General features: G+C 39.2%; 1 protein-coding gene across 1 annotated transcript; it reads left to right on the top strand.

Annotated features, from left to right (window-relative positions):
• Window positions 1-15,802: 15,802 nt before the first annotated feature.
• Window positions 15,803-54,063, top strand: ANKRD50 (ankyrin repeat domain containing 50). Its single transcript, XM_065736801.1, has 5 exons — window positions 15,803-16,047; window positions 16,698-17,980; window positions 38,905-39,134; window positions 46,575-50,122; window positions 52,098-54,063. The coding sequence occupies exons 2-4, from the start codon at window positions 17,502-17,504 to the stop codon at window positions 50,117-50,119; spliced, it is 4,254 nt and encodes a 1,417-aa protein (XP_065592873.1). The 5' UTR covers window positions 15,803-16,047; window positions 16,698-17,501; the 3' UTR covers window positions 50,120-50,122; window positions 52,098-54,063.
• Window positions 54,064-72,089: the final 18,026 nt, after the last annotated feature.

A 72,089-nucleotide genomic window follows, 5' to 3' on the forward strand; every position in this document is an offset into this window, starting at 1 on the left:
AGAAAACTCATAACACCCAAGCAACTAGTAATGTTGATTGTAGATGTTTTGGAAGAAAAGTTTTCTTTCCTTTTATTTCGATGATTCAATTAAATGTAACAAAATTGATACAAAATATTCTGGCTGAAATTCTTTGCCCCGTATTATGCAAAGGGTCAGAGCAGAAAAAGCATAATTATTTCCATGAATTACTTATAATTTAGTTGTTTGGGAATTTTCCTTAGGAAAAAGGGTTTTTCCTTGACAGATAGTCTTTACTCATCCTCTGCTCCTTAAAAACCACTGCATATAATTGTACTTGTAAGATCTGGCTTATGACAGCTAACCATTAAAATGATTTAGAAAGCTCGTTTCACTATTGTATTTCACATAATGTCATTATATGATGTACTCATTAGATTTAAAAAAAAAGGTTACTATTTTTAAAAAAGCTGGAATGTCTAATGACAGTGTCAGAGACATAACAGTTACAATAAAGGCTCAAATTACATCCTGTACAATGAGTGTATTGCATTCTGCAGGGGAAAGGTAAGCAAAAGATTTAAGCACGATCTTTAAATTCTGCGGATGTAAAAATCTAAGCGTATTTCTTAGAACTCTTTGACATGCCAGTAAGTCACATTAAAAACCTGATTTGAGAGTAATTCTTAACATGTTCCTTTAAATACTTCCATTGGTCTTCCACCTATTGCTATGGATTCAGTATACCTGAATGATCATCTGCTGTTATGAAATCACACGCTTCTTTAGCCTTATCTTCTGACATCTTATTTATATTGGAACTGGGAAATATGCTTTGCTATTTTCCTTGAAAAGGAGGACTTTTCATGAGTATGTTTTTTTTTCTTTTTAATGAATACTCCTATGAAAAAAACCTTGCGCAATCAAGCATTTTCATGCGTGTCTGCCTGTCTTCTGTTCAATACTTGTGAATCCATTAACCACTTTAAATCAGATCTGATTGAATGATAATAGCCCTAAAAATGCAAAATTCTTGCCAGTTCTGTGGAGGTAGATGGCAGTATTTTTATTAAAAAAAAAAAAAGGAAAAGGAAAAGATGTGTCTGAGCTGAAGGGAAGGGTTATAGTGTGAACTGAACCCCTGATAGCTGAAATAGGAGAAACATGATTATTTAGTTGATGTGTGAACCTTTGATTATTGCACTCTCTAATAAAGCAAAGCTGCAGGAAACAATGTTTTATCCTTCTGTTGCTTTAATATAATTCAGTAGCTACTTGGTTAATCTATTCATCTCTGTATCTGCTAATGCATATTATCTATAACTACTGATCTGATCTGAAGCGATAGATTTACAAATTCGAGCTCTGTCTGCCATGGCAAGAAAAGTTATAAGAAGTTCTTTTTCAAAGAATGGGAAGCAGGAAGAAGAAGAGCTATGCCATTAGATTAGTAGAACTTAAGATCTGAAACATCAAGGTAACTGAGATGTGATTTTATACATGTACGTCTTTTTATATCTGTAGCCTGAGAAGTGTGGGGGTTAAACAGCAACTGTTGTCTTTAGATACCTTAACAATCCATTTTGAAAGTGGCAAACAGCTTTCATTGCATCCTAGAAGTGCAAAGTCAACAGTCTGCTGACAGAACTAATGCTGGATGTGAGATCAGATGTGGGACTGTTTTTTTACCAGTACTTTTATCACAACAGGCTGCATTAACATCATCTAAGGGTAGTTTTGTTCCACAGCAGACCCTGAAAGAGGTATAAATATATGTTCCAATTGTAGAGGATCCTTGTTCTGTTGGATTCAAAGATGATTAATGTCTTATTACTACAGCCCAATCCATATAACTCTAATAGATTTATGGTGTATTTTATGGGAACTGTCAGGTCTGCTGCCATTACTAGAACATCTTGTCTGATCTTAGTCCCATCTGGTTTCCAGTCCAGTCTCTTCTTGTCATGACTGGAGTTCTTCAGTCAGCAACCTCTAGCTGCTTTTTATCACAATTTTGCCATGTTATGTCAGGACAGGGTTCACAGGGGAGGGGGTGGGGGGAATGCTGCTCTGAGAATCAGGGAGATGCAGAGATTTGACCAGCTAACGCCAAATGCTCTCAGTATTCCCTCTTCATACTGAGAAGAGGCTCATCAGCCATCTAAATCACAAATGAGCCTCTTCTCAGTATGAATACAAATCCTTTTAACTCTCCTGAGAAGACTGAGTGATAGCTTATCATCCAGACAGAATTCTGTTCTGATATGATTTTGCATAAGAACAGGTATATTTGCTAGTCATTGTCAGACTGCTATTTTAGAGCAGTAAAGGTGATGGACTAAGACCCTTGGCTAATGTGAAGTAATGTTTCTGCCCATGTCTGTAGATGTTGACAAGTTTAAACGGCATGAAGAGTGGGAACAGTGTTTTAACTGCAGATAAGTATACAACAAAGGTGAGAGAAGAAGTCTTTGCATGGGAGGAAAACTATTCTGAATTGACAGAAGTAGTGTGAGTTCCATCTGAATCAGACCGAAGTCCTTCCCTGTCCCCTCCTCCTCCCAGTACCTCACTCCCATCCTGGGAAAAACATAAAATCTGAGCTTTGCATATCAGGATTTTTAATTTTTCTTGGATACAACCAAGCAACTTAATTTTTTTGGTTGCCTTTGAGATGAACATAAGGAGTAGTAGGCCTACTTGGCATCTGTCAAAGTATTTCCCCAGACAAATCTGCACAGCTGATACCCAAGATTCTGTTCACACATTCACACAGCTCGGTGCTCTTTCTTGCCTCCTAGAAATAGTGATTGATTTAGAGGGCTTTTATTTTGTGTGTGTGCTTAATTAAAAAAATTTTCAACATACTGTCCTTCATGTTCCAGCACTCTTTACAGAGCACATAACTTGTGTTATTAAATTTACCCTTTCATGACCTTGTTTCTTACCATTAATCACAGCTTTTTCACTTTTAATGCAAAGCTTTCCAAATCCATCTATGTTCTTCAGTGCAGGTCTCGTATCTCCCTGTCAAAGCTTGCTGACTTTTCTCCTGTCTCAATTTTCTGATTCAGAAGACCTTCAGGATATCAGTACTCCGCTCTTCCCCAGATACCCTTGTAGCAGTCCTACTGATCATTTAATGACCGTAAGGAAAACAAGAAGAAAACAGATTTTCCTGTCTGTATTCTCTATAGCCCATTAAAATACTTGCTTATCTCTCCCACAGCTGCCTTAGTATCTTTTAAGAAAATAGAAGTAATTTAAAAATTCCTTGTCCTTGAAACTGCAAGGCTATACGATGCCTGACTGATGTGCACGCTCTTACCATTTTCCTTAGGGATATTTTTTTTGCCTCCCAGCATTTATTTACTATGTCAAGGGATGTTCTCTCAGTGCTGGTTCGTGTGCATTTCTCAATTTTACTTATATGAGTGCATTACAGAGTAATCATTCATAACCACCCTGCAGTTTGTAAAGTTTTCTTATTTCTACTGTTAACAGACTGCGGCAGAAGAAATCTGATATTAAATGAGGTTTTAAAGAGCTTTACATTTCAGTAAAGATTCATAGTATTTTTGCATAGCTAAATATTAAAAAAAAAAATCTACAACCACATTTATGTATAGGTATCTCTCTCTGTGTTTCAGAGTATCTTCCATACAGATATCATTTCACAGAGTAATCTGGGCCCTTGCAGTGAGACAACTATTTCTGTGGGGTGGAAAAGCATACATTAAGCCTCTGTCCACATATAGCTCCAACACAAATATACATATGTGCTTGTATATGATAGATGTTAACAACTACACGTGTGAATATGCACACTGTTATTTAGAGTACAAATCCAGATTCTTACATTCAGCTTCTAAAACAGTGACAGTACAATAGAATGGTGAGACTATTCACAGTTACACGAACGTGGATTAAAGCACACAGACTACTAAGATATGGTTCTTAATATAAGTAAGTGGAAGTCTAAAAGTTAGCTGAATAATACAGCTTCAGAATACAGCTGCCATTCTTCAAAATTAAAATTTTAAAATAACAATTTTAATGTAAAGTCTTTTAAAAATATCATTATGGTGCTTCTTTATATGTTTTTTAGACCACTGAACTGAGAACAATTAATGTAGCTTAATCTATTTTTCATTCACTTTTATCTTTTTATCTCATATCTGGCTCATTACTTCATCATGGAAAAAACAATGAATTACCAACCGCTTTGCTTCAGCTTCTAGCTAAGTATATAATCAATTTAATGCAGGAAAAAGAATAAAGAAATAGCAATAGTGTGTGTAAATATTGACGAATTTGAAATGCTTCAGGAACTCTTCAAAGTATTCAATCATTTTTCAAAACCCTCTGTGAAAATTACTTTGCATGGTTGGCAATTTCAATTTTTCTATCTTGACTTGCTAATATACTGTTTTTCAGTTGCAGTGAGCACAGCTCAAATCTGAAACTGATCGGAAACATTTTAGTTTTATTTCATTGTCCAATTTAAATTGAATATTTGAAATAAACTTAAGTAGGAGAAAGTCGATATAATTTAAAATGGCATAGATACTATTAATAACAGAGCATAATATTCTTTAATAGTTACTGACCATGAATCATGATTTGTACAAAACAGGATTTGATCCAACGTTGAAAAAAGTCTTTGTGATATACATTCAATATCTTGATAGCTCAAGTTGTGTTTAGAATTAAGTGATAACATTTCAAATGAATGATCTTTATTTTTTAAAGCCTAGCATAGAAGGGTATTTGCTAACAGTGGCAAAATCTCTATATCCCTGATGAGTTTTCCAAAGATAATGCCTAAATGGTTTTATTTCCCTGGGTGAAGTGCTCTGAAAGTACATGGCAGTTGTGAAGAGTATGACAAATTCCTGCTTCCTTGGGATTTAACTTCTGTAGCTACTGTAATTAATAATTATGCAGCCATTAGGATTAAATGTAAATGTCACCCTGATGCTATTCTTAATGAAGCAGATTTCATACAGGTGACAGTGTGCCTTGCTTACAAACCAGCATGCTGACAATTGTCATGCACCTCTTCTTGCGTGAGGTCTAAATTTTCTATGCTCCTAGGAGCATCAACATGTGTTTGAGTCATCTGGCTCTATAATCAGAACATGAACATAATTATATACACGCATTTTTCTGACTCCATACCCATCAGGGCTGCTGCTGCTGTGCCTTCCCTGCTCTGGGGAAGCCACAGACATGGTGAGGACTGATTTCACATTGGAGTCTTGTCCTCTTCCAGAGCAGGAAACTGCTCCTTCTCAGGCCTCAGCTATGTTAAGGGAAAATCTGGATCCGTGATCTTAAAACACTTGCTTTGTATTGTCCTAATTCCCATTATCTCTTCTCCTACTCAAATGTTGTATGTAAAAACAGACATTTCTTTCAAGGAGTTTAGGAATCTGATAACCTGAGTTGATTATAATTTTAACAGAGCTAACAATGGTTCTCAAAGCTGAATTACCCAATTATGCATTTACAGAGGTAATATTGAAGCTGTCAGTCAGCATCTGGTGATGCTGTGCTTACTAAAAGTTTATACTACTTTACGCTCTTCAGCTTGGCTTAAAGCTTTTAGTAAAGGATGTGCAGTTAAAACTTAGCAATTTCTCTTTGGAAGTACCAGTGCAAATCGCCCTTGATATAACAAGCAGTTTCAGAATTGTCTGTGCATACACTGCAAACAAATCTTGCCTTTCCAGTAGCAGCCATCTACTATCTGAGCATCCAATTTATCTATCTAATCAGCGGCACTCAGTAAGGACTTAATACCATGGAATAATTAAATGTCCTGGTTAAATATAAATTGATTTCCTTTGGAGCGATTTACTCTTCATGGTGTGGGTGGGTCTGAATGAGCAACTAGAAAAACAAGCTAACTAGCAGTGGAGCTGGTGGTTATAACCCCAAGAGAATGCAGTCAAAGTGCTAGAGAATGTGCCCAACACCATGCAAGTGAATAGATCAAATGGAGAAAAGAAGAAAGTATGAAAATCGGCAATAAAGAACATTTCTACTAAATGAATGTATACAGTCTTCCTGGATGATAAAGCTGGGACAATTGTTTCTGTCAAGGCTGCTTTTTTTTACTCCTCACACCTGACTTTGGTCTATGTCTAGCAGTTCATACACATGAATGCTATTGCCTCCAATAATAAAACTGAATGAGTAGTAAAACACTTAATCTTCTCTCATTGAACTTAGTGCTCTGAATATAGTGTAAGAGAATACCCAGATGAGGCTAACATTTGAAAATAGCTGCTCTGTTCACTAAGGAGTTGCAAAGTAGATTGTGTGTCCAAGTTACTGTTTTACTAAAACTTCATGGGCTTTTAGTAATGTCTGAAACTGGGGATGCTTGAAAAAACTAGGGAAAAAATCTACTAGAAGTTAGCACAAGATGAATGGAGGGACACAATCATTTTAAATTGGGAAGTCATTGAATTTTTATTTTCTATTCTTGATAGAATTTGACTCAACTTCTGAAAAAAAAAAATCTTAACCTATTCATTTTTATTTACTCTAAGAGTAATAGTGATTAATCTCTTGGTTAGGGAAAAATATATAGGAAAATATACTAGAAAACTGAAACAAAACATCGTAGATATTATAATGGACTCACATCTACCACACAGATGCTTAGCACTTGAGAAATACAGATAGATCCGAAAATAACTGCAAGAGTATTTCAAAATGAGACTCATAGCAGTGAGACTGCAAAACTGTTGATGTTAAGAATACAGAAATAACTCATGTAATTGATTTCTACCAACATTTGCAGAATGTCTATTTGCTATATGGTTCTCTTCAGACTAGTTTCAATCTTTGCCCTTACAGCAAGTCTTTACCATGGTGATTAATGCCCTTTTCATACATTTGTCGAGACGGATCTTTCTCTGCTTTCCTGTTTCATTTCTAAGTCTCTAGTGAAACGATGGAAGTTCCATTTCTTGTACTAAGAATTGCCTTGCAATCCTTAGATAACACTTGTATGGGTGCACACAGCTCCATGCAGTTGCACTACTGTGACCATGTCATGTAAATGGGAACTTATATCAGCAAATAATAATAATAAAAAAAACCTTTAGTGTTTGCACTTCCCCAGTAATTCACACCTGCCTCCCACCCGGATAATTTAATCTGTGGAGGCTTCAGGACTCCATTTATCATCTCTCCCACTTCTCGTTTACTAGATAGCTAAAGTTATCTCCACCTCCCTCTGCCTGAGTCCCATCGCCCACTTAATCCATTTAAATCCTTCTATTATTTCTTTCTTCTGCTAAATCCTCAGCTTTAATGTCCTCTGTATCTCCTCTTAATGTGTCGATAACCAGCACAAAGCTACTGGAGTGTTCTTGCTGAGACTCACCAGAGCCTGCAAAGTAAAGACAATTTATCTTTTGCCCATTGTCTGCTGTTTATGCCTATATAATACAAAAGGCTTTAAGCTTTTTTTACCCTTTTTTCCAGTTCTACCTGCAAGATAAGGGTCTCAGGAAATCAGTCATAAGGAGGTCAGCTGGTATTCTGCTGAATTTAATAGGCCATCTTTAACATCAATGAGTACTAATGTTCAGAATTGTATCTTCAAATGTTTCGGGGTTTGTTTTTTTTTTCTCTTTTTAACCTCAACTTTAGTTGTTTCCTCTTTCTTCATTTCTGACCAGACCTGCTTTTGAGAGAAAGCTAAGATAAAAAAGCAAGCCTTGCTCCTCATCTAAATACATATTAATCTTTTTTTTTTTTTTTTTTGGACAGGACAGAGTATTTCACGGTTATAAACCATTTGCTGCAGAGCCAGATCTTCACTGCTCCTCACAGGTTTCAATTTCCTTGTCTGCTCCGTAAGAGTATTAACAGGATTTTATGAAGATGAGGCACTCATGGAAACAACCTGTACTCAAACCCTTAGAGCTTTGAAGATATGGCCTGGATTTTGACTTCAGTAAGCATTTCTACAGCATGCTAATGCAAAGGAAAAAAAGCAAGGTACTTGGTAATATACACTGAATAGCAGGAACTAATATTGAAGTGACATGCTCAGTAAGGCATCCTTCTACTCAGATAGATAGTAGAAGCACCTCAAGGCCTTTTTTCACATCTGCTCTCCAGGTTCCCAAAGAACTGCACAATACTTTTTAGAGTGGTCTGCATCTCTCAGTTTCAGAGTACATTGCCACTTACAGTTAAAAAGGATATTGTAGAAGCTATTGGGGTTATTAGCTTCACTCTTATTTAGGTTGTGGTGGCTTCCCACACACTCCACAGGAACAGAAAAAAATAATCTGTTCTGATTACTGCTTTGTATTTGTTATTTCATATCGTAGTGTTTACTGAAGCTCTATATGCAACTTCCCTTGTACTATCTACATGTCTGCTGGCATTTGTAGAACAATTTTTGTGGGCTTCTCCAAAAATGCTACTAGTATCTAGAGTTTGTATCTGCCCTGAATCAATTTAATGACAACTTTCTTCTCAGCATTATGTACTTGCTGAAATTCTCCCGTGTTATTTTCAGCTTGTGAAGTTACATGTAAGCCATCTAAGTGCTGTGTTTTGTGGGTACGTTAGCCCACAAAACTCTGATATTTGTCATGCTGGGACAAAGAAAGTAGAAAAGTTGTTTGATTGGACATAACCTTCTCTTTAAATACGCATAGAATGTTCCAAAACCTTTTACAGTGTCACATGAAAATTATAATTTGATTTTTTTCCTTTTCATTTGCTTTATAAAAGGAATGATTTTAGATTCCTTAAAAATCCCTTAAAGTTGTCTGGAAGACTTATTTAGGGAAAGTGAATAAAATTTTGCTTATAGAAGTAGATTCACAATCAAAATAAAATTGACTTCCATATTAAATGCAAATGCTTTTTTTCAAGTAATTTTAATTTCACTCATTTTATTTTCAAAGTCTAACAGTACATTCCTAAGAATATATTTTAGCTTCCTTTTCTGGATCTAGAAGATCTGTAATTAATCTAAGCAAATGTTCAGAAATGTGTTAGAAAAGGGCTAATCAAGTGATTTCGTAGATACAGCAAAGTTGCATCAAAATCTCTTATATCTTTATCCATCTTGGCTACAATTCTTCATGAATACTTTAATTCTGTGAGTGTTCATAACACTGTAGAGGCCTGGGCTGTAGAAAAAAACAAAACAAAAGAGGTTTATTGGATGACGTTTATTGATAATGTATATTTATAAACTTCATGAGCATAAACATAATTCTACGAGCAGCAGGTATGGTTCTTCAAAAAGACCTCAGTGCAGCTACGGAGGAAGGGGCAGAGCTGCCAGCAAAAGCCACCAAGCAGTTTGGAGTCTGCTGCTCCATATGTGTCAGTTGTACATGCTCTGGTACTTAAGTCCACTCATGAGAAAGCAACGTCTGTACTTGTTGCTTTAAGCATGCCTTGTGCTAAGGGAAAAAAAATGGCATGACTACATTCCATATTTTCCCTAACACAGAAAACTCTGGAAACTGAGCTTATAGACCAACTAAGCATGAATTTGACAGCTGGTAATCCCTCAGCCACAGAACTGAATGGGAGAATGTCCGTCCTACTTCAGGTGGAGCCAGCTAGGCAAAGCTTAAAAGGGCAGGTGAAATTAAATCCTGTGATCTTCTTACTCCTAAAGTGATGACTTATGGAGTACTTCAAATTTGGCAAGACAGCAGAAGTGCTTCATAATGCAGCAAGTGCTTAGTGACCTGGGATATTCTGTCGAATGGGCAGTTTGTCTCCACAGGGATTACAGAATAGTGTTTAAAATGCATGAATTCACAAATACCAAGAAATGGTCTTGAGACTGAGTAAACTACACTGAGAGAGAAATGAGTTAAATCAGCTATACAGTGTATCAGCATGACTTCTCACACAAGGAGCATATGAGCTACTATGGGCTTAGGGCAGAGGTCTGCAAGAGCCTATACAGTGAAAAGGATTTGGGTTATTTTACTACTTATGATTTAGTCTGGATAGCTCACACTGATTCAACAACACATCTGTCAGACTTGGCCAGTTAGAGCATCGCTACCTGGTGTCACTGAAGTAGTACAAAATATTTTGGTACATGTTGCTTTTGCATGCAGTTAGACCAGGCATAAGAAAGCCAATAGGAAAGATTTACTATCCTTGTTGTACCAATGGGGAAACAGAAGCAGATAAGGTTACAGGAGTTGCTCAAGATCAAAGAACGGGTCAGGACAAGTACTCAGGTGCTGATGAAAGTAGTGAGATTACATAAGCAACATACAGAAAGAGCACAAGCTATTTACACACACATTCCTAATGCTTACAACTTAAATATTTCCAACATAAATCAAACAATACTTGATTAGATTTCACTAAGTTAATATAAAATGTTGATTCTGTATAAATTCTTCTGTTATTGTATGTAGGAATTCTGATTCTTCATTTAAGCATTAATTCTTATTCTTAGACATCTGTTCAATTTTTTCATGCACATTCAATGATATTCTGATAAATATATTTCTCTTCCAACTCACAAATAAGGTCATTTTCTAGATTTAGCTTTATTATGGCTTACTGCTGGCAGATTTTTTTTCCTTCCACTCCACAGAAGTTTTCATGTCATCATTTAATGACATTTAAATTCTTTGCAGATCCTCATACATTTTCATCCAACAGAACTAGTTATCTACTGCAGCACCTGTTTTCCAGAATATTATACTTAACAATTAAGTTTGACTGGCGTCATGTGTTGTCAACTCTTATTAAACAGAACGGTAATGTTATACCATAATTCACACTACAGAAATACTGGTTAACATGCTACTCTAGAGCAGGAGGAAGCTGCAGCGTATTGCAATCCCTGCACACACAGCAACACTCAAGGTTAGAAAGACATAGGCCACTACATTAGCATGCATTTCTTAGATTTTCAAGGCCATCATTTTGGAGTTCAGCTTTGTTTAGCTGCCTCTTTTTTTCCAACAGCATACTGGTGATGAGCACTAATAGTGTCATAGTGTCAGAGAATCGTGGAGGTTGGAAGCGACTTCTGGAGATCATCTAGTCCAACACCCCTCTTCACTTTCCATCCACAGTTTCACAGCAGCAAGGCATTTCAGTCTGTCCTGGTTCTATTGAGTTACATTCACCATCACTGGGGTATTTATTCCATGCACACACACACATTCCCAAAGGGTAAGAATGCATGTATGAGAGCTTCCTTCTTGCCCTATTTGTAGCTGCAGGATAGATGCTGTACTTTAAAGAGGGTAAGAATGCTGAGCCATATAAAAGGCAAATTACCTTTGTCAATCCAAAGCACAGGAGCCAATTTTCCACCCAACAGCAACTAGCATATATTGTAGAAGGAGTTCTATAATAACCTACAAATTAATGCTGTCAGCCTGGAAGTGGGAACAACTTCTTTTTCAGAAGGAATGAGGATACATCTCTTTCCTTCCTGTTCAAGTGTTTGAGCTACTGCATTATCATATCCAGGATCTTTTGTTTAATTTTGCTTCAGCTCCATCATTCTTGCATCCTTTATTCACAGAGATCCCATTTCAATAGATGGGATAGATAGTACCTCTAGCCAAATTACTGGGTAATGAGGAAGGAACTGAAAGGAACTATTATACTTCCTAACTATATTCTTATGTAAAATAACGCTATTGCCTTCGTCTATAGAAAACCACAGTGATGAGGGAAAGTCCCTGATAGCTAGAATAAAATGGCATTATGAATAGCGTTATGTTCCTCTTTAAAAAAAAAAAAAAAAAAAGGCAAAAAGAAGCATCAAGGGAACTGTGTGGTCAGCTTCAATTCAGCCTGAGACCTCATAAAGCACTTCTTGGGGTCAATTTCCACACAGTCAGGCAAAGTGTGCTTTGCCAGCACAAACTGAAGGGAATTCACAAACATGACAGTAGGTCTCAGGTTAAGCATGAGCTCCCTTGCATACAGGACTGCCAGATTGCTCTGAGGGGGAATTCTGTGTGATATCATGAGGCCTAAAGAATATCTCACCCTGAGCAGGCTTTTGAACTGGGATCTATATGTCAGTATCACTAAATTAGGTAGTCATGACTTTCCCTAATTATTCCACATGATAAGGCTTCCACTATACACTTGGAAAATTATAATGTGCTTTTATGTTAATGTTCCTGTGTCTGCACTATCTTTCTTTACCATCAAATTCACTAATTTCACCTGTCAGAAGAAGTATCTTAATTTAACAATTCATAGTTATGCATGAAAATCAGTAAGTTACAGTTAGAAAAGTAGTTTTAAAATGACTGCTGTGAGTTGACAACTGCCTCAGGCTCACCCTTAAAAACTGTTTATTTGGGAATGTGAATCCATGTCTACCAAAAGCTTTCAAGCTCCTGGGATCTGCAGCTCCACTCCCTTCTCGTGCAGACCTAGCACTGACTTGACAGGACATGCAGCACCTAGACAGCGGGACCAGGGCTGGCTGTGAGTCATACACAAGCCAGAAAGCAGCCAAACCGATAACACTGCTCCGAGCTACCTACCATGCAAATGTTTTTATGTGAACGCCATTACTCAGGTTTTGATGACTTTAAATTCAATCAGCCTTGGTCCTACCTTTGCCATCATGATCGATTGCATTCTCTGGCCTATCAGAAATGGCTATCATCTTAAAACAAACCTTCCTATCTGAATAGCATCATATTGTAACCGCTAACACATTAGTGGTCTTTTCTGCCATTCTGAGAAAAGATAGTGCAAGTTATTCAGAATGCACAACGACTTTTTGTTTAATCAACCCCTTAGATTTTCCAGCATAGACTTCAAAAAGTAAGAAGTTTTTTGTTTCATTTTTTAAGTTTCATCTTATTTTCTCAGCGTTAACTAGTATTTGTAACTGTAAAATTATGCCTGAAAATGCATAGCAGAAACCTCCAATTGTATCTTAAGATCAAGTCCTGAACTACATCCTCACTTAAGCAGACAGGTTATTACAGCCTCAGACCAATGAAGCTACAAGAAGTGTATATTTTTTTCAGATGGGAGATTTTGATATGTTCCGTCTTCTTTGTGTCTGCTTTAGGTCTTATCTGTCAGTCTTGGAGTCTGCAAGGTTGCACCCAATTATATCGTGGTTGGTTTGCTATCTATGTCAAGCTGAGTTATACAAAACCACAAAACAAAGTTTGGTTCTTATCCCGTCTCATTAACTACAACATTGCACAACTGTATCAGCAATATCTGACTCTTAGCTATAATAATTCACCAGGATGATGTCGTGGAGGCTGTCGCATTAGAAATAAGAGGTGTTATGCAAATCCAGTTGATAACAAAATACCTTCCTTGCTTTTGAAGGTTGACTTCAGGGTCTTACTCTTTAATGTACAGATGAAATCTCCCAGCCTTAGCAGCTGTGCCTCTTTCTTCACGGCAACCTCAGTTTTTTAACATTTCCAACATTTTTTAGGATTTTTTTCCCTGTGTTTTATTTATTTATCACCGTAAGTGTTTGTATGATTTTTGTTTCCTAAGTAACTCAGGCAGTCAATGCAAGGCCACCACGATCCTTCATCTTTAGGTCATATATGCAACCATTTAGAAAGAAGCATGCAGGTCATACTTCCGACCTTGCAATATTTTGTTATCTTTTGAAAAACTAAAAGTCCTCCCACTGATAAGGGTACAAATGCATTCTAGGCCTACTGCGTTTTTGCTGGTTTTGATTTCTGCTCCTTTCTGCCTCCTGTCTTCTTTCCCCTTGCCATTCCCACAAGTAATCTCCATTCATGATAGCTGTATATCTGATCTTCTGAATGGAAGTTTTGCTCAAATGTACGATACAGAAGTAATTTCTGTGGGAATGGTCACTGTGTGTCTCTGTTCCACACTAAAATCAAATTACTGTCATCTATTCAGTTGCAGAATTTATATATTAGCATGGAAAGATTAGTATTTTCTGGTCCTTGTCTAAAAGGCAATCTTGATTACATTTAAATGTCTAATTTTAGCAAACCACACTATTATTTTTATTGTTCATGTTGGATGTTGTGGAGTCTAAAAGCAACTTTTCACATAAATTGGTCTTTGTTTGCATCCTGCTCATTCGAAAAGTGAGAATTCCATTTTCCCTTGGGTTTCATCACTGTCCAGATTCTCATTTTTCCTTTTTCTTTCGCTGACCACCTAACAGTCTAGTACCTGTGTCTAAGATGTGACTCTCAATGTGTGTGTGGTTTGTTTTCTGTTTTTTGGATTTTTTTGGTAGGTTTCCTTTGCTTTTTTTTGGTCTCCAGACAACTCAGCTGATCACAACTACAATTTCATCATTCCAAATACTATCTATCACTATTCATTTACTGTTAAGAGAAAAACAAAGGGGAGGTGGAGGGGGAGAGAGAGATTTAGCAGTTCAAAGGCTCTTACAAGGAGGTGCTGCTAGGAAAGAAAAAGGCTTAGAGAAGACTATTTGTCTAAAGTATGTGGTTTAAAAAAGAAAACAGATACATATATACATATGTATATATAAATATATAAAAACAACAAAACCAACACTTTTTCTGACTACTATTCTTATTTGTGTTTCTCCCCCACTCCCCAGTGCTTTGCAAATTTGTAATTCAGTGCTTCCAAAGGTTCTTCAAACTTGTTCTACTGGTTTCCAGAAGTAGGCAGACTTGTTTTTCTAAGCTCTTCAGTATGCCAAATGAATTTATTCATTTTTTTTTATTTTAGTCCTACAGAGAATCTCAGGACACTCCTTGGAGGGCAGTAAATGAGTGTGCCATATTGCATGGATGTACTCTGTGTAAAAGTGGTGCTTCAACTGCCTGGTGTACAAACCATACAGAGGGGAGGCTCTCTTTACCAGCCATAAAACTCCTGATCAGAAAGCTAATAGGAAAGAGCTGTATCACCAATAAGGCGGCCAGAGGTGAAATTCTAATGGAAACGCTTCCCGTCCTTGCACTCAGGCGGCCAAGTAAGGGGTGAACTCCCACTTTCCCCCTGCATCTAGGTTGCACTGTGAAGGACTGCTGAGCCCAGTGATGTTTCCAGCCTTGTCAAAAGGATCTCAGAGAGGCTTTTGGGAGACTGCAAACTGAAGGAGGGTGCAGGAAGGCAGTTGTGTCATGGATGGGCAAGGAAAGGTCCGCACTGGTCCATCTGCCCCAGGCTGGAGTGCTGCTAAGCCCTGCCTGGAAAAATGTGATTTTCAGTGTGAGAAGCGTGAGGAACAAGGGGGAAATTGCTTGGAATTGCAGCATGTTTTCTGAGGCTGCACTCAGTGCGTGTAGCAGAACTCTGGCCGGGACGGGCTGGTTTGGGTGGAACGGGACCAGGCAGTAGTGAGGCGAAGGGAAAATAGCTATCGGGCCTACAGTTCTCTAGGTTAAGAGCAGTAAGAAAGCTGAAGTCGCGCATTAGAGAGATGGCACACATAATCTACACATCGCGCTGCGCTTAAGTGAAACAACCAGCCACGGAACCGTTTGCCGAGAACCTTTATTTGTCAAGTTTCTCCGCTCCCCCGCCCCTCCACAATTCCCCTCGGGACAAACCCCGCGGCCGCGCCCCGGCGCCCGAGAGCCGCGCTGCCGCCCCCTGCAGGGCCCCGCCGCCGGGGGTCCGGGAAACTGAGCTCCCCTGCGCGGCAGCGGCGGCGGGACAAAACGGAGCGGCGGTGAAGCGCCCGCGGGGCGTCTCCCTCCGCCCAGGACTAATGCCGCCAGATGTCGGGCTGGCAGGCGGGCGGAGGGAGGGGCGTGAGGCGGGCAGGGGCGGGGGCAACGCGGAGGGGCGGGGGCAACGCGGAGGGGCGGGGCCCGGCGGAAGGGGTCGAGGAGTCGCGGAGGAGAGCACGGGCGGGTTGAGGCGGCGCGGAGCGGGCTGGCCGCGGGCCTGGCACGGCGGAGCCCGGGGGCGGGAGCCCAGAGGGCTGGAGGAAGAGGAGGGGCGCGCCGCCTCCGCGCCGCCGGGAGGTTGTGAGCGGCGACGGCGGCGGGAGGTGAGCGAGCGGCCGCGGGGAGGCCCCCAGCCCGGCCACCGCTGGGGCGGCTGGCCGCCGTTGGGCGGTACCTGGCCGAGGTGGGCAGCGGGGTGACAGCGGAGGGCGGCTGCGGCAGGGGGCTTTGTGCGGAGCCGTACTGGGGGAGGGGAGTTGGGGGGGGGGAGGGCTGCTCGCTCGGCTTCGGGATCGCCGGCGTGAGGCGGGAGCCGTGCCCGGTCGGGGTGCTGCACGGTGCCGGACAACGCGGCACGGGCTGAGGTCGGGCGTGGAGCAGCCGGGGCTGACAGGAGCAGCGTCCTGCTGCAGGCGGGCGGCGAACAAAGAGGTGTGCGAGGAGCCGTGGGCAGAGCTCGCCTGTGGGATAAAGTTCCCGAGAAAGCCGTGGGCAGCGGCTGGAAGGCTGCGCGGAGGGAGGGCTCGGCGCTGCAGCCGTGGGAGAAAGAGTGCGGAGATAAAGGCTGCGCTCGGCTCTCCTAGGGAGGGAGTGCAGGGCTCGTTGTGCTGTGATTCTGAGGCTACTGGCACAGCTGTCTATTGTTTTGTTCTTATATACAGCCAATCGTTCCTTGAAACAACACTTTTTTTCCTTTTAAAGCACCTTTTTAGATGGATAGCACAGGCAAAACTGAAGATAAGAACCACTGACTTCACTCTTTGTTGTATGCTTTGCAGCTGACTGAATTACGACTTGCATGCAGGGTTAAAAGTGCTGTCTTCTTTATTTCAGAGCTCTAGGGGAAGATGTTGTCTCTTCTGACATCTTGCGATTAAGATACCTGAGAACAGGTTCAGTAAGAATCCAGGTTCCTGAAGAAGACGCTTACGAATGTGCTGAAATGAGAAGTTGTAAACACTTTCTTCCCTTTCATCTCCACTGCCTAAGAAACCATAATCCAAAGCACTTCGGAGACGCTTGCCCAGATATGCGAAGTCTGCGAAGTTCCTCGTTGTTCAAAGTGACTGTTTCTCAGTAAGTCGTGCATATCCACATGTTTGGGATATGTATATAATACTCTGAAGAAGAATTGTTTTCTGTATAAAATTCCCAGCAGGAACATTTTGTTATGGACAGCTTTTTCTGGATTTATATCCGGAGAGATTAATGCCTAGAGTTGAAAGGCATTTAGTATACACTGAAAAGCTGGCTCCTCTTCAGTTTTTCCAGATGTAGTGTCTCCACTGTATACTGGGATCGTGCACAACTGCATAAACTACAGATGTAGCCATGGAGCTGTATGGACTTCTGAGCCATAGGAGAAGTATTGTTGAGCGTTGGTATCAGATGCTGCTTCATGATGTCAGCTGAGCTGTGATTGTGTTTCACTGCTTGTAATAAAGCATCCGCATGGAGTAACACCTTTTGCGAGAAGATGCTGTTGAGTGTTATGTGGAAGGTAAACTGATTATTTTAAGTGTTGTCAAGTTCTGTGCAGAAGATCTTCTTGTGCAAGATGAAACTGTGCCTCCCTGCGCTAAGATGTTGAAGGTCTGCTGCTGCTTATGACAAGTCCAAGAGAAGAAGCTTTGTAAAATGGCTCAAACCAGCTTGCTGCAGGGAAAGCAGTTTTACTGTAGGGAGTGGGTTTTCCACAAGCTTCAGCACTGCCTCCAGGAGAAAGCTAACTGCAGTGGTAGTGCTGCCAACAAACCATCTCTTGTAGCGAGTTCTGGGAATAATACCGGTGTTGTCTCTGGGAAAGGAGCTGCCTGGGGTGTATTGTTGGTAGGAGGGCCCGGTAGTGGGAAGACAGCCCTCTGTACTGAGTTACTCTGGCCAAGCTCACCTGCAAACCTACAAAGAGGCTTACATCGGCAAGCCCTAGCCTTCCATTTCTGCAGAGCCCAGGACTCTGATACGCTGTGTGTTGGAGGGTTTATTAGAGGTTTAGTTGCACAAATCTGCCGCAGTGGACTGATCCAGGGATATGAGGACAAACTAAGAGATCCTGCTATTCAAAGCCTCTTGCAACCCGGGGAATGTGAGAGGAACCCTGCTGAAGCATTTAAAAGGTAAAACTACTAAACAAAAAAGCCTTACCCAAAGCAAAAACCAAGTAATCACTAAAAACCCCTTGTTTCTATTTAGGTTTTGCTTCCAAAGAGTGTGCACTGCAGACAGTTTATGACATCTGTCTCTTGGTTTGTTATCTCTGTGGGTTACTCAGAGCTTTCAGACCTACTGTGGAAAAATGAAGTTTGTCCTTATAGCTGATACAAGTAAATATTTTGTTTTTTAAATAAAAGTTACTATTAATAGTGAGTTTATTTACATTACTTTAAAGTAATGGACTTAAGGGTAGACAATAGCTAGGATGAAGTCAGTGGCCTTCATGTCCTGTAAAAGGTAGGGTAGTTGTTCACAGATGTGAAACAGACCTTTTGGGACCCTTGCAAAAGCTTCCAACACTGTTTTTTGTCAAAGAGGAAACTGGACTAATGGATCTCTGGGTGTAATCCAGCACATCAGTTTTATGTTTGTCTGAAAACATGTGGTAGGAAAATGTCAGTTAATTCCTGATGTTACTTCTCACAGTGTGGATGAATTATGTCCTCTTTATCACTATTTATAAAAATAAACGCTTTAAAGTAGTAGGTGGATCAGAAACTCGTCAAGAAAATTCACCTTCCCCCTTCTTAAAGATTAGTCAGCTAAGCTGAGGGAAAAAAAAATAATTTAATGAAGCTTTTTCCAGTATGTCATTGGTAATTGTATTTGAGAGTACTTATGTGTCTGTATCCCTTGAAATAGTCTGCCATATTGAGCATGGTGTTCATATCAATATTCCTTTGGATCACATTGAAGGAAAATCCAGAAAGGATAAGTCCAGCAACATATTTCTACTAGTTGTTGGCTAACTTGATATTCCTTGCTGTTAAGTAGTGGCTTAACAGTTATTTTTCTTCTCTGAGGACTGAGGCTGGTCAAACATACTGAGGTTGAACCATAGTGCTTTTCATGTTTTCATCTTGTTGGGTAAGAGCCTTCCAGTTCTGGTGGCTGCGGTGTCCTTGTCTGGCTAATGAAGAGGATGCAAATCTACATTGCTCCCAGCGTAGTATCTTCAAAACAAACAGACTAAACTGCAACTAATTCTGTAGTATTATTTTTGTTGTTGTTGCTAACTGAAGATGCAAATTCTAGCAACTCTTAAGATCCTAATTTCAGAAGTATTAAGTCTTCTCAGTCTCTAATGGCTAAAAAGTGAGTGAAATTGTATATAAACAGAATAAGGGGCTGCCTGGGTTTAGGCAGTCTTAAAGTCATGGAAGTGGATTAATCCGGTGAGTGAGAGCCTGTTTACGTTTAAAAGTCTATTACAAAGAAACCTTACTAATTTAGAGCAAATTCTGTCTTAAGAACCTGAACCTTACCTTTATTCTAAACACAACTAGCTTGCTCAGAAGAGCGGGAGCTAAGTAAATGTCTTTAGACGAAAATGCAGTGTAGAAATAGAGAAGATAATTCTAAGTTAGACTTAGCTTTTAAGATAAGATTATGCTTTATGAATGCTTTATTGCTTTATGAATGCAAGATGTAATGATGGGTTGTTTGAGAATTTAGGTGTTCCTACAGGATTCTTGGTTTTGTATTGGAAAAATGAGGTGACAGCGTTTGGTGGTAGTCTCAAATTTTTCAGCAGTGATTGTAACCTCTTAAGCTGAGAATACTTACAGCACCTTCAGTCAAGGGTTTATTTTAATATCACAACTTCTGTCTCGTGCTGCCCACCAACCCTCATCTCCTCCTCCCAAAAGCATCTGTGGGAACAAGTATTCCTCTTCACCTTTCAGATTTAAAAGAGATAAGGTGTTAGCACTGAGGTACTGTCCTGGGAATATATGTTTTCAGTGCTGTGGTGGGGGATCAGCAGGTGGCTGCTGACAGCAGTACTGGGAGCAGGTTTTGCTGCCCATATGGTATAGTCCCTGTGCACAGACATAAGAAGCATGGCAACGCCTCCTCACCCCGAAGTACCTCGATCACTTGCCAGTATATGAAGCGTGGAAGAAGTGCTTATCAAAAATAAAAGCTTTGTTCATGAGTCCCAAGACTTAACATTAATAGTCTAATATCCCAGTCCTGCATGTTTATGTATGCTTCCTGGTAAATGCAGGTTGTACCTGAGCTCTAGGAAGACTTAACAGTCAGCCGATTGCTTTTCATATTGTGTAAAAGCCCTGAAAGAGCACAAAGCTCCCATCTCAATGCTCCATTGACTTTACCTTATTTTATTTTTTATTCAGGAGAAGATAGCTAAGGCCATTCTTTAAAGTTGCTTTTTGTTTTTTTTTTTTTCCCTCTGCACAGCAGCTGTAGGCCCAGCTATGCATTCTTGGCCTAAAATGGAAAGTCTTCTCTTTGTAAGTGCTAAGCAAGCTTACACTTTCCTGTTTTTGGGCTAATTATCCTAGAAGTAGTAAGAAAGAAAACCTGAGATGCCTTGTGAAGTGTCTGTTTATAAACAGCGTAACATTCTTTAGTCAAAATACTAAATTTTCATGTGAAGAGCGTTTTTAAATAGGTTTTCAGTAAACCTTGGGGTCGTGGTGGTGCTGTGTGCAAGTGGTACCCATAGAGCAAGTCTTTCCCTTATTTGAATCTCTGCTCTTAAAAAAAATTCTCATGCATTAATAATTTTTAAGTGCCCTAAAAATTCTTTCAGGATTCATTCTTCGCAAATTGCAGGTCTGGGAGATTTGCTGTGTACAAATGTATTTGGCATTTGTTGCTACACTGACAGCTGAGAGAAAGAAAAGATACTCATGGCACTGCTTCTGAGGCATTTCTCCATGCATGCGGTTCTGGAGCATGAAGCGGTCTGAAAAACATGAGGGAGAAAGCTGAACCTCGTGTTCAAGTTTTAAGTGAAAGTTAAGAGGAAAGCATAAAGAAAATGAAAAAAAGAATATAACATATTCCAAAACTCAGATGGAACAATGTGTTTAACTGAACAAATTTAATCAGAAAAGGTCTTGTTAAGTTATTCTTCCCAATATGAATAGAAAAATGAGAACCAGAGTACCCTAGATTTTGCCAGAATACATCTAGAGTTGTGAGTGGTGGTTGTTTTCAGTTCTGTTGGAGCAGTGTTACGCTTCGTATGATGTAGGAATACGGGCAGCTGTCAGTTGTTCAAAGCCACAAAGAAATAGTGGAAGTCAGATACAAACCATGGGTAGTACTGAAATGGTTTAAGCTTCAGTGTAGAATAACACTTATGATCTTGGCTACTTTTTCAGAAAAAGGAGATGGTGTTAAACCAATTCAGGCAGCAGGGGAAGATGTGCAACTGCTGTGTGTTGGGCTATGGATGGGGTTAGGGACAGAAGAATGAGGTCGGTTTCTGAGCCCAGAAAACTGGACCGTGCTGGAAGTGTGGAGCCAGTTTACACCACACAGCTGATTTCTTTTCCAGCCTATTGCTCTGAGTTTGAAAGACATCCAGGACCAGAGCTCATGAGTCAGTTTCAGAGAGAGAACAACTGTCTGTTAACAACATCACATCATTACGTTTGTAGCGTGTGCTGGTCTGGTACAAACTTGAAGAGAAGTCTGGATGTAATGTTTGGGTGAATTTATGAAATGAATAAATATCTAAAAATGATAAAGTGCCATGTCTACTGGAAGGCTGGTGAGGATAAAGCTGTTTTACTTTCGTTCTCACAGTGAAATGACTTTCTGTCTTCTGCATCTCTTTTTAAGAGACTTCAAGTCTCGTGAGATTTTGCACAAGCGTATTTCTCATAATCTGAATTGAGTCTTGTAGCAGAAATGCTAAATCAGAGCTTGAACCCGTGATTGAGCACCTGTCAGGCAGGCAGGGACAACCCAGGGGAGCTCAGGTGCATTCATCTGAGGGACCAGAAGGAGTGTTGCCAGGATCCACCTCTTCCCAGATTTATTTTAAGGGTTGGCAGTAGAGGTAAAGGTATCTCACTGGAGATCCCAGCCTACTTGAGGCCTTTGGAAGGTAAGCAGCTTCTTTCCTTTATTTCTGTGCCCACGACTGTTGCGTTTGAGCAGATCCTCACTTGCTGCAGCCTGGCACCTTGCTTTTCTACTGTCATTGCTGTGCTTTCTGTTGTACTGTAGGGCTGTTATGATTTTTTTTATTTGCCCTGGAACTTTTAGTATTAAGGGATATCTATACAACTGCTTTAATGTAAGGTGTACTGATCAAAGGGATGCACGCTGTAGAAAACTGAAGCTGAGAATTCTGATTTCTACTTATTTGCATTGCTGAAAGCGCTTTCCCATGCAGTTAGCTGTCCTAAAACTCTGTGGACCCAAGCAAAGGACAATAATTAAAAAAAAAAATTTGGGCACATTTGCTATTACATAAGAACTTTATAGAAGTATTTTCAAGCCCCTGTTATATCTTTACCAAAAAAAATGAACGTAGCAGAAATTACACTGTAGTAATGTTTTCCTCTGTGCATGCTGGTGCTTAATTCCTAAGGAAGCACAGCTTTTCTATTTCTTACACTTCATCTGTGCTACTAGTTTGAAAAGAAAACCATGTTAAGAGTTAACTAAAATGAGTGGCTGAGGAGAATCACCTACACCAAATATAAACCAACCCAAACTCTGGACTTCTTAGTCAAAGCTTACAAGCACTTCTATCCCCCTTCTACTCCCTTGCCTGCATTAGATTTCCACATTCCTAATTTTGTTTCTTTCTTCCTCTCTGTTTTTTGCCAAGAGTTCTGTATGGTCAGGATGGTACAAATTTCAGGTGTTTGAGTTTTTACCTTTAAATAAAAAGGGAAAACAAATTTTATTTCAAGATTTAGGTTGTTGTAGGAAGACACGGGTTTGTTTCACAAATATTCTGTAACAGTTGTCCAAGGTCTTTGTATCTGTAGTATGAAATGTCACTTTTTCTTGCAATTTACTTAGCACAGATTAAGGTAAATGTTTAGAAAATGGGTTTTACGTGATAAGATGAAATGTGTTGAAACTGTTCTTTTTGAAATTCTTTGTATGAGCCTTGAAGCCAGTAATATAATTAAAATTATCATTGATTGTGTGAGTTTTGTCAAGAAATTAATTAGTGAGCCTTTTCACTTTTTCAGAGTAGCCTATTAATTGCAAAAACTTTTTTTTTTTGGAGTAAACCTGGAAATTTGAGGGCCAGCTCCTTTTTTTTTTTTCCTTTTAACCATTTATTTTCACATTAATAACTTTCACATTAATGGTTGAGGAAGAGGTTAATTAGAGTATTGTGACTTTCATGAAAGCAAGAGGAGTTGCTCTTTAATGCCTTACAAAGTTGGTGTTTTCCCTGCTAGTGGTAAATATATGCTTCTGCTGCTGTTTGCAGCTGGTAATTTATTGTAGTTTTATTGATGACAACAATTACAATTGCTGTGAAAGTAATCATAGCATCATAGAATGGCTTGGATTGGGGAAGGGGTTTTAAAGATCATCTAGTTCCAATCCTCTGCTGTGGGCTGGTTGCCCCCCCCCAATAGATCAAGCTGCTCAGGGCCCTGTTCAGCCTGGCCTTGGGTACCTTCAGGGATGGGGCATCTACAGTTTCTCTGAGCAGCCTGTTCAAATAACCAGTATTTGTTTTACTCTAGAGGTAGTGGTGGTAATGTGTTGTTTGATTGTTTATTTATTTATTGTAAATACCTTTAGTAAAAATCTGTTTCTATCATGAACTTAGGAGGTACGCAGACAGGCAGCGTGCTAGAGATAGTTACAGGTGCCTGAGTTCACCCCTCAAGAAACTTGAAGCTACTGGAATTTCTGTAATTTAGTCTGTAGACGTTAGTAATTCATCATTAATATTTATATATGAAATAGCTGCTTTGTCTTTTTTCATCCAAGTCTCAGACCTTTTTGGAGGTGATCTACATCTTTGCTCTGACTGCCTGCTGGCTGCCAAGCACTGTTGCACAGGCTTTCCTTCTGCCTTTTCTCGACCTGTACAGTTTTGTCACAGTAGCTTTGCCACAATTGCAAGGTACTATGAACGTGGATCTTGTTAGTTTCTAATTTTGTGGAGGTATAAATGATAGAAACAAAGCCAAAAACTCTCCTATTTTAATGGAAAACCTGTGCAATGAATTGGATTGTTTTAAGAACTTCACAGAGAGTTTACTGATTTACCACATGTGAAGTTCAAATTGCATCTAACTGTAACTAGATAGAGAAGGTTGGAGGTGACCTCAGAAAATTGAGTCCATGTCCTTGTTCCAGACAGAAGCAACCAAGTCTGAGAGTTGCTTGTTTCATCTAATCTTAGACAAATTCCTGAATGTCTAACAAGCTTTCTTCTGCTCTAATCTGAGCTTGTTACTCCTTATGATATTCTCTAGAGACATGGAAAATAGATTCCTTCTTACTTATTTTTTTATGACAGCTTTTTACTTATTTGAGTACCATCTTATTTCTTTCATCTCATCATTAAGTTCCGTAATGCTAACTGGTTAGAGCTTCCTTGAAGGTCACACCTAAGAGCGTAACTCTAAAAAAAATCCCTTTGCTAAATTAAGGGTTTTTTTTGTAACTAGATGGAAATGTCATTATCAAAATTTTATATATGTAAGTATGTATCATTTTAACTTTCCTGGAATTGTCTGTTTCTATATCATTCCCTTATGCTTGACTAGAATCCTGAAGTGAGTTGGATCCTAGCCCAGAGAAGCTTGATCTGGTACAAGATTGAATTCTGCTTAAAATAGTGGCCATAACCATTTTCAGTTAAAAACAATCTCAGATGATTTGTTTTGTCCTAGGAACCTTTTGTAATTGTCCAGAGATTGATGTGTCAGTAAATTGTTCAAGATCTTATCACCTACAACTTGTCAAAGGAGAAGCAGATCTCTAAAGAATCATAAAATGGTTTGGGTTGGGTGGGTCCCTTAAGGTCATCTAGTTCCAGCCCCGCTGCTATAGGCAGGGACACCTCCCTGTAGACCAGGTTGCTCAAAGCCCCATGTAGCATGGCCTTGAATGCTTCTAGAGAGGGGGCATTCACAATCTCACTGGGCAACCTTATCCAGTGTCTAGTCTCACACACCTTCACAGTAAAGAATTTCCTCCTGAAATATAGTCTAAATCTGCTCTCTTCCTTTCCCCTTGTCCTGTTGCTACCCACCCTTAAAAAGGAGGACTTACTACATTTTTGCTTTTCAAGAGGAAGTGGAAGAAAATCACCTCAAGTACTGTGTTCAGTTTTGGGCCCCTCACTACAAGAAAGACATCAAGGCCCTGGTGCATGCACAACGAAGATCAACAAAGCTGGCAGGGTGTCTGAAGCATTAGTTTTCTATGGAGTCTCTGAGATTGTTCAGTCTGGAGAAGAGGAGGCTAAGGGAGTCCTTACTGCTGTCTGTAACTGCATGAAGGGTGGTTGTGGTGGGGGGGGTTGGCCTCTTCTCCCTCATAACTCTCAGTAGAGAGTGAGAGGGAATGGCCTCATATTGCACCAGGGTAGGTTCAGGTTGGAATCATTAGGAATCATTGTCAGAAAGAGTGGTCTGGCACAGGGTGGCCAGGGGGTGGTGAAGTCACTGTCCTTGGAGGTGTTCAGGAAAAGTGGAGTACCACTACTAAGGGACGTGGTTTATTGGGGAAATGTTGGTGGCAGATGGACAGTTGGACTACGTGATCTTGGGGGCAGCTCTTCCAAGCTTGGTGATTCAATGATTGTAAGAGGAGCACATGCCTTGTTTTGCTGCTGCCTGCACTTAACCACAGTGAGATAATTAGAACTTGCTTTTGATATCTGATTTTTGATGAAGAAACTTGATGTGTCAGAAATACCTACCTTCAAGATCAAGTGGCTGAGAGACTATTTAATTAAAAAAGTATTTATTGACAATCTTTGTATACAAACTCAAATTCTGCGAGTTTTGACAGAAGGACTAGATGGTTTTACTGACTTTAGCTCCCTAGTAGGTTAGTGTTTGTATTGTGGAGGCTTAAACTTAGTGATTGTGTAGTGGGAGACATAAAATGTTAAAAACAGCAGACAGCCTTCACAGCCCTAAGTATTTTACTACTCTTCATAGGAAGCAGCTGCATGTAAGCTGATATCTGCAAGATCAAAAGATCTTTTGAGATCTAATGATGAAAAATGGTGAACAAGACAGATTGTATGAGAGAAATAAGGAATAGCATAAGAAAATCTTACATGAAACTTTAGTATTGTCTCCTGCTTGGTGGTGTGCCTTGAGGATGTAAACAACTACAGTGGATGAGTGCTAAATGTGTGGTAAAATGCTGCTGGTCTTCGGCATGGCTTACCAGTTACAGAAGTTCAGGTAACTGGGAATTAATTCTCTTTTTGTGCCAGTATTCAGTTTTGTGTGGTATGAATCTGTTAATTTCCAAGTATTTACATACTTTTGTTGTACCTTAAGAAGACTTCCAGTAAAGATTTGTCTACATTTCAGTTATTGAGTAACACAATTTACTTTATACTCAGAAGTGTTAGAGCCAGGATGTTGACTGAAAATCATAACAATTCATGGGTATGTGGAGAAACAAGAATGTGGGCAAGGGGTTAAAAACAATCTGTTAACTCAGCTTGCATTTCCACTGTGTTGAAATAGAATTTCTGGAAGGTCAATTTGTGTTTTGGAAGCTCAGTCAGTTGAAAGTATCTTGATGCTGGAGGAGCTTCTGATTCCTATAGTTCATGTAGCGTTTAACTGATGCTTTAGGCTTTTACTGATGTTGGGTTTCATAGAAAATGCTGTATTCACGTGTTCTGCACTACTAGAAAGTTGAGCATTGCCTGAAGCTTAAGTACTTTGTGGCATGTTTCTCTTCAGGCTTTTCCCTTATATCTGTGGAGTTAGTGGGTCACGTAGCAACAGCTGGTGTTTCTGCAAGAGTAAGTTGTATGTTCTTCTTTCATTGTATGGAAGCACTGCGTATGGGGTGAACATAATACCATTTAAGGTTTTAACCTTTTCAGTTTGAATTACCATAAGAAAGTTTCCCTAAGGCATTTTAATAATGACAACTTACATAGGCCTTTTTGTCTTCTACTTCTACAGGCATTAACATTTTGCCTTTAATCTATGTGGCTCAGTATTAAACCTTGCAGGTTTTCCTATAAGCTGTTTAGTTAGATGGACCTTCATAGCAATTCTCACTTGTTAATTATTTCCCTTCCCTCCTGTTTTCTATGCACATGTTCATAGCTTATGCAAGGGTTTAAGTTTCTTTTCTTTTGTTCCTTTCTAACGAAAAACTGAAAAGGATTTGGAGGATTGTGGAGCAGAAAGGATTTAGTGTGTCTAATATACTGGGAAAAGATAGCATTGCACTGCTTCACTAACACTTTCAGAAAGAGATATTTCATTGAAGAGGTTTCACTTCCTTCTATGCACTGGGAATGTTTAAAACCTTCCAAAGAGGTGGAGTGTTTTAAATAAGTTAATGCACAAATGCTCTAGGACTGATGAATTATGTCAGAAAGAAATAATTAAGGAAAAAAGTAATTTAAAAATAATAGTAATTGAACACCTAGGTAGATAGATATAGATATATAACTCCAGTCCTTATTTCAAAGGTGTTGTGGAGGAAACATTGCTAAGAATGTAGGTAGGTGAGTTCTGGTACACTTGAATAACATCTGAATGTAGTGGAATAGCATGAGAGAACTGAAAATGAAATCAAGAGAAGAGAACTAATGGGAAATGTATAAATCTGATGGAGTAAGTGGTGCAGAACACTTGCAATCAGAGTTCTCTGCGTGTTTTCTTATGCCTTTGCACAAAGGAAGGGCCGAAGTATCTTTGGTAGAAGGTGATAACTCTTGGCTCACTTTTGGTTGCAGTCGTTTCAGCGGACAGGAGTGGGAATTAAGGATTGTATGTGACTGGACTTTCTAGTCAGTGGTCATCGTGGCATCTTTTCTTTTTTTTCCTCTCCCTTTTGTCACGTGCTAAAGAGAGTTGGCAATAGTGGTGTGCATGCAGAAGACAGAAATGACAACTACACTGCACAGAAACAAGCTGGTGTGCTAAAGATCTGTAGTTGTCTTGGTAGATGAAAGAAGTTTGTAGGATGGGGTTATAGCAGCATCCAGGATGTGGATTTGTCTTGGAAGAAGGAAACCTTTGTTAAGTAATGAAAATAGCAGCTGTATGGAGATGGCTTTAACAAGTGGGTATGAATGAACCTCACGAGGGAAATCTGCTGAGAAAAGGATTACAACATGATTTTGGTCTTAAAGCAGATAATTAACAAATCTTATTTCAACTGCATTAACTCTCCTGCAGTGATATAAATCATTAGTATGTCTATCCTTTTTCTTCACTTTCAAGAAGTACGGTTCAGCAGGACAGTGGAAAAAAGCTGTATTTGTACATCAAGTGCAACTGATATGTGGTAAGACGAATTGTCTTAACACAACTATAATAAATTACTCTAAATAAGAGGAAGAGTATTAACTCTGCCTTTTCTACCAGCTACATACGTTAGTGTGCAATGTAAAAAACATTCTGTTAAGGTGCCTTACAGTTATCTTGGTGTGTTAAGTGATGGAAACTGTACCAACACATCCTAGCTTTGACAAGCTTACAAACACTTGGGTAAACATTCCCAACTTTTACATCGTTCCATTGCCATTTGTATGCATCAGTTTGGTTTCAGTAGCTTTACTCTGAATTGGGTAGTGCTGCCACGTTCTTTGCTTTATCTTTGATTCATTTAACTTGTCTTAAAAAAATAAAAAATTTCCCATAGTGGATTTATAGCATGTACTTCACATGTATACTTTCTTCTTAGTGTCTTATATTTTAATCTGTGTTAAAGATGCCTTTGACAGTAAGCTCTTTTTGGTGTAGAAATTGTTACAAGTAAAAGAAGATCTATTTAACTTGATCTATTGTACTTAAGACTAAAATAGATCTAACTAAATATATGACTTCAGAGTTGGTTCCAAAACTAAATGCATCACTGCTGTGAGATGATAGAATCAGGTTTACATGCCACTACCCTGGCAGTGTGTTTTTAAAGCAAATTACAAAGAGATGGAAAGGATCCGGAGGAGACCATGAAGTCAAGAGAAGCTGTATCTTTTGGAGGATGGTGGGGGAGAAAGGGGGAAAAGAAACCACACAAACAAAAAATCCAACAACTTCACAAGGTGATTAACGTGGACTCTGAGTGCAGTAAGAGGAATATATGCTTTGTATTCTACTTTGGGGAGTACAGGTAGAATAATTTAGTATGGGACGTGTGAAAGCTGCTCCATCTGTTGCCTCCTGAACTAAAACAGTGCCATTAAAGGTTAGGGCAATCCCTTTGACTTGAGAAAATAGGATGGAAAAAGATGTATGGTAATGCAAATATAGAAGGAAAAGTGTCTTAAATGTATGACTCATAAGGTAAAATCTTCACAGCTTTTCATCTAGTCTTTGTGCAGAGGACTTTCTGAAAAATGAGGTTAGTATAATTCTGTGGTCAATACGACAGGCTGAAGTATGGGGTGCTTTATGATGTGCAAGAAATGAGAAACAAGCTGACCAGGGAATGGCAAAGACTTGCAGCTTTTCACTGTTCAGTTTCCACCATTTCAGGACCCTCATTGTGAATAACCTCATCCATATAGCCCATGCATCTCTTCTTTGTGCATCCCAATTGGTAATGTTTTTTTTCTTCTGAAGTCAGTGGTGTAGAAAAATTCTAATTAAATTTAGGATTGTCAGAGTAACTGTAAACTGTAGTAATAACTGTGGCTGGTTTTGTGTTGCCCGCATTAAGCTGTTGTCTTTTGTCATGCAGGCCTGGGGTAACAGAAAATGTCTGGACAGTGAACTTGGATGTGGCCTGACAAAAGCCACACAGTTAAGCATATCCAGTGTAGTTTTCTACTTGTATCCTCTGTTGTTTTCTTTGTTTCAATTTTTAGGGATAACATTTCACTCATGTCAACAAATAAAACTGGAAAGTGAAGTCCGTATTATCCTTCAGCTGTTCGTGCTCTGCATGAGTTGAGATACAAGCAAGAAATTGGTTTTTGTCTGCCTCCAAAACACAGAATAATGCCAACAAATTAAAATGCCTGCTAGGCTATAAGAATTTATATTCAGCTGCTCATTAACCTGTATAGATAACACTACTTTTAGTTGGAGTTATATTTGATTAACAAATAGAGGTTAATTTTTTATATGACTAAAGAACCAAATGGTTAATGAGAAAAACTGAAAAGACTGTATTTCACTTTGCTGCACCTTTCATTTCATAAATGATCTGAAACTAGCTTTGCAATTTTAATCTATTCTCTTGCATATGTGAACTTGTTATTTTTTTCTTATTATGGTACCGTGTAGCTATCTTTTGCATTTCAACTAGAGTTTTCTGAATATGTACAGAAATATTATCCTAACTTCACAGGTATAAAAAATAATGTGCCTTATGGGTAACCTTCTCATTTCAACTCGTAACTTAGTGAGCCTGATTTGATACTTTCCTCTCATACATTTGATGTAAAAAGCAGTTTCTTTGACACACAGGGCTTTTTTTTTTTTTGAGAGAGAGAGACAGTGAATTATTCATATAGACAATGAGAATATAATTGAAGTTTCAAAAAGAACAGTGATTTCAAAAAGCAGTGATTTTCTACCCTAACAGGAGACATCTTTTAAACAACACACAGTCGATGACAAATCCCAGAGATAAATGTAAATAACAGTAATGTGGACAACAGCTCAAAAACTGGAGGTGGAGGAAGGGTAGAAAATCAGAGTATTCAGTTAGGTTCTTGGGACAGACAAAGAGGACCAACTGATCTGGATGTCTTCAAACTAATGTAAAAAGAAGATGTGGGGTGTAAACAAGCAGAACTGGAATCCTTAGTACACAGTCAAGGTTGATTATAATGCTTTTAAAGATCTCTCAGGCTAACTTGTGCGACTGGTATTAAAAAGAAAAACAGCCTTTTTAGGAGTTGCTTTCTATATTGTAAACTTGCTTCCAGCTATAGAATAAACTAAAGTTAAAGCTATTGTAAAGTCTGTGAATGAAGAAATGCACTGCATGTGGGGATAGTTTTTTGCATATGATATCTATTGTAAGAATGAAGGCAGCACTTTTATTGGAGAAAACAGAGCCACCAGATCTGACTGTCTTGTGTATCTTAAAGATTATCTGTATTGGTTAAGTGTAGTTGTTGTTGGTAACTGACAGATTCCCTCGCCTCTAAGCCATCTTTTCCTAGAATCTAAATATTTTACTCTATCAAAACAGTGAGATCAAGTAAACTAAGTTTTTTTTTTTAAGAGAACAAATGGATTGTCCAGAGCATAGGATTTGGATGAGAATATCTATGTAGCTGAAAGTACTGAATTGCTATAATAGATAGGAGTTGAATATCATCTGGGAAATAATTAAGATATTTGCAAGTGGCTAGAAAATAAGAGTTGAAATGCCAGCTGACATGGTTTGTTATTGACAAATCTAATTAATTTCTTTCTGTAAAAGACAATAATTATACTTGTAGGTAAGGGGCAACCATGAATGTCATTTTTACTTCAGATAAGCATTGGTGACATGTAAGAATGAAGGCAGCACTTTTATTGGAGAAAACAGAGCCACCAGATCTGACTGTCTTGTGTATCTTAAAGATTATCTGTATTGGTTAAGTGTAGTTGTTGTTGGTAACTGACAGATTCCCTCGCCTCTAAGCCATCTTTTCCTAGAATCTAAATATTTTACTCTATCAAAACAGTGAGATCAAGTAAACTAAGTTTTTTTTTTTAAGAGAACAAATGGATTGTCCAGAGCATAGGATTTGGATGAGAATATCTATGTAGCTGAAAGTACTGAATTGCTATAATAGATAGGAGTTGAATATCATCTGGGAAATAATTAAGATATTTGCAAGTGGCTAGAAAATAAGAGTTGAAATGCCAGCTGACATGGTTTGTTATTGACAAATCTAATTAATTTCTTTCTGTAAAAGACAATAATTATACTTGTAGGTAAGGGGCAACCATGAATGTCATTTTTACTTCAGATAAGCATTGGTGACATATGATTCTGCTGAAAACACATGGTGCTCTAGGTAGTCTGACATTTTGCTCCACACACAGCAGGTTTTGGGTACCTGGGGAGTAACTAGGAGCAGTTCACAGCGATACAGCTCATCGTACTGTGCATTGCTGCCATCTGTCCTGCATCTGTCCCTTCAGTGGGCTAAGTGACCTTAGTCACTGAACTATTGTCTGGGAGAATTTGCGTAGGATAAGTAACAATTCTGTACTGTGTATTCAGGAAATTCTTTGTGGGGCTTCTTATACTTACCCCTCTTTGCCTTTGATAGGGACACAGATTTTTTCACGTAAGTACCTTCAGTTAAAAAATACATTGAGTTGACCTGCTCCTAGCAGCAGGTTTGAGTGGGTTTCAACCACACTAGTCTTTCCTTAATACAGCTGAGTTGTTTGCAAACTGTTCTAGGCAGTCTAACTATTAAAACCAAAATATTTGCTCTTAAGGTTTCTTTTTTGAGTTTTCTAGTAAACCTACCAGTAGGATCCACCTGCAGAGCTGTATAGAGGAAAATCACCTATATATTTGTATGAGACAGTAGGAGGTCTCTAATCAATATGCAGGAGTCCAGCATGTTGTGTTTGTGTGACTGATGCTGCTGGCTGTATGATAAACTCTGCTTTTGTCTGGCTCAGTACCCTGGTGCTAGCTTTTGTGCTCTCCTTGCAGGATTACAGCTCTGCTTTACAATGACAGTTAAAACTCAGGTTACTCCAAGGCACTACAGGATCAGGTGCTGAATTGCACAGCAAACCTTGCCTGCCATTTCTAATTTGCCAGTCTGAAAAGCCCAGTCCTGAAATTTACACACGCACATCAGAGTTTATTTAAAGGATGATTCTCAGTATTTTTTTCCTCTTCATAAGACTTCCATCCTTCCCATGTCTCCCTTCAGTTGGTTAGAACCACTAGGGCTCGTTTATCTTTCTGTGCAGCCTATGAATTAACAGTTCACTTGACACAATCATGTGTATTATATACTATTGTTCCTCAGCGTGTATAATTCCAGTATTGTGCTTTGTCAGAAAGTTGTAATCAGTTGCAGGCATGCTTTTATCACATTGAAATATGGCTGAGCAGGCACCTCAATAACTTGACCAAATGTGTAAGTATGTACTTAGGTGTGCACACAAAATCAAACCAGGTATTTTTACTTTCACAAGGGGGCAGCTGTTGAACTTTACCATTAGATTGAGCCACAGTCTGTAATTCAGAACCCATGTAATAATTAGTCAGCAGGCGTGATGATCCAGATGAGTAAGCTGCTGCTGGTAGTGATCCATAGGACATAAAAGAAAATGCAAGCTGGTCTAGAAGCAGTTCTGCAGGTAATTTGTGAAGATGCTCTTTTTTTGCTCCTTTGTGAATTCAGCTGCTGCAGGTATTCTCAGGAAGGGCTTAATATTTCATCAGTTGAACAGCTAAAACTGTCAATTGATTAGAAATGAAATTGGCCTCTTTTATTGTGACCTGTGTCCCCTATGCAGTTTGGAAAACAGAATAGAGAAAAATTCAGCTCCTGGCTTATTGATGTGTTTGCTGAAGTGTCCACCAATGTTTAATGGCTTTATCTTCCCTATCTTCAGTCTCTTAAGAACAAATTAGAAACTGGGGGACTCATAGCCTCATGGGTTTACAGCCTGCTAGCTTACTGCTGAAATGTAATTTATGAGTGGGCTCGTGAGAGTGGTGGGACACTTGCTGTCATGTGCGAAAATTCTGTAGCTAGAGATTAAATAAATAATCTGGAATTCTTTATTTTGCCTTCTTTTCTGAAACTGTGAGTCTATGTGCTTTAAAGCGTGATTGTTCCAGTGGAACTAATGAAAACCTCATTGCCTACAACGTTCTGCCCTTTGGCACCTCTATCCTTAGGTATGGTGCTTTGGCCTGGGCTACCCCCTGCAATGTTTGTATAAAGCAATTCCTTCCAGCTGTGAGATGGGGAGGACAGAGCTTCTCCTCTGCCAGACAGAGCCGGCAGGAGCTGAGTTAGGATGCCTGCTAGGTTTCTGCATGTGACTTTCAGGCAAAATTCCCAGTGATTCTTATGTTGCTGGCAAAAATTGCTACAGAGTTAACTTATAGTAAGCACAGTTGGCTTACTTAAATTTTCATTTATGTATTTTGTCTTTCTGAATTTTCTGATACACCATAAATGGAATAAAGAGTCTTAAAAATTGTATAGCAAACTGCTGTAGTATATAATGTAGCAAGTCATCCATAAGAATATGATTCTCTGCTTTTCCAGAGATCAACACTAAGAATTTGAAGAGTTTGAAGAAATGTCTATTAAGCTACTGAAGTGTGAGTGTGTATGTAGGGAGATATATATCCATCTAGTTCATACTTAGGCATCTTTTGTAATTATTTCAATTTTCAATTACTCTTTGAATCAAACGTACAAATATATGCAATTTAGTAGTAAATCGTGCAGGGCAGTCTTATCTCTTGCCAAGGACAGCACTGTGTAGTCTCTTTCATGTTAGGAGAATGTTTTATGAGGTTCTCTTGATAAGTTTTTTGCCAACAGAACAATAAATTCGGGTTGAAACTGAAGGTAATCTTGATTGCTCATACCAGTTAATCAACTCTGTAATATCGCTAATAGTTTCTAAACTTACTCCATGGTATTAGGATTAAATGTTTTTCTATGGATGTTTGCAATCCTCAAAGAATTGTTCATCTGATGTTGGCAGGTGTTTTCCAGTACTCAATGGGATCACCTACTTTGTAGGAGTTTGGTTTTGCATGACTCAGAATAGTTGCAAGTAATGTGGCATTGGTGTTAACTTAATTGTAAGTAGCACACGTAAACCATCTGGGTGGCAATGAGTATCATCTTCCTTTTTGAAATGTCAGTGTCCTTTGGAAAAGAAGAGAGTATGCAGAGATCTCTGCAGCAAGGTTCTGGTGATTTCAACTAGGAGAATAACAATTTACAAACATTTTAAAACTCCTAACTGAATGGGGGAGACGGATTTGCTAAAGGAGAGGATAACAGCCTTGCCTGCCAAGTGGCAATAAACACTGCTGCTGAGCATTTAGCTCAGCATCACTTTGGGGAAGAATTGCTGTTAATTGTGCTCTTTTCCTATAGTGTCATTGTGTGTATATCCTCTGTGTTCCTGCTGTCGTACCTGAGCAAAAGATGCCCAGCACCATGCTAGTGTCGTTTGCACTACTTTGAAGTCTCACAGCACGCTTGGCAAAAGTAGCAGCGAAGCTTGTAAGAAAGCAGGAGTTTCTCTAACCCTTATGAAAAGCCTGGGTTTGTTCTGCCTGTACAGAAGCAAGTTTATGGTGCCAACAGTCCTGCCTTGCTGGAGGGCAGAGCATGTGCCCAGTCATTGTTCTCTTCAAAAGTTAAGACTATTGCCTGCTTTTTAAAACAACTTTCTTCTGAAAGAACAAACACTGTAAATGTGTAATGGGCATATTATGTAATGTATACACGTCACACACATTGCTGTGATAGTTCTTTGTGACAACAGTGGCTATAACTGAAATGCAAGTGCTGAACCATAACAGATAGGCAAGAAGGTGGCTTGAAAGGCAATTTGTTAAAGAAATGTCATACTGGTCTAGAAAACTAAATGCAAGAGTAGAAGTAGCAGTTAAACAATTTCTGGATTCATTTGTATCATGACATTTGAAATATTTTGTATTTTGCTATAAGTAGCAGTGTTGGGACTCAGATACTGGATTTCTTTCTTGCTTTCTCATGCTGCTTTGCCTGGGAGATGAGTTTTATACAGTTGTTCTGTGTTTGCCAGTAGTGAGCCTAGAGGAAAGGGACCCTTTTGAGGGATAAGCTGCATTTGCGCAGTAACAGACTTCAGAGAATTTAAGTGGGGACATAACTCTTGACTTTGCTGTACACCAGAGTCACTCAAATGAGGGATGCTTTTAACAAATGAGGCTTCATCCTTCTGCTTCTAGAACTGCTCATTCATTGTTATATGGCATGTTTGCTTTTCTATTTTTTAAACAAGTATGTGCATTCCACTGTGACTTTCAGTCTTTGTGGACACTGCTGCTATCCCTCTGTTTTCTTCTGTGTCTCAGCATTTTTGCAGATCCAATCTAAAAATCTCAGGGATAATCATTTGCAGAACTTCAGCCTTGCTGCTATATATTTCTTCCATATGTGGAAAATCATATTTGCATGGGTTCAGTCAACTCGGTAGCAGTCTAAACAATTCTGTAGGAGGGTTCATTGTTTTAAGGACTATTTGTTTGAGAGCATACAAAGCATCTTAGCTCTGCATAAATAAGGCATTGCATTACTATTAAAGCAAATTCTATCATTTAAGATACGTAATTGTGCTGTTTTCTGTAAAGATTTTGTATTTTTACTGAGCAATTTCCATTTCAGAACTATCCTGTAACAAGGAATTGCTACATAATGAGAATCACTTTTATTTCTGTATTGACTATAAAAGTTCTGCAGATAAGGCTGTTAGCTATTATCCTTTCAGAAGGTGAAAAAACTCCTCATCTTTTGAATGGTAGTCTGCAAATTGAGCAGTCTGTGACAATGCGCCATAAAGGAATCACCATTTACGGAAGTCCATTTAAGACATTTATTTTATGTTGACTGATGTGATTTTCATATGCAAACAAGATGTTACAGGGAAGTGGGAATTGCTAGGTCACATTATGGAGGTAATCATGATGGGAATTCTGGCCTCAAACTTAAACGTCTGAAAAATTTCCTTATTATGTTATCTGGCAGTACTCTGAACTCAGATATAGGAAAGTCTTAGACAGACCTGAGGTTATCAAGTGGTTCCTAAGAGCACTTTCAGAGAAAGCTGTATCAGTGTCTTGTCAGTGCTACTCTTTGAATAATGTGGCTGCAAGTTGGAAGAAGTCATTATGCTTTATTGAGTATATTCATGTATGTATACATACGTTGTGGTTTTTTTCCCCAGTTGAACAGAAGTTATGCTACCACTCAGAAATGAAAGTACTGTGAAGTGGAAGGGATGCCAAGTGCGAAACTAAATTTCTGTTCCACAAAATTTCTGCAACCACTGTTTCTTCAGTTTCAGAGATATGGAAAACTAGTGTCTAGTGCTTGCACTATTTTTTAATATCTTATTCTGTGGGTGCTTTATTTCAACTCCATTTGAGGCAGGATGACCTTTTAGATTGACCTATTGCAGTCAACTACTGCACACTGTAGGAATTCAGCAGAATAATTTGGGATTTCTTCACAGATGAACCTGTTAGTTTCTCTTGGTATTCCCCACAGGTAAATGCTAACATAACAACATTGTCAGATGCACCTAAGATATTTCATAGCTGTTTTGTGGTGATCACTCAGATTTTAGGTGAGATTTTTCTTTAAGATACTATTTATTCACATCTGAAAGCATCGTAAATAGTTGAGGGGAAATCGCTGCATTCTGCTGGGGAAAGATGTGGAAAATGAGATAATTTCAAGCTGCCTATTTTCATTGTGGGGTTGATATCACTTTGGAAAGTAATTTTAACCTTATGGCTTCATTAATTTCCTGCTCTCTAAGTTGGTAGCTGCTTAACTTCCCAGCTTAGGGAGTGAAGACTCTAGTTGCACTGCAGACTTTTTCTGAAAGAGGGACTGGCTTTGGGAAGTAACAAAGAATCTGAAGTAGGCTTGCATTTCTGGAAATGTGAGGTCCAGAGTTAAGGATTTAAATGTAACTAATACTGAAAGCTTTCAGAATTCATCCTTTTTATCCTTTCGGGAAAATTGTACCACCTGGAATAGGTCATCTAGCTGGCTCTGCTAGTTCCTGCTGTTCCTATCAGCAATGTACCACTTTGTGTTTCCATTTTGAACTTTTCTCAGTCAGAAAACCAGAAAATAATGTTGTGCTAGTGGTGCTCACTACTCATTTTTGACTCTGGTAGTGTTTTTCCATCAACAGGCAAGATTTGCTGTTCTAATTCGCATGCTTGATGGGTAATAATTAAGTTGTTGGCCAAAGTGTTCTGAAGATAAATCTGTTCAGTAAAAACAATGAAAGAAGATTGTTGTGGCCTTAAGTAAAACAAAAGTACTGGTGACGTGCATGCCATCTGGACACAAGCATAAAGTCTGCAAAAAAGAGGGAACTATCATGTGTGTATTTAGACACTCAGAAATGAATGTATTTTGCACTCTGTTCCATTTTCTGAGCCTTTATAGTATAAAGGCAATCATTACTCGTCAAATGTATTTAAAGATGATGTATTCAGGGGAACTTAAGGGCCTAAATGAAATTTGCCCACAAAACAATAGTGTTGCATGGAAATACTAGAAGGCATGTGGCAGTTATGTGTAAGCATTAGGTGTATTTTAATGAGCACCTCTAAAGGTGGCAACAGTACATGCAAATATGAGACAGGTACTCTGGTTATCAGCTGTGCCTATGTATTTCTTCAACTTCTTTTGTTCTGAGAATGGAAATAATCTTTTTTCAGTAACGGGAGCCTGGCAACTCCAATATAAATAAAAAGCGAAACCTTACCGGCCTCAGTTTGCTAAGAAGTTAATTTGCATTTTGTTTATTCAAGTACAGTACTACAAGTGCAGGAATTCAGTTCTTTGTGAAATTCACTCTCTCAGGGTTGAACTTTTGAGCTCTGACACTTCAGATGTCTTTTTATTTACTTTGGTATCATGACCAGCTTGTGATATGCTGTAATAACAGGTTTGGCAGAAAAAAAAGATTAATGAACTTATATTTTAGGCCAAGTAGTTTCTGGCATGCTAAACCAACATTTCTTATGAACCTTGAACCATCGTAATTGTTTTAAAATATTGTTAGAAACAGCAAGTTCATTAAAATGTAATCTTGCCTAAGCAAGAATTGCATCACCGATTCTTCAAGCATTTAATATATTGTTAAATTTACAAGATTAATTTTGTTCCTTGCAGGTGCATTCTGCTTCCTCTTCTGGGAATGAAGCCCCCTCAGCAGAGCCTCTTCCTGCTCGTAGATTCAGTCGATGAGGGCTGCAACGTCTCAGAGGGTGAACAGACCTCTACAAGTCTAGCTGGAACGATAGCAGAGCTGTTAGCTGGCCACTTCGAGTTCTTCCCTCCCTGGTTGCTCCTTCTGTGTTCTGCCCGAAAGCAGAGTAAGGCTGTTACAAAAATGTTTACAGGTGAGTGTAGACCCGTCTATGATGAAGACCTGGTGTTTACAAAACCCTTGTGATGGTCGAAAGCACTAATGCGTGCTTAGTTCTAAAAAATGATAGTGGCAAAAATGATAATTCTGAAATCCTCACAAACTAGTTTACCTATCAAAAGCCTGAAGTGGCATTCAGAGGCAAATTACGTCTCTGCAATAGAGCTGATAGTGGCTTTGAGTTTTCTTTTCGCCTTGCTACTTCTAAACTAGCTTTAAAACCATGTAGGTGATGTGTAAGTACACAAGTATGTTGGCTGTATACACCCATTCCTCATGACCTCAAAAGATTTTTTTTCATCTCCCACTAAAATATTTCCCCTTATTTTCAGAAAGCAGTGAATAACCTTTGAAGGTGGAACTTGAGAGAGTAGCGCTGTTGATGTGGATTCTTAAAGTATACTTTTGGCAAAGGTTACATGGTAAAGAATTCTTTACAACTTCTTCATCCAGTCTTTATGGTGTCATGAGAACATTTCTTCACTATAATCACATTGTTACTGGATGTTCACTGGAATTTAATAAAGGCCAATATCTAGACTGGTTTCCAGGCCTATGTATAAAGCCTGTATGTATTAAGGCAACGATTAGGACAAAAATGTGATTATAGAACATAGACCCATAGGCTTGCTCATTTCCACCATGGCAAAAGGTCAATGTGATAATTGCATTCTGGAATGTAGTCCTGTATTAATCAGCGACAGACATGAACGTTGGTATTTAGGGGTATGTGAGAACTAAAGGAAACTTTGGAGTAGTTTCATAGGGCTCTTGGATGTTCATATGGGAATAGTTTCATCATAGCTTGGCTGATTAGATAGGTTGTCACTGCCAAAAGTACTGACAAAACTTTGTTTAAAGCAGCTTTATTTCCTTTCCACTGAATCCATATAATGTTTCAGACTAGTCCTAAAAAATTGTTGTTGTTTAAGTATGCTTCCAGATGGAATTCATGACAGAAAAAAATCAGCAGAATTAATGGATATGCCTTTAAAATAAATTTAATTTGAAAGAGTAAGTTTCTTATTTCCACAGCGAATGATTTGATGAATAGCATAAAGGGAGTTGGCTTGTGATGTTACAATGCTATCTTCACTGTGAGAAAAGGTTCAGAAAAATAATTATTCCCAAAGTAACTGAACATGAAATGAGATTAAGTTTTAGGGTCTATTTGTAGGAAGTGGTGGTTTGTTGTTTTGTTTGTGATGTTTTTTGGTTTGGTTTTTTTTTTTTCAAAATGAGAGCAGCCTGTGACCTTACGTCCCACAATACACTACTAGATGTTTTTCCTGCTTACAGCCAATGCTCAAGTGTGTGAAAGATATAGCAAAGATGTAAGGAGTACAGCTGAAGCTTCTGTTAACTTCAGATATATTGGAACTTTGTGTCGTAAAACTTGAAATAATACTGGTTTTCTGGTTTTAACCTGCAAAGGATAGGCTGTTGTTAACACTTCTCTTGGGGCACACTCTTCTTCCCCTTTATAGAGTATGAATGTTTACTTTCAGCTGTGCAAATTTCTTTTTAAAGTTACTTATTTGATGAGCATGCAGAATTCAAGATTGATGAGGAGCATTTTTGTACTTGTGGCTAAAGAAATGGTATGCCCAAAGTGTGCAGTGCACTCTGGGACACTGATGCTTTTTAATTTCTCAGCAAATAAGTTGTTGCAAGCGTAACGTTAACCTAGTCACTGCACATTTTCTTCAGCTGTGTTTCTTCCATTTGGAACAAAGAAATCAGTTTCACACTAACTTAGTAAGATAGGTTGGAATACATTTAGTATTTCTTTAGGAAAACAAGTCAATCTCTAGGCTGCTGTGCTAAAAGCTTTACAGTAAGGTATGATGTATGTACTAGCCAGTATTTGTTTGATAAGCTGATTTGTATCGACTTTCACTTAAAATTTTGATGTGTGAAATCTTCCAGAAATCTGAAGAAATAAGAGCTAAATCAGTTTGTCAGCGTGTGGTGTAAGTGACAGGAGCAGGGCTGCCACAGTAGTGTGGCCTTGACAATGTTCTTTTTTTGGGTGTTGAATACAGACGAGATCTGCAAGCATCACTCCAGCCAAAAATAGTCATGGACATGGAAGAAAGAGTGCAGCCTTTCTCATCTACTGTCATACTGCTGCTGCCAGCAGTGAATACATCATCCCAACCACCAGTTACCGAGCAAAGGAAGAGATTTATTCTAGTCCTCTTCATTTCTTCCCTTTTGCTGGTGACTTATTTATTCAAGCTGAATAGCTGTGCCTGCATCTGCTGCAGCCCCGTGTTAAGGGCCCTGGTGTATTCAGAGTTTTCTGTAGCAGTGCACAGAGCACTAAGGATTTTTTTTCATCTTACACCAGATTCTCAGCTTTTGTTAATTAAAAAAATAGTTTTTGCCTCTTGTGGCTGCAAAGACAGCCTCAAAAATATGAACCAAATGTAAGTTGATGCCTGCGTGAGTCTGCGGTCACCCTCCACAGCGAGCAAAAGCCAGCCAGCCAGGGAGAAAAGGAAGGGAACAGATAATGGGTGTCCTCCTGCCTCCTCTTGTATGCACTGTCACCAGCTGTCACATCCTGCCTGCTTACTTTTCTTAGAGACATCTGTCCTGAACTTTGCTATTCTTTTTCTTGTGTCCATGTTATCCCAATAGTTCCCTGTGACATCATTTGCTTGCAAGTGTGAGCAGTCAAGCAGCTGCATTAAGCAGTCTTTCCAACCTTTTTATTATTTGTTAGAAATTGTTTATTTTTCTAAATAACTTCAGAAAACATCTGTAAGTGACATATGCATGCAACTCATTTAGGTTTTGTGCTTCAGCTAAGTAGTAAATAGAAATGAGGTTAAATATTGAAAGTATCTCAGTTATTCTTGCAAAACTACATTCTTTTTCTGAAGTTCTGTCATAAGAGCTAAAGACTTTAGGCATTTTAAATTCTGGAAATTTTATTTAGATATGTTGGAATGAAAAGCAAGTATTTCCTCATTTGATAGCATAAGCAAAATAGAACCTCGTGCGTACAAATGCTCTATTCGTTGGTCTAAACAAGTTTTTTAATAGACATTAACTTATTTGTTTTATGCGTGTAGCTGAAAAGACAACATTATCCTTGGCATCTGGCTTAGTTATACCCCTCAATTAAGTGCTGACATTCCTGATCAGGAGAGTTTCTTTTCACACACAAGACACGTGTGCAGCAGAGCGGTACAGCCCAAGTTAATGGCACATCTTAGGGAGCTATAGTTACTGTATAGTTAACGTTAGATACTGGAAACAAGAATCTAAAGAATTGGAAAATGAACACGCAAGCATTCACTCTAGCATCAGGGCAGCTTACACTCCATTCACCCACTTATCCATAGGCAAAAGCAGACCATTTTTAACTCTCCCATATGCCTATCATTCAGTTCTAAGCGTACAGATATTAAGATATTTATCCAGTTTTGCTCGGAACTAACAGTCTTGGGGACATCAGTCTTTCTGTGATTATTTCAATTTGCTAGTTCCGGTCTGGATAAATATAGAGAATTGTTTTTGTAGCCTTTCTTAAAATTTAATAATGAGTAAAAATGTGAAAAGCAAAAAAAAAAAAAAAAAAGTACTAAAATAACAAGTCAGCTTCCCTGCACCAGAAAATTCAAGCAGCTTGGATAGTTGTATTGCTGAATTCCCAAATCATTTCACTTGCTAGAGTTATTTCTAGCATTTCTTCCTCTACTTGCCCATTCCAGAGAATAAATAGCATGAGACCACTTTAGGAGAGATTGCTTCAAAAACGAAAATCTCAGGTTTTTTCTGTACTTTGAAATTTATTTTGTCAGTTTCGTGCAACTTTACAGTCTTCATAAGACTTTGGATTTTGACAATAAAAGGTTATTTAGATATGTTTAAATAAGGTTACATAGTTGTAAATTTTACTTCAGTGTTATTAATGCTGTGAAATAATTTGTTGTTGTTGTGGCCATGATTCTGCTTACTATTTCCTCTTTTCTTACACCTTGGATTACCACTTTGAAACAGTGTGATGCAAGGGATTTTCTTCCTTCCTAATAAGAAGTTGCATGCAAGTTTTCAGCTTTTTTGCTCTGTAATTAAAGAAGGAAAAAGAAATTCTGGCTTGAAGAAGACCTGTTAGTATGACTAAAAAAAATTATTTTTCAGGATATGTTATTCTTTTTGAGTGGGTTTGCATAAATAGACATAGAAATACCTACCTAATGTGTTTAGATCAACAGTGTATATCAGTAATGTCAAAACACTGCTGTGTTTTTAATCATTTGGATTATTTTAAAGTTATCAGTTTAGTTAAATGGTGTATTTAAACCTGCAATGCAATTAAATATATTTAATTAAAAGTACAGAAATTGTGAAAGATTTCTAATCATCTAGTGCAACCTGCTTGTTAATAGCATATTTTTATTGTTAAAACTTGAAAAGGTTGATATAGTGTAGAATATTTATATAGCAGATACTTTTTTTTTTTTTCCCTTTTAAATGACCCCAGACCTTGCCAAGAAATACATTTGGAACTGATTTGTTTACAGAACTGCCAGGAATTTAATAAATCAGGAAAATCCATTTTGGAGCACCCATTGGGTTGAAAGTGATGTGTTACAGGAAAAATCTTAACAATGCAGAAATCGGCGTTGTGGGACTGCGAATTCTGTCTGCTGCACTCCTGTTCTGCTGAGCTTAAGTAGTTCATGGGAATGCATCTGAAACAAATGAGCTTTCTCAGTGTTTTGATGCTTCTTGTCCTTGAAAATAAATTATTGTAGTTGGTAGGGTGGAAAAGCAAGTTTGCAGAATCTTTGGTTGGAAACGTAAAATGACCTCATTTAGATAAAAGCTTGGACAAAAATAACCACGCAGCTTTGTTTTACTGCTTCAAGCTAACAAGAAGAATATTAGGGTTTTGTATTTTTTAAGTATTTTCTATCAGTAGAACTTCTTTTTGGATTTATTGTACTATGGCATGGTACAGTGGTTTAATATAACAGCCTACTTCTGTTTAAAAGGCTGTTACAAAGGAAGTGTATTAATCCCAGCCCTTAAGGAACATATTGTCCTTGGGATATGAGGAGGCTGGGAGTCGAGGGAGGTGAGGAGTAGTCGTTAACCAGCTCTGATCACTGACATCTCTGCACTGCTATCCAGTGGATCTGTCACAGGCTTTCTGCCACGGCTGAAATGAAGTCAGCTGCTCTGCAAATTGCAAAAGCTGCAGAGGTTTTAAAAATAAAAGTAAATTAGGTAGATATGTTTTTGGGAAGAAAGGCACGGGCGTGGGATGACTGTGAGAGCTGGGGGTCTGGTATGAGGAGTCGCTTAGGACTAGACACTGAGAAGGGCTTATCACAGCTCTGTGCCTGCTTTTCTTCAGGCAAGTAACAGGTATAGATCTGACTATCAGGAATATTTTCTTCATATGTGATATGGGCCAACCAAAGTGATGCTTGGCTGAGGACAACCCTGCACATAAATATGGCTGTGAATGCAAACATCAAGCATTGTTTTCTTTTTAATTCCACTGTTTGCTTTTCTGTCTTTTGAATGCTCTCATCTGGGAGCTCAAAAAGAAGTCTTGGGGTCTGTGGAGTTGCAGGGCACCAGCTATCATTACTCAGCAACATCTTGGCTTATGTGTGTGAATTATGGGCTCCACAGAGTTGTGCACAGAATATTTTAATGAAATGCACAGCCAATCAGTGAATTATGCCATGATGCAGATCAGGTTAGGACATCACTCAGAGTTGTGGTGACTAATTGCAGTAGGTAAAGAAGAAAAAAAAGCACCTCTAGAATGGTAAAAGATCCTCCCAGACCTTATTTTCTGCCTTCTGTACATTGAAAACGAAAATCTACGAGTAGAAAGTTACATTATAGTTTCAGCATGGAAAGTGACTGCAAAAATATCTTGTCTGATGATTTTATTTTGAGGAGAGGGATACTTTTAAGTGTTCTATTGATTTAGTCCTGTCAGATTTGTCATGTTACCATCATTAATGAAGGAAACAAAAATATATTATTTTAGTAATATCTCTCAGTTAGCAGAACGAATTGAATGCCCTGTTCAGAATCACTGCTGAGGACAGTGGGGATAAAAAGCAAAGCTCAATTATTGGAAGAAATTTCCAGACCAAGCAGTTTGATCTGCAGAATATTTGAATATAATAAAAATGGAGACCTGAAAATGACATTTTTAAGGGTGTCACTTCCAATTATTTGTTCCATGGAGCTAAGGCCAAGATCACATTTACTGGGCTGTTCTACAGTTGCTTTTCCTTCAGGATAATTTGGGGGTTTGCAAAGCAAAGCTTTTTTGGACTAGATGAGCTGACTCTAAAGGAATTTTGCTAACTGGCATGCTAGAGGAGGAGATGAGAGCTTGACCTTGGAGAAGTGAGGTGCAGTTCTAACCTAAAATAGTTATAAACCTGGTAGTTCCAGACACTGTGACTGCATCCTCTGCAGTTTTCCTCTAGCTTTCAGAAAAGCAGCGTTCAAACAGCGTACTTCTTCATTAAATGTAGAAGGCAGGTCTTCATCAAACACCAGCGTTTTAAATTAGATAGCTGTATATACTGTGACATGGTAACATTGCTCATAAATACCATTCCACCTTGTTCTTGAGATCTTGTACTCTGGGAGGCATTGAAGTGTGTGTGCAGGGAGGAGACATACACAGCATTCACAGATTAAATAATTTCCTTTTTTCCTCTCAAGAGTAAATAGGCTGAAAGAACAATGGGTCTGTTTGATTATCAGAAAACTTGTTTTCTTATGCAGTGAGCCAGCTGCCAGAGAACTGGGCTGTTATCTAAAAATCAGCCCTAATTTGAAAAAATACATAGTAGTCATTGCATCCAGGTCTAAAGGTATTTAAAACTAGTTTTGAGTGTTTCTTTCCCACATCATAAGGATTTTGAAAAGAAGCAAAGGTAATCATGTTGAAGTGATTTACATTCATTTCTTCATGAATGTGCACCAGATGTGGATGGTATCTTCTATAATTATATTAATATAATGATTGTCTTATCTCGGTAGTTGAAAATTATTTGGAATTCTACTGTTGACCACACTGGATAAATGATTACTCCTTAATAATATAATAAATTTAATAATCTTACCTAAGTTGCAGTTTTGATTTTGCTTTGTTTTTGGTCTTAATTACATATTTACTCATGCCCAAGGCAGACACAAAGTATCTGATCTAAAGCTGTTTTTTAAATGTTCTTGTTTAGTAATGTATATTTCTCATTATAGCAGATTACAATTAAAAATAAGTGTTTTGCATCCAAGGTTTTATGCTGTTAATAATGATTTACATTCACTATGTTTGCATACAAAATATATTATTTTGGGTGTTCCCTACCCCAAAATGTGTCTTTATGCTCATGACTTTCTTCTCTTCTAATAGGTTTTAGAAAAATAAGTCTGGATGATCTGCGAAAGGCATACATTGTGAAGGACGTGCAGCAATATATTCTGCATCGTTTGGATCAGGAGGAAGCACTGAGACAACATCTAACAAAAGAAACTGCCGAAATGCTGAATCAGCTTCACATCAAAAGCAGCGGCTGCTTTTTGTATCTGGAACGTGTCCTAGATGGAGTTGTGGAGAATTTTATTATGTTACGGGAGATCCGTGATATTCCGGGAACACTGAACGGCCTATACCTTTGGCTCTGTCAGAGACTTTTTGTGAGAAAACAATTCGCAAAGGTGCAACCTATTCTTAATGTGATTCTTGCAGCCTGTAGGCCACTAACCACGATGGAGCTGTATCATGCAGTGTGGACCAAAAACATGACATTGACTATGGAAGACTTCCAGCGCAAATTGGATGTCTTGTCCAAAGTCCTTATTGATGGACTTGGGAATACAAAAATCTTGTTCCATTATAGCTTTGCTGAGTGGTTGTTGGATGTGAAGCACTGCACGCAGAAATACCTGTGTAACGCAGCAGAGGGGCACAGAATGCTGGCTATGAGCTATACCTGCCGAGCGAAGGACTTAACACCACTGGAAGCTCAAGAGTTTGCATTGCATCTAATTAACTCCAATTTACAGTTAGAGACTTCTGAGCTCGCCTTGTGGATGATATGGAATGGCACACCTGTCAAAGACTCCCTGTCAACCTTAATTCCCAAAGAACAAGAAGTGTTACAGCTCCTGGTGAAAGCTGGCGCTCATGTCAACAGCGAGGATGACCGCACTTCCTGCATTGTGCGGCAGGCTCTGGAAAGAGAGGACTCCATCCGCACCTTGCTAGACAACGGGGCTTCAGTCAACCAGTGTGACTCAAACGGGAGAACGCTTCTGGCCAACGCTGCCTACAGCGGCAACCTCGATGTAGTTAACTTGCTGGTTTCCAGGGGAGCAGATTTAGAGGTAGAAGACGCTCATGGTCAAACAGCACTTACCTTAGCTGCACGGCAGGGGCACACCAAAGTGGTGAATTGCTTGATAGGGTGCGGGGCCAACGTTAATCACACAGATCATGATGGCTGGACAGCTTTGAGATCTGCAGCGTGGGGCGGGCACACTGAGGTAGTTTCCGCACTCCTTTATGCTGGAGTCAAAGTGGACTGTGCAGATGCTGACAGCCGAACTGCACTGAGAGCAGCAGCCTGGGGAGGGCATGAAGATATTGTGCTGAATCTGCTTCAGCATGGGGCTGAAGTGAATAAGGCTGATAACGAAGGCAGAACAGCACTGATCGCAGCAGCGTACATGGGGCATAAAGAGATCGTGGAGCACCTGCTGGACCATGGCGCAGAGGTGAACCACGAGGATGTGGACGGAAGGACGGCATTGTCAGTTGCTGCGCTCTGCGTTCCAGCCAGCAAAGGGCATGCCTCAGTGGTCAGCCTTCTCATTGACCGAGGTGCTGAGGTTGACCACTGCGATAAGGATGGCATGACACCGCTGCTGGTGGCTGCTTACGAAGGGCATGTGGATGTTGTTGACCTGCTCCTGGAGGGAGGAGCAGATGTGGATCACACGGATAACAATGGTCGTACACCGCTCCTGGCAGCAGCCTCCATGGGCCATGCCTCAGTTGTAAATACACTCTTATTTTGGGGTGCAGCTGTTGATAGCATTGATAGTGAAGGGAGAACAGTTCTGAGCATAGCCTCAGCGCAAGGCAATGTTGAAGTAGTACGGACTCTGCTGGACAGGGGGCTGGATGAAAATCACAGGGATGATGCAGGCTGGACACCTTTGCATATGGCAGCTTTTGAAGGTCACAGGTTGATATGCGAAGCTCTTATAGAACAAGGTGCTAGAACAAATGAGATTGATAACGATGGGCGTATACCTTTCATATTAGCTGCACAAGAAGGTCACTATGATTGTGTGCAGATATTGCTGGAAAATAAATCCAATGTCGATCAGAGAGGCTATGATGGGAGGAATGCTCTCCGTGTTGCTGCTCTAGAGGGTCACAGAGAGATAGTTGAACTATTGCTCAGCCACGGAGCAGATGTAAACTATAAAGATGCTGATGGCCGGCCAACACTCTATATTTTAGCATTAGAAAACCAGCTTACAATGGCTGAGTATTTTTTAGAAAATGGTGCAAATGTAGAAGCTAGTGATGCTGAAGGAAGAACGGCACTCCATGTTTCCTGCTGGCAGGGCCACTTGGAGATGGTACAGGTGCTGATAACGTACCATGCTGATGTGAATGCTGCAGATAATGAGAAGAGGTCTGCTTTGCAGTCTGCTGCTTGGCAAGGTCACGTGAAGGTGGTGCAGCTTCTCATTGAGCATGGAGCTCTGGTTGATCACACGTGTAACCAAGGTGCTACTGGACTCTGCATCGCAGCCCAGGAAGGGCACATTGATGTTGTCCAGATATTACTTGAGCATGGTGCTGATCCTAATCATGCCGATCAGTTTGGGCGCACCGCTATGCGTGTTGCAGCTAAAAACGGGCACTCTCAGATTATTAAATTACTGGAAAAATATGGTGCATCTACTCTGAACGGCTGCACTCCATCTCCAGTCCACACAATGGAGCAAAAACCCTTACAGTCAGTCTCCTCTAAAATGCAGTCCTTAACAATGAAGTCAAATAGTTCAGGGAGTACTGGTGGAGATATGCAGCCTAGCATGCGGGGCTTATCTAACGGGCCTGCTCATGCATTCAGTTCTCCTTCAGAGTCACCTGATTCTACAGTTGACCGTCAGAAGTCATCTTTATCAAATAATTCCCTGAAAAGTTCCAAAAACTCTTCTCTCCGTACCACATCGTCGACAGCAACTGCTCAGACTGTGCCCATCGATAGTTTCCACAGCCTCTCATTTACAGAACAAATACAGCAGCATTCCCTGCCACGCAGCAGAAGCAGGCAGTCTATTGTTTCTCCTTCTTCCACAACCCACTCCCTAAGTCAAAATCATAATTCTCCAAGTAGTGAATTTGAATGGAGCCAAGTGAAACCTAGTTTGAAATCAACAAAAGCTAACAAAGGGGGGAAAACGGATAATTCCAGCAAGTCTGGGTCAGCTGGAAAGAAAATAAAACAAAATAGTTCCTCCCAACCAAAAGTGTTAGAGTATGAAATGACTCAATTTGATAAACGAGTACCTATTGCCAAATCTGGGACAGGCGTGCCGCTCAAATCAATGCCACCAGAGCCACAGTGCAAAATCTTGGTGCCACCAGCTCAGCAAGAGGTCGGTCGATCTCAGCAGCAGTTCGTCATTCACCAGCAGAGTGGGGAACAGAAGAAGAGGAATGGAATAATGACAAATCCCAATTATCATCTTCAGAGCAATCAGGTTTTTCTCGGTAGGGTTTCTGTCCCACGAACGGTGCAGGATCGAGGGCATCAGGAGGTGCTGGAAGGCTACCCTTCTGCAGAGACAGAACTCAGCCTTAAGCAAGCCTTAAAACTGCAGATTGAAGGTGGTGACCCAAGCTTCAACTACAAGAAAGAAACACCATTATAAAAGGTAATCAGTCATTCAGAAAGGAGTAAAGCACGTGTATTTGCATTTTAAATAAGCTGAAAATGCATTTCATTTTAGCTTAAAGTTGTAATTGTTTACTTAATGAAAGCTGTGTCAAGTGTCTGTTTTGCTGTCCTTTAAAAGATTAACTTTGGAACAAATGGTTCACCACCATATTTTCTTTTGAATACTGATTGCTCAAATCTTGCCCTACTGTCCTTAATATGCAACGGAATGAAATACAAGGTTTCATATAGCATCAATCTGGAATTTTCTTTTCTCAGATAAGAATAGCTGGGGGTCTTATTCATATTTACAAAGATGCTCTTCCAGAAGCTTATAAAGATTCTCACAAGTTATAGGCATTAAACTTACTTATGTGAATTTGGGTTTTGAATGGGTAACGTCAGATATATCTACAAATTTGCAACAGCACCAAAAGGCTTTAATATTAAAATTTCTTTTACTGTGAAGTAATCTCCGATGAAAGTGATGATGTTTCTGATAGCACAATGAGAATCTATGTTGATATCGATTTCTTCAACATTCTGTAGTATGAGCTGAAAATCAACTGAGTTCACTTCGGATTTTTGCTTTCTTGCCTGTACTGAATTTTATGCTGAGAAAGAAATGTTATGTACCATTTTCAAATGGAAATTGTCAGTAAGTCAGCAAAAACAGAACTCTTTTTTCCTGCCTTATCCTGATGAAGTTTATCTCACTGTATTTGGATTATTAATAATTAATATATACTACTTGAATTTCAAAGGAGCAGCATCTTTATGAAATGTACGCGGCTCTCTTTGCTTATTTTGAAAAAGTTTTTTTGGTTTATGTGAATACTGCCTTTTTTTTACTGCCAGGCTGCTGCTACTTACAACCAGAATGTTCTTGGTAGCTAACTGTTCTGCTGCTGGTCATCAAAGGCTGCAGGTTTCTAGAACATTTGCAGATGCTGTAGAATCTGCAAATGGGAGATTTTGAGCTGTGAAAAGCACACTGACAGGTGGTTTGGGTTGGTTTTGGTTTTTTTTTCCCCAAAAAAGGTATCTGGCAGATAGAATTCACTTAAGTAGAGCACATCTCTGTAGATGTGATCTCTAGTGAACTGCAGTGGTGGGATATTGTGCTGGACCATGAGACTCATATCTTGGTTAAATCAAAGTATTTGAAACAAGACAGTGTTTCAGAGAGTATGTACCACAGCCTGCACACCTGTAATGTGCAAACATTAGTGTTGTTTACCAAAATGTCAGATGAGTTGTGAAGCAGAAAATAGTGAAGAGGCAGAACTACAGAAGCAGAGAGAGGAATAAGAGAGAGGAGACAGGCCCTGAAATATTAGTAAAAGTCAAAACAACTTCGGATTCCTACAGTTCTACATCATGTCTAAACCAGCATTTAAATGTGTCATTTTTTCCCTGCCTCCATACCTGCACCTGATATTTAAATGCAGGCACTCATATGTACATATTGTTTATACTTCTGAACTAAGACGTATTGATTTGACCTAACTTGTCATCAAAATACTAGTTCTGATGCACGTTTTCCTCTCTGTAGGAAGTGTCTCTGAAGTGTAAAACAGTTGTGTGCGTTATGGTTTGCGTGATGCAGGCTGTAATTTACCTCCTCTTTTGCCAGTCTTAAGCAAAAGAACTGTTATTTCCTTGACCACTGAGTGCATTAGTCACCTGTGCAGAATCACATTGGCAATACTTTGCCAGAGCAACTGAGGAACAGCTTTCCTTCCCTGGCTACCTCTTCTAAGCTGTATTCAGAAGCTTGCTTGTTGCTGCTTTGGATGTCTGCAAGCGCAGGAAATCTGTCATGTGATTTGAGTTAGACAGGAAATGCTTTCCGTCATTGGTATGCTGTTGTGTGCTTTTAACTTTAATTAGAAATTATACAGCTGTCTTGCTGACAGCACTGTGTGTATTGTGGAATATTTCAAAACTTTGTGTTTGTTTTATACTTTTAGGTCAATTTCACGATGCTGCAAACAGAAGCGCTTCTGCTCCAAATGATTTATCAGCGGGCTGGGATGGAAGCATACAGTTCTTGTTTAGTTCACCTAAAAACTCAAGAATGTGAATACTACAGTACAGTTACCTTAATTACTGTAACGTGCCTACATTTTTGGGCTGCCTTCCACCATATTGCCCTGTGTGCTTCAGAAATTTATTTTGTGTACTTCGTATTTAATACACAGAATGAGCACTTTTGTTTTTAATTGCAGAGAGATACATGCGATAGTTCCCTGACAGCAGCTGAAAATTGTAAGAATGAGGAATTGTGATTTCCTCTTCTGGAATGCTTGGCAGAGGTGCACGTGCCACAGTGAACTGTGTATGAAAAGGCCATGCTTTTTGTATTTGTTTTCCTATGGCTAAAGGAAAGAAATGCAAACACTTTCTCACATTTGCATTGATGTAATGTATGGTCAGTCTTTTCTGTGTGCTTCAAAAAGTTCTCTCGAGAAATACGAATCTTGTAGTGGGATTTTATAAATACTGTACTTGTATGTTCTGTCTATGTAATAGCTGGTCAGTGGTAGCAGAGGAGTTGGGCTGCAGCCCTCTGTGGTATCCTCGGGATTTTTGAGACAGGAAATCCAGTATCTGGTACTACAGCACCAAGTCTGGATGACAGACTGTGACCACTGAAAAGCGATAGGCGAGTTTGGTCTTGGACTCCTGATCTTCAATAGCCTCGATTATTGTTATGGTAATGAGGTAACCAAATAAGGGTATTTCTTAGGTGCTAAAGTAAAAGGTCTGATCCTGCTTTCCTGTATGTCTTTTATACATTAGAAACAGCTCTTTATTTTTCCAGGGTAAAGGACTGCATTGAAAATGTCAGTAAAACCAATGTGGAAAACACAGCAGCTTTGTTAGGCTGAAAGAATACACAATGAGAGTATATGGAGAAAGAAAAGGTTAGGAGTACCATTGTCTGTGGATTTCAAAGATTACTGAGTTATCCCTGTCCTGAGACAGTAACTCTTTAAAGCACAAACCTGTATGAATGTGGTTACTGCTTCTGATGGATTAGGTAGGAACAGTGTGCTTCTCTGGACATGGAGCAGGTTAATCAGCAGCCTGGATAGTCCCTCTGCTGGTAATGGAGAACTGGTTCCCTGCTCTTACAGCTGAAAAAAAAAATATATAGGGGAGAGCAAAGTCAAGACCATCGTTGTGAAAGAGAATGCTATGAATTTTTCCTTGAATGTGTGTATCTTACTTGCACAGCTCTGAGTGATAGAATGAAACAAGTGATTATTTTCTCCTAAAAGTGTAATCTATATTCTATTATTCACCTTTACATGGTCTTGCTGTTTAGAAAAGAAGCCTATTTTTCTATGTCAGTATTTCTTCTAAAGGCTTGAGATTTGTCTTTTTCATACTCTGATTCTGATGATTCCACAAAAAAGAAGATAGAAACCTGCCATTATTTTTTCACTGAGGATTAATTAGATGCATGGCTATCCTTAAACTTTGCTCAGTGGCCCCTGGATGTATACGTAGTGCATATTCTGAAGCACTAAAGGTCATTGTGTTTTGTTATAGCTAATGGTCATCAGGAGATTTTCTGAAGTTGATTTTTTGTGGGTTTTCTTGTTGTTTTCTTTTTATTATTATTTTTATTATTATTATATATATCTTGCACCTCCATTCTTATTCACTTGTTACTAAATGTAAAAAGAATCTTTTATAGTCAGGCATTCAGTGCATAGTAAGATTAAATGTTGGAAGTTGACACGCAGCAATATTGATTATTCTGTATGTTTCATGTATTAAATGTCTTGTCCCTGTGGGACAACTATAACGTAAACATAACAGGAGTCTTGCAAAACAGCCTTAAGAGAGTTAGTGGCTCAGTAAAGGGAGATTACCAAATTATTCTCAGCAAACTTGTTCTGAACCTCAAGTACAGTACATCTGCAATGTTGTTAGATGTATGTTTTGTTCTGTAGAAAGGGATCCCTGAATGCTGACATTTTTCTACTGACCTTGGCTGTCATTGGGATTATATTTATTTAATTTTATTGTGTTATTAATTGCACCTTGTGGACAGAGGACATAGAAATATGGTCAGTTTCACAAGGGGCCACCATTTATAGATAGCCTGATGGTTTTTGTGTGAATAATAATTACATTTGAAACAGCTGTTGAAGAAATCCTATATCCAAATTAGCAGAAAGCAGACCTCTTGAAAATGGTTTCAGAAAGAAAATAACAATCCATACAGATTTTGAACGTAGCTTTGGGACAGAGCATGAATTGCTTTAAAACATCTACTTTCTGAGAAGGTCTGTGTAATTCCACATTGCTGTTGTGTGTGATTTTTTAATCTCATTGCTTGTGAGGTTTCTGCATCCAAAGGCAAGTCACTGTTCCCCCCATTGTCCTCTCTGTTCTGTTCTGCTCTGCTCCTTCATGTCTGTGCAGTCTGGTGGAGGTGAGTGGACTTGCATAGCTGTGACTCAGCACAATTTCTTCTGGCAATGTGACGATCCTCCCAATCCAAAAAACCTGAATGAAACACAAATCCCCTTTCTCTTCATCACATTTCACTGCTCCCTCCAAGATCATCTCCGCAAGATGTCTAAAACTCCTAGTAATGGGAAAGCTAGGGAAAAGACTGTTTTGTGGACACCAGTGTCAATACTGTATGCATGTGGGAAAAAACTCTTCAAAAGAGAAATGCATTACGAAGTGTAGAGGCACAATGATGCATTTTTGTCCTCTCTGTGATCAGTATTGAAAACATTACCATTTATTTAAAAATAAAAAGGTATTTTCCCTCCTCAGTTACTCTGCTATGCAAACGTCTGTTATGCTTAATATTCCCATCTGAACTCCTCAGTTAACTTAGTTTGCAGATAGACTTTTTCCTGGAGTGGGTTGTAAATAGCCTTTAATGTACATTGAATGAATTTCACATTGTAAAATTTTTATTTTATTCCTTGTATTATATTAAGTGAAAATCCCTGTGTATATGAAAGTGCATAATAAATATATTTGCTTTTCAGCAGACATCTAACTGTTTTAATTTTACTACCTCATTTCCTGGGATATCTCAAGAAAAAGCTATTAAACATGATTAACATTTGTGCAGTGCTCAGTAAAACGCAATGTATGCGGCAGGCTGTCTGGGTTGCAAGACTCAGACTCCACAATTAGTTCCTACAGCCCTGCTTATCTCCCGTTTGACCCTTCTCTTTTCCCCATTAAAAGCAAGTCAACGTTTGCAGCAGAGAATTCAGTGCATGTTCTGTTGGTTAAAATGACAACTTACGCCAGCCGTAGCAGGAGGGCCAATAAATTTAATGTTTCGGTTGCTCTTAGATTTTTGCTGCTTCACATGATATTTGTTAATCATCTATTTGTTCAGCACATCTAGAACTGTCCCTTTAAGCAAAAACTTGCAGGAGTTCTGCTAGTGTCATCTTTTCTTGAAAGAAAAAGGAAGAAATAGGAAAAATACTCAGTGAAGGGAGAGGTTTTCCAGTTGCTGCAGTCTCATTGACTCATCCTACTTCAGATGCATATACTGCTGGTGATATCTCTGCAGAGAGTTTGGAGTGTAGAAGAGTTTGCCTTTGTTTTTTACTTCCATGCATGCTGGTTCACACTGACGGTAGCTGCTGCTGCTCATGAGCAGACTGCTTCTTAAGATTAGGAGTGTGACAAACCAAACTGTCAGTGACTGTTCACTTATTTTCTGTACAGTATTTCTGTGGTTTCCCACTGTATCTATCGACACTTCTGTTATTTGTCTGAAATGGCAAAGTATGAGATGCATTTGTTCAGTGGCTGTTTTTCACAGAAGCAGAGACAAATATGTACTATATTCTGTTCCAGAGACATTTTCTTCAGATAATCACAGGAATAATATGTAAATATGATTATTCAATACCTCTTTTTAATTTCTAATTCTATGGAATGTAAGCAGTCAGGCTGAATAATCCTTCAAATCTTCTGTGAGATCTTTGTAACAGTTTGGCTTGTGCATTATATGTATTTTCCAAAAGAAATCTGGGACTAGTTGGCACAGTGAACAAGAGCATGGCTTTGCAGTGAGAGGCCCTGTAGACAGCAATGAGAATTTGGCATTGATCTAAATCCTGACTATTATATGCTACAAAGAGTCACAGTAATAGGGCAGGGGACTGAGAAATCTACTTGGCAAATCGTTTTATTGAAAAAGTGTCTGAAGTTATGTAGAGATAATACAAACAAATTGACCTTTATGATGAAAATTTAATTTGCTGGTGTCCCAGAAAGACCTACTGTTCTCCCATTTATGCTTATCGGTTACTAAGTTTGTATTAGACCAGCCAAGTCACAGAGCTTATTGCAGGTAGATTTTAACCTAGAGAAAGACAACTTCTAGCAGTCTCCTGTGATATCATTTTGATGAAGTCAATTGTGCCCTGCAACCCTTTCTGATGGATTAAGAGTGCAACAAAGGATGTTGTAGTTTGGGACTGTTTACAGTCTCTGCACTCCTTCAAAGGGTGATAGCTGATAGTTGGTGGAGTTAACATAAGAGGTCTGACTTGCTTATTGTGGGCAAGGTGCAGCCCCATCAGCAGTGGTTTTCAAACTGATCTGCAAAATCCACACAATTCATGACTAAATTTTAGTGGTCTGTAAAGAGGTAATAAAGAAGACTTGAACTCATAAGGAAAGCAGCCTTAGGCACTTGCAAACCAGAAAGCCACAACTCAAGTTCCAGCTAAATAAGATTACGTGTTTAAGGATAGAAATATTTCATTCACAAGTTACTTTAAGAACAAACTGAAATTTGCTGTCCGGGACACCTATTGCCACTTCTCCATTCAGAGCCTGGCAGCTGAGTTAGGATTGAATTTAAAGATAATTGTATTTCTAGTTACTTACAGACCTAGGGCGGATTGTAGAAACTTTCTTTTGGAGAACAGCACCTGTATACAGTCGGACATGTTTTTCTGCATGCAAAGCTCATATTCTCAAGAAAAAAGTAGATCACAGAGAAGAGGTGGTCAGATTAGCTGGTGAGGGTTGTAATGAAAGGACCGTACTGTTAGAGTTACATTTTTAAATTGCCAGATTGGTGATGATATACTGCCAGGTAAGTGTGGAGAAGACAACATTTGGAACTGTCACGGAGAGCAGGAGATTTGAGGAGAATCCTTTGGAAGTTGCTTGTTGTATTTGTTAAAGGAGTGTGCAAGCAATGCAAACAAAGAACATTGTTCCCAGTGATATTAAAAGTTTCTGAAGCTGAAAATAGTGAGATTCCAGAGAGGAGAGAGTTGGGACAAAACAGAACAAGCTCTTGAGCGAGGAAGGCTGCTTGTTTGTTTTGCCTTCTTTAATGCATCTTATTTTCAGTTAGCATCTCATGGAGGGAAAGAGAACAAGAATAATACAAATCAGATAAGTAATATAGTTGTTATTTTCCTTTCTGGTTTAATTCAAGCACAGCTGTTGTGTACTTGCCGTGTCCTGGCAAACAATAAGCAGCTTACCAGGGAGACTTTAAAATTCTATGCTTTGTTCATATATGATAAGGACAAAGTGGACTTTCATTATGATTTATTCTGTCATTTCCATTATACTGAGCATTCAATTTACTCTTCTGTGTTCCCCAAGTGAAGAACAGTCCAGTCCTATTCAGCTGTTTTATGCGGATAAAATGCCATGCCAGTGCTTGAGATTAATAAGTATGATGTAATAATTACAACGGTGCTTTTCTATACTTTTGTTCTATAAGGTGTTACTTTTTTTACCAGTAAATCTCAAAACACTTTGCAAAAAAAGACAAAAGCAGTATTGAGGCGAAGAAATTCCTGCCCTCTCAGTCAGTCCAAAAACAAAGCCAGGAAAATCTGCTGGGTCTCTCCCAGCACTAGGCAGTTCTGCAGCCTTGAATAACCTGTTGTCTAGCATTAACTCATCTCCTGCTTTTTTTAGTTGCTTTCTTTGTGCTTGCAGTATAACCCACTGGAGGCTATCCACACAGCTGGGCACAGCCAACTCAAAATCTCTGGCCAGTCATCAAAGATGAGTCAGCTCAGATTTGGAGGCTCTCAGCAGATTTATATTAGGTTGGGCAGCCTGATGCAATCGCTGCAGCTATGGGACACAGGTTGGATCTGGCATGCACTTGAGAAGCACAGCACGTGAGAGAGCGCTGTGTGTAGTTGTAGTCATTATGCTGCTGCAAGCAGTTTTTTCAGAAATCCCTCTTAAAAAATCAGACATAGCCAGGAATGTGATTGACAGTTGTAGGAAGATCCAGACTTTCCAAATGCTGTGAGAAGCAATAGTCGGCATGCATCCCAGCTTTCATATTTGGTATCGTTTTTGTTGGGGTTTTTTTTCCTCTCTGATGTAATGTTCTGAATTGAATATAAAGCACCATGAGTGGTTCTGTCTCTTCTAACTTTTGATATCTCCCTTGGCCAGCTGTCAATCTTTTGACAAACTAGTCTAATTCTGAAGGTCGCTGTCTCAGAACTAGTTGAGATCTTTTGTGTGCACAATGACCAAAGAGGTTTTTTTTCACAAGCTTGGTAGGACCAAGCTGTCTTCTTGTCTTTCTGGTTGCATTTTTTTTCTGAAAGGTGGGGAGCAGAAAGCAAAAGTAATGAGGTACAAGCTTTGGTTACATGGGAGAAAGCCTGAGGGCAAGAAAGGTATCTCAGAAGTCTTCAAAACACAATGCTCTCATTGCCATATCCAGTAAATTCCTTATTAGAACAAACCTCAGGATTATTAGTGTGTGAAGAATTAAGAGCAGAGTCCCCATCTGTCCACCAACGGTGATCACTACAGACCAGATGCAGGGCAGAAATGCTCTTCCTCTGGCTCAGTTGTGGTGTTAGCCCCAAATAGCAACCCACCTGCTAATTCAGCCTGCTTGCCCTTGGTTGAGATTTCCCAAGGGAGCGCTAGATTAAGTTGTTTTTTAAAAGATTCTGTTAATTACTTTTTTTACACGTGCAATTAATGAAGAAAAATATACCAGGGCATTCTTAGTTACATGGCAAAGAAGCTGTTTCCTTGAGTTACACTCAGTTTTGCTGGTTCTATCACAGTACTTGAATGGCGCACAAATTTGAGGGAGAACTAGCAGGACCTGTGCCTGGATTGCTGTTGCAGTGCTTCATGGCTCGTGCTCCCAGCTCATTTACATTAAGCCTGTTTATATGAAGGGTGAGTCTTCCCCTTTTGCCAAGATAGGATGATGAATTTAAGGGCTGCTTTGGGACATCAGAGATCTCTCCAGCCCTTCAATCTGTGTTTAGCAATGACTAATACCAGATGTAAAGAGAAGAATGTAAGAACAGGGTAAACTAATGATTTTTGTCCTGAGTGCTCTCCAGCAATTTGTGGTTTGAAGATTTCCAAACAGAGAATCTGTGTCTTTATATTTTGTATGTTGGTCAATATTAACCAAATCAGACAAGCAGAGAAGGAAAAAGAGCGCTATTATTTTTAAGAAGTATTTAATATTTGTTCTTTAAAAGTAAGATCACTGAACAATCTGCCACATAACACAGGATTAAATCCCTAGGTAGATATTAAATCCCTAGGTATATTAAAGCTCTATATGTAAAATAAATAAATAAATAAAAGTATTGTTTGTTGTGAAATAATTAAAATAATTATAGTGCAATTCATGTTAATGTTATATGATACAGAAAGTAAAAATATTATTCGAGACAGAAGAACTTCATATTTGCCAGAAATCCATTGCTCTGGAATATTGTAGGGAAGCTAAGAGGTCTTTCTGCATGGAGACAAGACAGTCTCGAGAGTGAAAGCATCAATTATTGTATTCTTATTACCTATTAGCAACATGAACAAGTTTCAACGCTGATTCTCCACCTCTTCAACTGTTAGTCAAACCTATCAGATATTGGTGAAATTAATGTTTCCAAAATTAAAAGTGCAAGTAAAAAGGTAGAAAAAATACCCGTAGCACAGCTTTAACATTCCTTAATGGTGTCCCATTCTGGAACTGTGCTTGGTAGAAACATAGAGCTTTTTGTGGCCAAATAATGGGAGCAGAGCATTTTTTAAGTAATGATCCAGTAGTGTTTTTAAGCTGCAGTTCAGCATTGCTGGTACATTTGGGAATGCTGGCCCTGCACTTGGTTGGGATGGCAGGTTAGTAAGCTGTAGGAGTGCTCTCAGTTTCAGACAGCCGTCTGAATGCTCATCTCTGTGCTGTCAATGGGTTTGTGTGATGTGCTCTTTCCACGACTCTAATAGTTCTCACAAGACCATTAGTCTGCTGCACTCTTACTGGGAGACTACCTCTCTTCACCAGGTTTTATAAATACCTCAAACAACCATCAAGGACAAGTTTATCTGTATTTTGCCCTATGGTTTGAGCAATACAAATGAAACACCAGTGCATGAAAGCTGAGCTGAATACCATGAAATGGAGTGAAGATCCAGGGAGGAGGAGAGGCTTGCACCAGTTGTGCCTGCTTCACATCCCAGCCAGCATTGAGCAGAGACACTGACAAATCAAGACTCTGTGAGTGCCATAAAGCAGCAGTCCTGGGCAGAAAAGGGAACACAGGTGCAAGAAAATGTTGCTGGTATGCTTCTCTTCAGCATGACCTTGCAGCTCAATAGTAACTGGGTGAAGAGGTAAGGGAATCAGTCTGGGAGGCTTACTCCCTCCTGCATTTTCTGAGCTGCCAGCTTGTCAAGCCTTTTTGCCAGGATCAAGCTGCTATCCCGCAGAAACAATGACTGTCTTATCAATCTGTTTTCACTTGACTCTGTGATTTTCACAGATTACTTGGACAATGACTAGAAGTTGCCAAGTAGTGTCAAGCTGGTTTAAAGTTGCTGTTCCCCTTTGCATGGGAACCGTTAGGTCCCAGCCTGAACCACTGATTGCGCACCTGGTAAAGGGGCGTAGCCAGCCCTGGGAGCACAGGTGCAACCAATTCCCCTGCGCAACTCTAACCACATTTAAGGGCTGGCAGTTGAAGGGGAAACATCTCTACATGGGGACTGCTTCATTTAGGAGTTTAACAGTGATCCCTTGCCTTCTGAAAGGGGTAAGCTATTCCATCTTTACTACTAAATTGTGACTAATATTTCTCTTGGGTGATCTGAGAACTGGTCAGTGACAGTTATATTCTCTGCCTTATGCAGTACATCCCTGCTTCCACTTCACTCTTTTTGAAATAGTACAAGTTTCTACAACATAAATAACATCGTAGAGCAGTCAAGGAAAACTTTGACCAAGCTTTCTCTCTCCACCTAAACCACTAGCATGTGAGCACTGTTTCTCACAGCAAAACAATTTTCTCTGTTAAATCTGCTCTGTTCTTCATTTAGACATCTCAATTATAGGGCACAGTGCTGCTGCACTTGGAGGTGAACAAGCATGTTGTCTCTCACCACAACAGTAGTGTGCCCACCTCAGGCAGTACATAGGCACAGAGAGCCAACAGGACTGATGTTTGGGGTTTTTTTTTTACATTTTTTTTTTTCCTTACAGCTCAAGTTTTATCAAATTTTGAGTTCTTTAGTGTGAAAAAAAATGAAATCGGGGAAACAGGTCTAATTTCTTCCTGTGGATGTTTATTACTGTCCCAACTAGTATAGGAGAATAGCTTGTTTGAATATCCAGCATCATAGTGGGCAGTGCAGTCTGGATTGAAGAATGAGATGAAGATTTAGAATTATTTTTAATATGGCATAGCAAGAGCTACACTAGAAAAATTTTCATTGGACATTAACTGCAGATGGAAATAGTAAAAGGTGTAAGACATAGGTGCTCTACCACGTGAGAGTAGAGAAGGTCTCATATCCAGAAGTTTGCTGAGTCACAGAAAAAGAAAAGTGAGTTGAAGACCTGGCTCAAGACAGGATGAGGAGTGTACTCTAATGTTGCTAATGCAGTCGGGGCTGTTACCTGCTCAAGATGACAGAATCATAGAATTGCTTAGGTGGATAAGACTATCAGATCCAACAGCAACCAAACCATTCTACCCTAACAGCTCACCACTAAATCTGCTGGTCTGGGGGCATTGCTGGGATAGCAGGGTGCTGCTGTAGGGTTTGAAGGGAAGGTAGGCTAGCATACTGTGACTGCTCCCTTGGGATGTGGGTTTTAATTCCCACTTTCATTAGTCTGAAATTGCCCAAAATTATCTAAGTGGGTTTATTCCGTATTAGGGCTAAATCCATTGTGAACTGAGACCAGCTTGTTCTATCTGATGTGACTGGTAGCAGGGTCACTGCATCCAAAGCTGCCTGCTTCTGCCAGAGCAAGATGGTTTTGAAGATGTACGTTCTGTCTGCATACAGGTAGCTCCCAGAATACCTCCTGCACTCATGGCTGTGGGGAGGGTTAGCTGCACGGGACTAAGTCCATTTGTACAGGGCTTATTCAAAGAGCTTAAGCCTAGTTCCACATACAAAACACTGTTTATACCTCAGTCAATTCTCTATTAGCTGAGATTAATAAAAGACAGGGTTGGCACTCTGCGGGCTGTGCATAGGAATTGCAGTGTGCACAGCCCACACATCAGCTGGGTACATTTGTTAGCCCTGAGGCAGCGCTAGCTTTCCCTGGCCTGCATGCTCCTGGCTTCAGGCTCTGCCATTTCCTGTGGCTCCCTGCTCTTGGTTGGCATTGGCACCATGAAGAGGCAACCCTCCAGGGCTGGCAAGCCTGTGGAATCTCACTGTTTCTTAGCACCCTTGCAACCCCCTCCTGAAATGGGGTGCAGACCCTGACATCAAATGAAAGTGCCACCAGCGGTGCTCCCAAGCTGGCCCTTGAAGCAGAGAAGGCCTGTCTGTGCACTGCTTGCATGGGTAAGCAGGCCCTGTCACATCTGCACCTCCCTGCCAGCCAACCAAATTTAGGGAGTGAGACCTGACTGTACTGATCTTAGGGTGACAGAGCATCATAGGGTGCCCTGAGTGACCCTGACTGGGCCTCCTGTAGGCCCAATGGGCCTGCTGCCCATGACTCATGAGCCTTGCATTTGGCAATTCTGTTTCTGCTGCACCCATTTTTTTGTGTCTCACAAGTATAATTCGTTTCCAGCCCTAGAATGTACTGTGACTAGCATGGTCCACGCTTGCTTTCTGAGGTAGGTAGCTATCAGCTGGTTGGCACAGCTTCCCCTCTATCATTAGGTTGTTTAGTGAAAACCAGAACAATGTATCTGTTCATTTTAAGTACCACTTTAATCCCAAAATATCTGCTCAGCCTCGAGTTTACTGGAAAGTGAGAATTAGTTTACTTTAAAGCAATCTAAATGTAGCATGATTGAAAATGATGTAGCCAACTGCTTGTGCATCAACCAGCCATCAGCTGGCAAGGGGCAAAACATCTATGCAGATGGAGAACGGGCTGACAAAAAAGGAAAGCTGCTTCACACAGCAAGGCCCAGAGCTCTCTTCTCCTACCAGGTTGCGTGGCTGTCAGAAAGAGCAATGCAGTATAATTTGTTTAAACACAGGCTTCACTCCCAAATGTTTTCCCCTTGTTCTGTTTTTATTGTTGCAATAGCGTCTTATGAAATGTGAGTGTGAAAAGGCAAAAAACGATAAACTCTAATCCATCTGAACTCATCTGAATGACTCTGTTCCTGTGCTTCTGTATGCTGTTATTCTGTATATAAGCACAGAAAGAATGGCAGCTCTTTATTGCTTGATGATGAAATTGTGTTGTCATTAGTATGAGTTCTGAAACTGAAATTCCACTGAAAGAACGATACTTCATTGCTGAGTTCAGAACCCATGGCAAGGCACCTCAAGAAACACAATTGCATTTTAGTCTGTGACAAATGACAGTGGGGCTTGGACAGTCCTTGGTATTAACCAGATACAGTTGGATTCATTTTTCTTCATTGTAAAAGAAAATGACTCACATATTCCGCTTTCATCCCAAGGGGCGGATAAAAAACTGATTGCAGACTTTCGTGCTGCTGTCCTTTCATGCAGCTGGGCACATCTTCTACTCAAGCTAGTTTTAAAAGGAGAAGATGCTTGTGTGTAAGAGACAATGTGTTCACACTGTACCCATTAGTTATTCCCACCCATGGTGCTGTGCTCCATTTGTGGTGTGCTCCAGCCCTGGGGTGTGATTAAAGGCTGAGTCAGTACTCCATCCCGTTTTCACAGTAGTGTTGCTCCACTTGCTTTGCAGGCTTTCTGAACCACAAGGTATAGGAAGCTGCTGGTGCTTTAATCTGGAGTATACTTCATTGATAAACACACTTTCTTTCCATGGAACTTAGATCTAATGAAAGCTTGTCCCAATTAAATTATGTTTATATTACAGTATTTTGAGTACTTTAAGTGCTGATGAGACTCAAAGCCAAATATAACTGCAGTCAATATGGATCCTGAGAAATTGTTTTCAGACTCATGCCAACAAGTAGTGATTAATTTCTTTGTTGTGGTGCAAGCTTGCTTCTGAGTGTGTTCCACATTAGCTCAACAAGCAATCCATGCGGTTACTGGTACACTGCAGAACAGATCAGCTCTCGTTGCACTGATGACACAGTGCACTGCAACCTCCCTGAAAAGCTCTGGAAAATTCTATGCTCTGAGGACATGCCTGAGGACATGCCTATGACTAGGCATATGTTGTTTCTTTTCCTGGTCTGTACTGTAGCAATATGACCAGTGACAATCAATGTTAAAGTAACATATCTTAACACTAATCTTAACACTGACAGCTAAATGATAGCTCTTCACAGAAGCACTGGAATGGCTCCCCAGCACTGGAATAGGGAAGTGCTTGAGTCACCAAATGTGTTTAAAAACCATCTTGATGTGGTGCTCAGGAGCATGATTTAGCAGTGGGTTGTTAGAGTCAGGGTAGTACAGTTAGGGTGCGGTTGGACTCGATGATCTTGAAGGTCTTTTCCAACCTGAGCAATTCTGTGACACTATGATTAAGTGACTAGTTCTCTAGGCCCCTTAAATTCTTTTGATTCAAATATAGTCAGGAAGATTTGAAAAGCTTCACATATTGGACAGACTTTGTTGCTGGAACAACAAGGAAAGGTTTGTTATATATTTTTTTTTAACTTCCTCTGCCTTTTAAAGTAAAATTTACAGTAAAAACAGAAGTAAAAGAGATAAAAATGTGTAAAGTGCTAAGATAAGCATACAGGACTTTTTAGCTGGTCTGAGATGATTTCTTCTTTAGATTCTAGGTCAAGTTAGCACTCAGATGCTGACCCCAAAGCCCTGCAAGACTAAAAATTTAATCTACACCCAGCTTTAATTTTCATGTCCTATCACTATATGGACTTTCTAGATCTATGGAATATCAATTTTTACATAATATAGGCTTTTGCCTTCTTTCAGCTTGCTTTTTCTTTTTGTGAAAATCACTCTGAAGTATGAGCAAGCATATTCCAGTCTTTCATCATTCTGCTCTCTGACTTTCCTTTGGCTGCTTTCCATTAGAGAGAATTAAAGAGCCACAGATGCAATGTGGTTCTATGGGGAGCAGAGGTGGGGTTTCAGAAACTACTGAGACAGGACCAAAGGGAAAAAGAACGTGGGCGAGGAAACACATTTCCTCCTCTTGCATACTTTTCTCTTGATTTAATCATTCCAAGAGCTCTGTAGATATCAAATCTGAACGTGGCCCCCTTATCTACTCATGTATAAAGTTTCAGAGCTTCTGCTCAACGTAAACTGAAGTATGTGCTCTTTCACAGAATAAATTAGTTCTTAATTTCATAGCATAAGTCACAGAATAATAAAGTCATAGAATGATGTGGTTTGAAAAGGACCTTAAAGAGCATCTAGTTCCCACCTCATACTGTGGGCAGGGTTGCTAACCACTAAACTAGGCATCAGATCAGGTTGTCCAAGGTCCCATTCATCCTTTCCTTCAGCACCTCCAGTGGTGGGATACTCACAGCCTCTCTGGGCAGCCTGTGCCACTGCCTCACCTTCTGAGTGACAAATTTCTTCCTAACATCTAATCTAAATCTCCCCTCTTTTAATTTGAAACCCTGTGTCCTATCACTATCAGACTGTAAAAAGCCTGTCTCCCTCCTGATTATATGTACTGGAAGGCCATAATGAGGCATCCCTTGAGCCTTATCTTCTTCAGGCTGAACAAGCCCAGATTCTTCAGCCTATCTTCATAGCAGAGGTGCTCCAGCCTTCTGATCATCTTTGTGGTCCTCCTCTGGACCTGCTTCAACAGCTCCACATCCTTCCTGTATTGAATTGGCCTTCTGGGCTGCAAGTGCACATTGCTGCTCATGTCCAGCCCACCAGAACCCCAAGAACTTCTTTGCAGGGCTGCTCTCATTGAGTCCTTCTCCCAGTGTATACTTGTACCTTGGTTCACAGCAATCCAAGCTCAGCACCTTGCCATTGGCTGGTTGAGCCTCAATAGGTTCACTTGGGCCCACTTCTCAAGCTTGTCCAGTTCACTAGGATGTTTTAAAAAATGAGTAATGAAGGAAAGAAAGGTAATCTCGCTTTCTTGGAGAATGTTAATAATGAACTCCACTGACTGGATTTAGAGTAATGGGAAATAATGTCTTCGCTCCTCTAAAATAAACATAAGTATGTATAATCACAGTAATCTGTTCAGAACTAATTTCAGAGGAAGATGAAGCAGTTAGTATATGATCTTAGTATGCATGATGACAAGTCTTTTGTCCTATGGACTCCATAAATACCAGCTTCCAAACAGTTAAAGTAACTGGTAGAAAATGATACAAGTGCAGAAACAAATGCAGCTTTAATCTGACTGGAAGTTGTTACACAGTTGTTCCAGTACTGTTATTTATGGCACTATGCTCTTTTCTACTCTGAGACTTAGATCCACGACTGCCTGAATTCATATCACCTTGTGCTGTGATCAGATTTCACAAATCAAGTGGAGTTGCACCAGATACGTTCTTGGGTGAGAGTCCTTAAAAACGCACCCAGTGCTGCAAGCAAAGGCATCTGACCCTAAGCTGGAAAGGAATGCTTCTTCTTGGAGGTTTCTTTAGATAGGTGAATCTTAAATTATCTTCTGTATACAGCACAGCTATAATAAGAAGGGAATAGAGTACAGTCCTTTCATTTTATAGAATCATAGAATCTTTTAATCCCATAGGATAGGAGGGGGTAGAATGGAATTAGTAGAATAATACAGAACACTTTAGTTGGATCCAGTGACATCTATAGATCTACTCCAGCTTCCTGACCACTTCAGAACTAACCAAAACAAAAAGCATTTAATCAAGGGCATTGTACAAATGCCTCTTGAACACTTACGGCATCAACTACATCACTAAGAAACTTGTTCCAGTGAACGGAGCTGTGGCTTGCTTCCCAAAGGACAAATTTCACTACCAATGCAAGCCTGATAGCTATCGATGTTGTAATGTTGTATTACACTCATCCTTGTTAATAATGAATTTGTTCTTGTATCTAGTGTCACAAAGAAGGCATTTAGAGACCTCTTGAACACGTAGGACCCAGGAAAATTTATAGCTCCTTCTGGTTCCTTGTTTCACTAAAGAAAATGTTGAAGCTAATTATACAGACACCAGAGCTATTACCAGCTTCAGTCAGAAAGTAGCAGGCATAATAAGCGTTAATGAGAGTGATTTCTTCTTCACCTAACACTAGGCCTGTTGCCTCTGGGTCTCAATTACATAAACTCTGGGATGTATTTTTATACCTTTCGGTTTGCCTTAGCATAGTCTTCCAGAGAGTGTTTGACAATAACCTTTAATCTGGGGAGAAGTTACTGCGGACTGTAATTAAGGCAGCAATTAACCAATAGCAGTAACTTTTTAGAGAACAGGAGACCTCCCCTGATTAAGTGGTTCTGAGAGGATATTTTTAATTAGGACATCTCCCAGAGAGGTAATATGCTTTAGCTGGTGCCTTAAGCTAACAAGAAATAAGTACGGAGTCTTCTTCCTCAAGAAAGAAAACAACCCTCCTTTTAAATATACACAAGGTATTCTGGAGGGAGTCTTTTTGAAGGCAACTTCTTAACAAGTATTTACTAATATAACAAAAACAAAGTTGGGAAGTGTTCTGTTTATATCTAGGTTCAAATTTCATTTTGAAGGGGAAAAGTCTTTTGATTGTCTTAAATAATAGCTTGCGATAATACGAGGTCCTTTGTAATGGTTAGCTGGAAATAGTTTATATGTAAATAGAGCCATTTAATGTAAAAGAAATCTGATCTTGTCTGTGTTTTGAACAGTGAGATGCTTGATGCTCAACTAAGAGATCAAACAATTCTCATCTCAGTAGATAGCTGTTTAAAAAGCAGTTTCAATAGTAATTGAAGACCTAATTAGTTGCTTTGTAACGCCTAACCAATATTTTAACCACTTTAAGGCTTGCTAAGAAAGGTATGCAATACCTTTGACAACTGCTTAACCTAGAGGAGCTCATAAGAGTTTGAATGGGCTACTAAAAAAAATGGAAGGACTCTTGTTTTCAAAAACCTTTTAAAAATGAAATTACTTTGAAATTTAGTTCATCTTTAAAGAGGTTCTGCCGTAGCTCTAACTGCATCGTTTGATTTCAACACCCTCAGAGGAGGTCAGCGTGCAATTCTTGTTTTGTAGGGAGAAAACCCAAGACACAGAGGAGGAGATACTGAAAATTCCTTCAGAGACCCAGGAAAAGATGTCCACCAAGCATTCTACAGCATCACTCACAGCAATAATAAGGCTAAAAGAGCAAGAGGAAAGGTAAGACCAAATGACCAAGTTCTCACTGAGTTGATACAAAGGGAAGGATGATGCTAATGTGATCTCTACTCATTCTGCATCCATGGAGTCTTTACAACCCTAAGGATTACTAGTTTTTTCTGATCTGTTTGCAGGAGATTTCATAGTAACCTAAGAAAGTGGATTATGTCTAGTATTGCTGAGGAGGTTTCTAGATGTAAAACAATGAATTAAATGATATTTGTGATCAAGAACTGAAATCCAAGGTAGATTCTCAATTATATTTCAGGTTTATTATCTTTGCTGCTCAATAACATTATAGTCTGGTTGGTTGGTTGTTTTTTTTTCTTGCAATGAAGTCAATGTTCCTCGAACAGAGAGAACAAAGCTGATATCATGTGCTTTCTCTGAAACATAAAATCATCTCTTAGAATGGTTTGGATTGGAAGGGACCTTAGAGATTGTCTAGTTCTAGCCCTGCAAAACATATTTATTGTCATAATGAAGATATGTGTACGAAATTGCACTCTTGATTTGTTTTGCTTATTTGAGGGGTTCTAAAAATGTGATGCAAGAACAGCTTGTGACTTAATTTAGCAGAGAAAAGCTTTGATACTGGACTGGCTATTTCTGACTTAAATATAATAGTTTATGCAAGCCAGTCAATTGAGAAATGTTGTGTAGGAAGCATAGAAAATGAGATGGTTTAGATCTGAAAGCTAAGTCTTGAAGATAATTAGGCACAGCAATTATGATATATGTGTTTTTAATTAAATTTCATAGATTTTAAATGTCATTCAAAGAGATAAGAATTCCCAAGGCTAGCAATTATTTTACACAATTTATAGTATCTAGAAAGTACTGATACCTTTCATCAAGCCAGTGTTAAAAAAAAAAAAAAAAAGCACCTTTGAGTGTAATTTAGTAAGATTTATAGTACTGGAAAAGTTTGCAAGAATGACAATGTTAGCTTTAATTTCGGCAATGTTTGCCATTCATTTAATCTTTTTGCTTTAATCTCTGCAAATGAAATTGACTTAAAACCTCTGATTTTAGTTGCTATCCAAGCTAATTCTAGGTCGTCCAAAAAAATTTGTGATGAACATGCCTGAAGGATGATAGAAATTGCTGTTTGGCAATTGCATTAATGCAGGGTGTGCTTTGTACTACATAAGCAAAAGTGCTCCTGGTTTATCATCACATGCAATCTTTCTCTGTTTTCTTTTTTTTCTCTTGTGTTTTGGTTTATATTTAATTTCATGTACCACACATTTGGTATGTGTGGAACACAGTTCTCTAATAGCAATATTCAGTTAGCCTGTTAAAGAAAAGCCTAAGGACATATTTCTACTGAGCAAAAGTTCTGAAAAGAAAGGGACAACAGATAAAGTACCCATAGAAACAATTTCTCTAGATTATTCTGCTTTTGATAACATATAATTATCTAATCATTGATATGAAGCACACAATTATCTGACATCTTCCCTTCTCACTTAAGAGAACAAATGCAGCATGGATTCAATTAAAAATTATTTAATAAAGATGCTGCTGGAGTTCAGTGCAAGAAGAAACTTGAGGTATTCTCGTTTCTTTGCTGTCTCAAATCATGTCAATTGTACCTCTTAGCTTGCTCAAGAGAAGAACTCGGGCAGCACAGGAAGGCAAAACATGAATCAGGAAAAATATTGTTTAAATAAACAGACAATTCCAGCCAGAATACATTTAAAACAACAAAGTATAGGAATGATTCTTGTTCATCTAAGAACTTGAGTTTTTCATTAATATGGCTAAGAAAAACTATCTAAGCAAGTTTAATGCTTCTTAAGCAACAGTCTTCAAGAAGGTGATAATAATTTTAAATTGCCAGTAGTATGTTTGGTATATTGTGATTTGATAAATTGATGAGTCATTATATACTTAAATACACAGTAACTGAGGTTCTGTCAAGTAGCTGTTTATAGCTTGGCTGTTGTGAGATTGAAATTAATGGAAAAACTATTAAGAGAAAAATGTGAAATCTTCCAGAAAAATAATGCTACCATGTGCGGTAAAGAGTATTCAGCCCTAGCTTCTAATCTCTTCCTTGACTTCCTCATCTCCAGAGCATATCTTTTGAATTAATGAAATGAAAGTGGTAAGTGAAACAGAGCTTTGAGAGAAAATATATTTTAAGTTTATGAATGTAAAAAAAATTGTATTTAAAACACAGAAAAATAGAACAGTTATAGTTCTATGCAACTTCGCAAAAGGATGCAGATCTGGGGAAGCCTGTATTTACATGTGGAGGTACAACTAGACAAAAAGCCAGTTCTGCAGTTCCCTTTCACAACTGAGCCACTGTGATATTGCATGTTGTACACAGCAGATCTGTATCTGTAATCCGGAGTCAATGACAGAGCCAACAAATGTATTTGTTTCATAATCACAGCTATTTTTCCAGCACATGATCTCTGAATCTGATTCCAATTTTCCTGGCTGTGTGCATCAAGTATTATTCCCAACAGATATCCCTCTCTCTCAATGTCTGTATTGATTTGGAATGGCCATCTGTCAGTGAAACCCATGTGGGCCTGGAGGGCAGGACTCAGGACAGGCCTTCAGTCCTTGTCCAAGGAGAGTTCAGTGCTGGTTGTATCTTCACAGAAATGGAATTATATAGAGATATTTGCCTGTATGGTGTGTAGATTGAGATTACTCACCAAGGAAGCCTGAGCCAAGGTGCGCAATAGGGAAGACGGGGCACGCCACGCAGGGATGCACTGGCCAGGCTGTGCAGGGTGAGGGATGTCTGTCTGTGGGGTTTCTGCTGGCTTTATGACTGTTAGAAAAGACTTCCTCTGGTTTTCAAAGTGGGACTACATCAGCCGTAGACTTCTAAGAATTTGCCTCTTAGTTGTAAATGCAGTGTAGTGGGCTAGGTCAGGGATTTCATACCATATGGCCTCATTACAGTGCTGTCTGCTTTGAGTTTAAAACTGATTTTGTCTTGTAATTTCAATGTTTTTCTTCACTAGTACCAGGAATTTTTACTTACTGTACTTCACAGAGCATCTTAGAAAAGGTACAGGAACATTAAGAACATGGTTTTATGACAGCTGTAAAAATTGCTGATGATGTATACCTTTATATCTTGCAAAGCATTAGTAACTGCATCCTAGCTACAGGACATAATTGCATTGCTTGGTACAGTATTAAGCATTAACAAGATTCCTTCCATCTGTCTAGTCTTTCCCAGCCAAGGATACGATCATGTTTTATTATGGC

This window comes from Cyrtonyx montezumae, unplaced genomic scaffold (assembly GCF_038088225.1).
Source record: "Cyrtonyx montezumae isolate F1298 unplaced genomic scaffold, pur_monq_1.0 scaffold_2, whole genome shotgun sequence".
NCBI lineage: Eukaryota > Metazoa > Chordata > Aves > Galliformes > Odontophoridae > Cyrtonyx > Cyrtonyx montezumae.

Coding starts and splice junctions, on each gene's coding strand:
- ANKRD50 (XM_065736801.1), top strand. CDS start 17,502: ATGGCTCAAACCAGCTTGCTGCAGGGAAAGCAGTTTTACTGTAGGGAG. Junction 17,981..38,904: donor CCTGCTGAAGCATTTAAAAG/GTAAAACTACTA, acceptor TGTTCCTTGCAG/GTGCATTCTGCTTCCTCTTC. Junction 39,135..46,574: donor TGTTACAAAAATGTTTACAG/GTGAGTGTAGAC, acceptor CTCTTCTAATAG/GTTTTAGAAAAATAAGTCTG.